Below are 72,089 nucleotides of genomic sequence, written 5' to 3'. Positions count from 1 at the left end.
GGATAAGAGACCCCCAACCCATTAGTAGAGCATGCGCCGTGCAGTATAGTTACATAGATCTTAGGAATAGAAACTAGGAGGAGCTTTCTAGAAACTTCTGTAGCCTACAGTATATAAGTGGGATTGTTAGCCTGGATGCTTTGATACGTGAGGAATGGCGAGCCACTCCCCGTATCCCCGGTCGGAGGGGGGCCCCTCCCCGGTCGGTTTTGCTTATGCTTTATACGAACCTCAATTATACTAAATTACTTACTGCCAAATTTTGTATATTCTTAAATATATGCACTTTGATTGTTTCATCTCCAATACTTTAATTGTCATCTCCAATACTTTGATTGTATTCATTTTGTTACTATTAAAAACTTACTATTAAATTTAATCTTGTTGCTTGATAAATTGAGAAAAATAGAAAATCATTCATAACAATTTGGTGCCGAAACCCGGGAACTCCAGTCCAAGTGAAGAATGGCTAGTTTTGGGAAGGAGCTCCCCACCAATTGTTAAGGTGGTCCCAAGGCTAGACCAGGCTCTCTTGGAAAAGGAGTTCCAAATTAAAATAAAGCATAAGCAAAAGAAGCTCGCTACAAGGAGGCGCGCCAGAAGAAGAAGGCTCCCGTGAGAACGCCGGCAGAAAGGGAAAGGTGCCCGTAAAACGTCTTGTGCACAAGAACCCTGTGCGAAAATGGGCTGTGTGAGTACCATGGGGTTGGGTAAAGGGGGCGGCTGTGTGCTTGTGTGTGAGTGAGGAATGTCTGAAAGGGGAGAGCGAGTGAATACCCCGGGAGGGACTGGGAGGGAAAGTCCCAGTCCGAGAACTCACGAGAAAAGTCTTTGAGAAGGGAGCTGATGCTCGAAAGAAGTGATTTAAGAAGGGAGTAAATTAACCAGGTTCAACTATCTGTTGGGAGGATAATAGATGGAAGATTCAGTACGTGATTAAGAAAGAATTGTGGAAAATAGTCAGAAAGAGAGGTTGGGGAGAGAATAAAAGGAAAAGAAGGAATTAGGTAGGAAACAAGTGTTTGGCAAAAGAAGTGAGATTGGTATATTAAGCGAAGGAGTTGAACTGCAGAACGAATGAGAGAGAGCAAGGGAAATGTTGCCGCCAGAGATGGGTCAGAGGAAAAGTAAAATCTCTGACCCAGGGGTTGTGAAGTGTGAGAAAAATTCACAAGAACCCAGTGTGCCTGGGAACCAAGAGGGGGTTCCCAGAAGGGGAGCGAGATTCCTCAGGACAGCCCCCTGAGGATAGTGTTACAATACTAAAGTACAAGGGAATCCCAAAGAGAAAAAGTAAGCAGAAAATTATACAGTACTGTATGTTTGAGTGGAGAAAAGAAAAGATTTGTGCAAATAATTTGTACTGGCCAGAGTTTAAATCATTTGAAGATTAGATTTGTCAGGTTTTAAATCTATATATGAGTTCAAAACAACGTTTTAATTAGGAAAAAAAGTGAATATGCTGCTTTGTGGCTTCCAAAAAGTGTGTGGGGGGTAAATTTATAGTTCAAAGGCAAGAAAAAGAAGGTTATTCGTTATACCCTTTGCAAACTAACGGACGGGCAGCAAGAAGGGACTGGCTAAAGCCATGGGAATCGTTAAATCACCTCCCACCCCCATACAGACAGCCTGTCCAGCCTGTTCAGCCCTTGGTCCCCGATGCACCCCTTATTCAAGTCGAGCCAGTAGCACACAGAACTAGAGGCAGAAGGGAACAAGAGGAAGAAAGTGACAAAGAGGGCGAGGAAGCAGGAAGGGAAAATAGATTATACCCTCTTAGAGAGGTTCCAATAGCAAATCTGGCCCCAGGACAGGGACCTATTGGTTACGTGAGTGTTCCCCTAAATACTAGGAACTTTAGGAAATTTAAGAAAGAAATGAGCAGGATGCCAGAAGATCATATTGAGGTAGCAAAGAAACTAGATCAGTTATTAGGACTGAATATTTACACCTGAGTGGAATTGCAGTCTATTTTAGAAATCTTGTTTACAGTGGAAGAGAGAAATGATTAGATAGTCAGGAATACAGGCTTAGAATAGAGATCATTAGAAGCCAAACCAAAGAGATCAGAAATGGCCTATGGCAGATCCAAATTGTAATAATCAGGAGGTAGAACATAGGCAAAATATGAGAGATTTCAGGTAAATGATTATCCAAGGTATTCAGGAAGCAATGCCCAGAGGACAAAATATAGGGAAATCTCTGAGTGAGCACCAAGAGAAAGATGAATGCCTGGCAGAATGGTTAAAGAGACTAAAAAAAAATTGGATTTGCAGTTATACTCAAGCATAGACCCCGATACACCAGCAGGGCAGGTCCTTTTGAAAACACAATTTGTAGCTAAGTCTTAGGGGGGGAACATCAGGAAAAAGTTAGAAAAATTGAAAAATTAGCAGGATAGGAGCTTCAGGAGTTGTTAAAAAAAGCACAATAAGCGTATGTTCGTAGAGATGAGGAAAAGAAAATTAAAGCCAGGATTCTAATGACAGCAATCCAAGAAATACAAGCAGCCACAAACACAAAGAATTTATCAGGAAAGAATAAAAATAAGAAAGAAAAATCAGGTCCTGCTTCTGAGGACACAAGACCTATGTGCTTTTCTTGTCACAAAAAAGAACATTTACAAAATTTTTTTTCCTGTTTCTAGGGGTACAGGACACATTTGTTTCTATTGTCATTAAAAAAAAAAAAATATTAATTCAAGAAAACTAAGGAGGGGTCAGGGGCTCATTTATTTAATATGAACCAAAATACCAGAAGACCCCTTGATAAAGCTGAAAGTAGATTCTCAAAATGAAGAAATCATATTTTTAGTAGACGCAAGGACTTTGTTTTAGTTTAAGGTAAATTTAGAAAGAAACTTTTGAATAGAATTTTTCTGAGAAACAAATTTAAGCAATCTTTTTTTAATTAGTTAAAGAAAAAAAAATATTTCCTCAGAGAGAAGTGGAAAAAATAACTATTTATTTAACAGGCAAAACACTTTTCAGTATAAAAATGAACAATATTAAACAACAAAACTTCTTATTGTTTCAAAAAGATGACAGATTCAAAAGAAGGTTTTTTTGTAAGTTGCAGCTTAACTTACTTAGTCTGGTATCAGTTCCTTCAGTACTGGGAAATGCCTTGGCCCAGGCCAGGCTAGGTGGGCTACGGTGTGAGCTTCCAGTGCTTTCTTGGGTTTTCAGTCCAGAGCAAAATTAAATAATTCAAGAAAAAAAAAGAAGAAAAACACACTCCAGGGAATTTTTTACTTTAATTGGTTAAGAAAAAAAAAAAAAAAAAAACCTAACCAAAAAGCAAAAGAGAGTTCTCTCCCGCTGTCCACTGCAGACAACTAGGTCTGTGAGCAGGAATGCGGGGGAGTCAGTGTAGTTTCTGATAACTAATTCTGCACTTTTTCTCTCCTCTTTCACTCCTGGAATCAGTCTTAAAGCTGCAGAATTCAATATTCAACACCAACTGAACAGACTATTTAAAGATACAAGCATCATAAAATAAAAAGAAACAATTTGGCTGATAATAAAGCAGGGGGGAGCCCTAGGAAAAAACGGCAGTGTGAGTGTGGCTTTTCAGGAAGCAAAAGCACAGGGTGGGGCAACATGCTTTTCCTTGGCAGAAGTGGAAGCTGTGAAGAAGCTGGGGGTAACCCTGAAAAAAAGGATAAATTCTTCTGCCCAATAGTAAAAGAGCGGTGCCAGGACTTTTGGCCCAGCAGATCTCAGACAGCTCACATGGGGGGATTCACTGGGGCACGAGAGCACTTTGTGACCATTTTGTAAAATTTTATTAAAAAACAAATTACTCAAAAAAAAAATGTAATAAATCAAATGAAACTAAGGAGAGTACTGGGTGCCAAAAACTACAGTCCATATAGAGTTAGCATAGAACCACTGTACTTTGGGACCAAGGGAGAATGTGATTTTTGTATGTGCAGTGAAAAAAATATTATTTTACTGCTGTTTGAAATACCAGTTTAAAGTTGTTTTAAAAGGTGCATTATCAAAGTCTGGACATCCTGAATTAACTGCCTGCTGCAACCTCATTGAACCTGAAGGCAGAACAGCGCTGATGAGAAAGAATCAGACACCTAGTTGATCAATGAAAACAGCCCAGGAGGATTGAAAAATTTCTCCAAAAGCCTCCAACAGTCAACATTAACTGATTTATTTGAAGAACTACCACTCAAGAGAAAGAGACTGGTAACACCTATTATTGAGGAGGCCCAAAAACAATTAGAACATTGGCAATGTCGTACTCATGGCTTAGAATGCCGCCCATGGATTTGTATTCTTTGCACTTGCTGTTTTTAATTCATGGTGGAGAGTAACTAGGGCAAAAGAAAAAGAGAGACAATTGCTTTGTTTCAGTTGTTCAGGGCGTATGCATGATCAGCTAACAACAGAAAGATTTTTTAGTGACTTCTATGGGAAACCATTAAGACATGAAAACGGGACCTTTTATGCCGCAATACAACTAATAGAGAATCAGGACCAACTACTCCTTGCCATATTAACTTTTGTGCAGGCTAAAGAACAAGCAATCCAAAATATTATAAATCAGAGTATCATAACTGGCAATTGCTGTGGAGAAGAAGTCTATGTGCCACGTAGTAAATACGTCTCACCAGCAAATTGGCATCGCGAGTATATCTATTGGTGGAAAATAAGGTTTAGAAAACCAAAAAGAAGAATTATTTAATTGAAATAGTGTAATTTTGTTGTGGTTGGCATATCTCCGGAGCTTTACTAAATTGGAAAAAAAAAAAAAAATTATTAGCTAATCAATCTAGGGAAAGAGATAAGGCAGTGCTGCAGAACTATAAATATTTTGTGCCATCTTTGGAACAGAAAAAGTTAAAATAGATCGTGCGAACCTTATGAGGCCAAGGGTACCAAAGAAAAAGAAATCCCAGGATAAAAACTTTGCTACCGAGAAGATGGACATCTCGGCCCTTGGCTGCAACCCAAGGGGCCTTGAGACAGGTAGAAAGTTAAAATTCCTGAGGATTCTTTTCATGGTGCTTACAATAATACCCCTAGCAGCTGGCCAGAACCGTAAGACTGCATGGAATGGAAAAGAACAGGCCATGCAGGAACAAATTACAAGACGACAAACCACTCAAGAAGCAGAAATAAAGACACGAACCCTTCCTGATCCCTGTGACAAATGCAATCAATCCATGTGGGTCAAGAATAAGATGGAATCAGTATTTGTGGCACACCCATATATTAGTGCAGCTTGTTATGATCATAACAGCTTCTTAGAAATTTGTGTAAAAAGTTCAAAATTGTATTGGGTAAGAAAAAATTTGGGATTCAAGGGACGAGCTCCTTACCCTAATGATAATCAACTCGGTCCTAGATACGAACATTTTTTGTGTTTTGAAAAGGATGAAAAAGAAAAAGGGTCAAAGAAAAAACTAATTGGAAAACAAAAAGAAACAATGAAGGATAGGGAAATAATCAAAAAGAAAGAGTTAGAAGAACTGGATGAGCTGTATAAACAATTAAAACAGCACTATAGCGACTGGGATTTGCCAACTTCAAACAAAAATTTGTTTGTAGATCTGATGCAAGAAATTGCCACCGAATTAGGGTTATCTAAATGTTTTGTTTGTGGAGGACTTAGGATGGCTGAAAGATGGCCATGGAGAGGTGAGGGTTTGGCTCCAGAACAATTTTTAAAATGGAATCATACACAAATTTCTAAGACCCTAAGACGGCCTGAAGGCTGGGTCCTGAGTCATCAAGTCATTGGAACAGTTTGTATAACTCGGGAAGGGAGAAAATACACTGAAGTGGTAGGATATACTCCTTGCCTATCTACTTTAGTAGTAAATTCAGACAATAACACAAAGACCTGGCGACCCAAGAGTCCTACTGGATATTGGGGAATAGCAAAAGAAATGAATTGCGAGTGGAATAATCAAACTAATTTGTGCTGGCATAACAGTTCTGGAGCTAACCCCTACCAATCCATAAAAGACTTGAAATCTTATTGGGAACAACCAGAAAATACAAAAGAAAGATGGAAAGCCCCTGATGGAATATATTGGATTTGTGGGCAACGAGCATAGTGAACTACCCTGAAAATGGGAGGGAACTTGTACCTTAGGGATTATACGACCCTCCTTCTTTGTCATACCAAGGTCTAAGGGCGATGTACTAGGAACACCACTTTATGAAACCTTAGAAAGAAAAAAAAAAGAATTAAATCTCGACTTTCCGATGGCGGGAGGAAACCAAAAATGGAAAGATGAAGAATGGCCTGCAGAAAGAATTATAGCATACTATGAACCTGCTACTTGGGCTCAAGATGGGTCTTGGGGATATAGAACTCCAATTTACCTATTAAACCGGTTGATAAGGCTCCAGGCCGTAGTGGAAGTCGTCTCAAACCACACAGCGGACGCCTTAAAGTTGTTGGCCAAACAGCATTCACAAATGCGAGCATTTGTATATCAAAACAGAATTGCCCTAGACTATCTGTTGGCAGAAGAAAGAGAAGTTTGTAGGAGGTATAATGAATCTGAGTGCTGTGTGGAAATGGATGACCACGGGGAAACCATCACCAAACTTGCTGGCGAAAAAGTAGCACATGTACCAGTTTAAAAATGGAATTCTATCCTGAAAGCTGACTGGTGGAATAATCTTTTTGAGGGTGTGTGGTGAAAAAAATTAGGATTCATGCTATTGTGTTCTAAGTCTATTGTTTCTGCCTTGCATGATATCCTATCTAATCAAACTAATCCACTCAGTAATTCAAGGAATGCAACTTACAGCCATGCCCATGGATCTAAAATCAACAGAAAAAAAAAAAAAAAATTAAATTCCTTGATAGTACTGAAAGCACAATCCACTTGCACTCGAAGGAGAAAAATCGAGAAAATAGTGACTGAATGCAAAGAGAATACCCTGGCATGAGAAATGTTAACCAAATTTGAGAAAAAGTGTGAAAAGCTGAATGCCACATGAAAAATGTTAGAAAAATTAGAAGCTAGTATAAAGAAACATAGACGATACCAAGTAGCAACTTTTTAGAGCACGAATCAATATAATCAAAAAGAGAAATGGGGGAATTGTGATAAATGTGATTCGTGCTAATTAAGTTGTAACTATATTAACAAAATTGTATTTAGATCAATAGAAGACAATTGTTACAGAGTGAGAAGGGGGAGATGGGTGAGACAGGATAAAAGACATCTTACAGATGTTGGGAGTCGAAGAAGGAGGTTGGAAGAAAGTCAGATAAGAATAGTCGAAGGACGAAGGTCTGATAAGCGGCATCTAGAAATACAGCTTCAACCTTGAAGCTGTCAAAAATGGAATGATCACAAGCATGGGACTTAATTAAAGTCATGTTATGGAAAACATCTGCTCAGTCACACAGGGCGCCTGCGCTACCTGCAGGTCACACCTCGGTCACTGATGATGATGATGAGCCTTCACCGGAAATAAGACCCTTAAAAGGATAAGAGACCCCCAACCCATTAGTAGAGCATGCGCCGTGCAGTATAGTTACATAGATCTTAGGAATAGAAACTAGGAGGAGCTTTCTAGAAACTTCTGTAGCCTACAGTATATAAGTGGGATTGTTAGCCTGGATGCTTTGATACGTGAGGAATGGCGAGCCACTCCCCGTATCCCCGGTCGGAGGGGGGCCCCTCCCCGGTCGGTTTTGCTTATGCTTTATACGAACCTCAATTATACTAAATTACTTACTGCCAAATTTTGTATATTCTTAAATATATGCACTTTGATTGTTTCATCTCCAATACTTTAATTGTCATCTCCAATACTTTGATTGTATTCATTTTGTTACTATTAAAAACTTACTATTAAATTTAATCTTGTTGCTTGATAAATTGAGAAAAATAGAAAATCATTCATAACACACGGAAACACAACTCCTCCTGGCACCCCGACTGCCAGTGCTGGGGTGGATGTTTAAAGGAAAGGTTCCCTCAACCCACCATGTCACTGACGCCACATGGAGTAAATGGATTGCCCTCATCACACAATGTGCCCGTATTGGAAACCCGAATCGCCCTGGGATTTTGGAGGTAATTACCAACTGGCCGGAAGGGGAAGACTTTGAAGACAGAGACAGCGAGTTACCACCGAGACACCAAGGAACACCCTCACTGCCAGGCAGGCCGTGGTGAGTGTTTGTTGTGATCCGGGAGAGGCGGGCCAGCCTGGCGGGGCGGCCTCGCAGCGACAAGCGGCGCGACGAGCGGTGAGGTGGCGCTCGGGCGGCGCTGGATCAGCGTGCAGGACCGGGTTGCATGGCTGCGGCCGGCTGCTGGCGGCTGCTGCGGGATCCAGGCGGTGATCTTAGCCGTGGACGGGCCGTGGCAGGCTGCTGCGGGAGCGAAGAAAGGGCAAAAGCACGGTCAGCAGGCAGGGCGGCAGGCAGGAATGAATGAAGCAGGGTAGACCGCAGGGAGAACAAGCAGGACAAGTCAGACGAAACAAGGACAGGAGTAGCTAACAATCAACTAACGAGTTAGGCCAGTTGTGATGCAATGAATTGCTTTTATATCCCAATGCTTCTCCCATAGTCTCTGACCCCTTGAGGGTGACTGTCGGTTACTCAGGGAAGTCTTCCCTTGGCAACAGGGGTTTCCTGTTGAGAGGAATGTTAAATTTGTCTTTACAAATGAGTTGTGGATCAGCCTATAGATAAGGCTAGCACTGAGAGATAAAAGAAACAATGGGATGGATTCCACTGATTGATGAATGGAAAGAGATATTTGCCTTTACAAACAAACTGTAGGGCTGCTGATAAATGAAATTGGATATCGAAAGATGAAAGAAGCAACGGGGGGAAAACTATGAATTCTATAAGAATTAAAAATTAAAAGGGAGGGTTATACATTAGAGGGGAATTTCAGGTATCAGGCGTTCCGGGAAGTCTGTGCCTCTCAAGTACCTAAGCCAATGGGGAAAGAGAGAGGGAAATGCGGCCGGGAAAATAGGATAAAAAGGAGGCTGCGTCCTCCGAAAATTTGAGAGATCCCAGGGGAATGTCCCATGGCCTCTCCCTTTATTCGAATAAAGCAAAAAGGACTCCTCTGTCTCCTTTTTGGACATAAACCTCTGGTGTTTGTGGATTAATTTTCCTGACACTGTCCTCTAGGGGCAGTTGCTTGCAGCCCAGTGGTGTAAGTTTTCTCTCTTTGTATTTTCAGGCAAAGTCCCACCAGAGACAGATCTTCCCACCGTTTTCTAAAGGAGGTGCTTGCTAGATACCATAATGTTGGCGGTCTCCTCCTCCTCCTCAGGAGTGCTAGCCACCCTCTGCATGTGAGCACATGTTAGGACTTCCAGCATGTGTACATCTTTAGAAAATTTTCACCCGATGCAAAAAAATGGATTTTTAATCCACCATTTGGGAAATTTAACTAAATAATATTGAGCCATAAATAAAAATTAAATTGGTTCCTTACCAATTTAGCACAGGCATCACATCAACAGGAAAAAAATATAATGCAATGAATTAACACTGCATGAAATTTATGCCAGTAATATTAATTTATTTTTGAAAACTTCCCAGAAGAGCATCAACTAAACGAAGTTTCGTTTGTCCAAAAGAGATTTCAAAAGTCACAGGAGCACATATCGTTGAATCTCGTTGGCAGTAAACTTATGTGTAAAAATCTCCTTCAAATACTAGTATATCTGTGCTGTATTACAAAATAAATTCATGTTTGTAACACCCATAATTGGGATATTCTGAAAAAACTTCTGAATGCTTGCTTGCTGGTGCATGGGTATTTTTTTTTCTGCTCTGCTATTGGTACTTGCAAATATGGTGTTCATACGCCCTGAAAGGGTAGCTAGAGGAAGTTCAGAGGACAATCACATCTGTTGAGGGGAGAGAGTAAGAAATGTAGTCTCCATCAACCTAGAAGAGAGATGACTCAGGATGGTTAAGACAGCTTGATAAAAACGCAAATGGCACAGGGAAGGTGAATGACAAATGATTGCTTACTGCTTCTATGGATTATCCATATTTTATTCTTGAAAATAATGAAAAATGGAATTTTACAGCTACAGATCACAAATGATAAACAGTAGTTCATAATATGTTTTGTGTGCTGCAGCTGCCAGAGTGCTGAACACAAGTAAAAGTCAAAAAAAAGGACAAGCCTACACTCCAGATATAGTAAAACGTATTACCAAGAGGTTAATGAGAAATTTCAGAAAGTCAAGGAGTGATAAATTTATACTAGAGTTTACACTAATTGTGCACTTGATTTATGTACTAAATTGGTACTTTACCTGTGTGATAGGTTGACTTAGGAAGAAGAAACTCAGAAGAGATTCTTCCTAAGGGAATTTCCTCTGTGGGGGTTGGGATACCCGCAACAGCCAATTAGAGAAAGTTAGTTCGCTCTGTGAACACACATTTTGAAGGAGGTAATATGGAACTGAGGCTCTTTGTCTTTCCGGCGGCTGAGCAGGTAACACCAACCCGAGCTTCCCCCTCCCCCATGCGGGGGGGGAGGCTCGGGAGGCCGCTTGGGCCTCGTTTGCCAACGAGGGGGACCCGATGGCCGGGGGGAGAAAAAGTTCTGTGATAAGACCTTCACGGCTTCCTCCTCCACGGGCCTGCAGCTCTGGCGTGGGGGGAGGCCGACTCTTGCTGCTGCCGGTCGGGCCGGGCCTGCCCGGGTGGCCATGAGCACTGTGGGGCTGCAGCCCAGCTCCAGAAAGGCTGATTAACACCTCAGCTGCCCCCCCAGCACAGCCTGAGCCTGGCCCAACTCTTGTAGTTGTGTTAAACTTTAACTCTTTAGTGTTCAGATAAGATTTGCAAAGCCTCCAGCCTTTCCTTTGAATATGAAAGGGAATAAGAAGATTTCTGAAGTCAGTGATGTAAGAGCTAAGTTTTTAAGATGGAAGGAGAATGAGAAGATGCTGAAATGGCTGAAAATCTTTTTGTGAAATTGTAGGAATGAACTGATGTACTGAATATTCCTATAAACCATGGAAAGAGACATGGGGGGATGGAAATGTTCCATTTAATAGATGATTTGACTAAAAAGCATCTGTGTTGAGAATTTCTGCCCTGAGAAAAAGAAGGGGATTTTGGTTTTCTGAGATGAAGCCTGAGCAGAGAGAAAGGAGACAGAGAGAATCTTTGTGGTTGAACATTTCATTCTTAAAAGTAATACCCCATGGAGCAGACATGGCCCACATCTACAACTTTGGGATGGCTGTAGAGTTGGGAGGAGCGTCACAGTTGCAGGTTCCAGGGGGGATGCAAATCGTGAAAGATAAAACCACACTGAACTGTTTTTTTCCTTCTTGTGGGAAAAATCCCTACAACTTCAACAAGAAGAGGCTTCTCTCTCCAGAAGTGAACTGAGAAAGACTAAATTGGGGACTGACCGAAGTATTTGTTATATGTTTGTTTTGTTGTTATGAAGATTGGGAGAGGGAGGGAAGGAGTGATCTAAAAAATCTTATTCTGAAATTTTTTTTCCTCTCTTTTTGTTTGTGTAGTTAATAAATTTTCTTTTATACTCTCTCAAGTTTTAGGCCTGCCTTGCTCTTTTGCTCCTGGTTCTGTCTCACAACAGGAAAAATAAGTTTATTCAAATTGGCAACTCAAACTCAAGACAACCTGCTTGTAAGAACATGGAATGAAAAATACAGTAGGTTTGCACCATACTTGTTGAAGTTAGGAAGTAGGTATGTATCAAGTTTTAGTTAGTGGAGAAGAGATTTTTGATCATTAACTTTTTTTGCTGTCCTTCAACAGACTAATTAGGGAACAATTATTGCAAATCAAAATTTTCAAAACAAACAGTCATCTCAAACCTCAGTTCTATTGCTGAGATGGAAAAAGATCCTTTTCTTTAACTTTTTATTAAGGTAATAGGTCTAGACAAAAGACCTGTTCACTTTCAGAAAATAAAATGGCAGCAAAATGAAGCTCTTTGTTTTATTTGTTGCAGCAAACATTTACAAGCCTTCTCCAAGTCACAAACAATCTTCTCTCACAAAGTGAGTCAGGCTACTAAAGAACATACCTGATGATAGTTTAAAAAGGACAAGTCTACTCATTAAGACATATTTGATATGAATGGGCAACTTTCACCTCCAATGTGCTCTGACAGTGCACTCAGGGAGATTAAACTTAAAGCTGTCATGGTTTTAGCCAACTAGTTCTACCATCAATATGTCTTTGGTGGGGGAAAAATATACATATATGTATGTTTTAATCCTAAAATATCAATTTTTTTAAAGCATATTTGCCTGAAAAACAGGGCATTGTTGTAAGCTGTAGCATCAGAACAAGGAACTGGGAGGACACCTGTCCATACAGTTGAAAACAGCATTTTCCAACCATAGCTCTTTTCCAAGCATGATTCTCATATTCTTTAAATGGTCTTTTGTCAGTATCAGAAAGAATTTAATCACAAGGCAGAGGTTCAGCTCTAGATCAGACAAAACTCCTTGCCCAGCAAATACCAGTTCCAGAAGGTCTGCACATAAATTAAAACAATGTGATCGTACTTCTCCAGAATCAGTTTCATCTACATCAGCAACACTCAAGTGGTGGCAGACCAGAAGTTAAGATCTCAGGATTATCTTCTGCTGGTTGTTACTGAGGCGCATGCTACGAATCCTGAGTACTTCAGAGCTCATCCCCTAACAGTCCCCGGGAAGGATGTGAAAACACTGAGTGATGAAGAGTATGTGATACAGGGTAAAACTCAAGAGCTACCAAGTGGTCAGGGATTTATCAGAGCTTTCCAGGGAGTATATATATCACTCTTTCCAGCATTTATCAGAATATTGCTTGGTACTTAAGGGCACTTTATTTTAATAAAAACCAGAAAACCAAGCCAAAAGAAAAACAAAAAATCAAAACCCCAAATCAAAAAACAGCCCCACACAAAAAAACCCCAACCAAACAAAAAAACATCCACCATACTCTGTAAAACATTCAAAAATTCACTGAATCACTACGATTGTGTAGAAAAATCTGTATCCAGGCTCTCCCAAAATTTTTCCTCAAATAAAGCAAAACTTGGTGATGGAATGTGGGGGGGACTTGCAGGAAGGAGGGTGTTGCTTTGTTTCTCTATTTCATGACTCCTGGCACTGATCTGATGATTTCCTGATATATGCTGGTGCAGTAGCAAAACACAAAGCAGAAATATAAAGTCTGCTAGTGGTCCTCCATAGCACACTAGAACTAACACAGAATTGTAGAATCAATTTTCTTATACACGAGGGAGAACATCGGTTGATCTGCTGACTTCAGATCTTGGGTCCTTAGTCATTACAAACACAGTGAAAAGACATCACTGCTTCTTCCCAGAATGCTTTAAGAAATATATGTTGAATGAGGCTGTGAATGTGGTGCATGAATTCAGCCATGCAAACTGTTACTGATTCAAAGAAGTTATTGTTAGTGGTTCTGTTACCATTTTACAAAAGAAACCTATACTCACAGCTGTGACCTGCCTGTAACATCTGTAATCTATACACTTCTAACTTGAATGATGATAAAAATGATATTCAGATGGCAGTGGGGCCTTTAAAAATCCATAAAATGCAAAAACAATTCCTGTTACAACCTAGCTATTTATGTATTATTTGACATACTTTAGAGCAAACGGCTTTTAAAATGTACTAAGTACTTACTTTGTAAAGTTGGTAGAAGAGTTAAGTTGTAATTAGGAGCACTATAATAGCTGTATCTTGGACTGTTTGAAGCTGAGCCAGCTGCTAGCTTACAGTGCTGTCTATTAGAGTTAGCTTCATCATTGTATTTCTATTTTACTGCTACAGTAGAGAATGCAAAATAACTTACAAGACCCATACTTTCATTCAATTACCAGTGTAATCCATCTTCACTAGAGACCCTCCTGTGATTTTAAATTAATGCATAAGAATTTTATGAAACCAGAGAATCATTTAAGTTGCACTAGACCTCTAAGATGATATGGTTGAATTGGTAACCCAGCACCACTCTGTTCATCACTAAATCATGTGCCCAGGTGGCACACCTACACGTTTTTTTAATACTTCCCAGGATGGTGATTCCACCACTTCCTAAGCAGCCTATTCCAATTCCTGATCACCCTTTCAGTGAAGAAACTTTTCCTAGTGTGTAATCTCTACATTCCCTGACACAAATTAAGGCCATTTCTTCTCATTCTGGAATGCCCTTGTGCATAACTGCTTAAAAATATATTTGTTGAGTTCATAAATACCAATAAATTTGCTTTGTTTTTCAAAAATGAAAGAAGTATTGACAAATTTTCCATCGTTTTCTATAAGTGTTTCTCCCAACTCTTGCTTTATCATTTAAATTACAAAGTATTTGATCATTTCAGGTCAAAAAATGAAACCATTGCCAACAAAAGAGTGTTCAGACTCTGCTTAAGCTCTGTTTCAGCATCTTTAATCTTGAGGGCAGTTCAGTGAATGAAAAACTGTATTCACCCTGTGCTAGGGTGGGCGTTTTCCATATCTGACCCTTGGAGGCCTCCAATAAAGACCAGCCTTAATATTCCCTCCTATACTAATATTATCTTGAAAGTGTGTTGTTTCATTTCTAGGTTCTTTAAGGAATCAAGTTACTCTAAGAGGCAATTCTTTCAATTGTCTGCAAAAACTATTTCATCATGCAAATTATGGCCAAACCATAAATGTGGATATTCATTCTTTACTGGTACTGCCTGAAAATTAAAACTTCATTATAAAATTTTCCTATTTTGAGAGAGCCAAGACAATTGTGGCAAAGCTTTTTTTTTTCCTGGACAGATATGCAATTACTCTGCTGCTATGGAATGGATAAAGAGTGGAAATCCAGGCTATTCTGCAATCCTTTTTCCTAAATAAAAAGGACTGAAGACTTAGATTCAGTTATTTAGGAGTGAGTAAAGGAATTTTATTTCCATTTTCTATGGAAATATAACTGGATTACTTATATCACAGATGAACCTCTAAAGTCTTATAACACTCGAAGGATGAAGAGTTTAAAAATTAAAACTAATTTTCTTATTAAACCAAAGGCAGATGAAAAAAGTTTAAAATGCTGATACTTTGCCTCTGCCTTGAAGCAAGAGAGAATTTGTAGATTTTACAGTTTTACACTCAACAGAACCAATGTTTTCTTTTCCCAGTGAGTGAACACTAGCTAGAAATTGTAGATTTAAAATTGTTGAAGAGACAAATGGCAAAACAAAACTCCAAAGGACAAAAAGTCAGTCTAGTTACATTATCATGTTCTAAAATACGATTTCAAATAGACTTTAAAGACAGATTACTTTACCAATACGGGCACCTAGGGTAACAGCCTGATGTTTTCCAGAACAGCAATAAAAGATGGGAAAATTTTCTCAAAACTTTGCATCAGAACATTTTTAAAATATAATTTATATAATGTAATTATAATAATACAATCTGCAGTTGTATATATAATAATAAAAGGCAGAGAAGCAAATGGACATGAAAACCTTTCTCCCATTGGATGTTCATAGAATCATAGGATGATTTGGGTTCAAAGAGACTTTAAATATTATCTTCCTCCAACCCATTGCCCTGGACCACTAGACCAGATTGCTCAGAGCATCGCCCACTTTGAACACTTCCAGGGATGGGACAGCCATCGTTTCTCTGGGCAGCCTGTGCCAGGGCCTTATCACCCTCACAGGGAAGCATTTCTTCCCATTATTTAATCTAAAGCTGCCTCCTTTCAGTTTGAAGCCATTTCCCCTTTCTTGTCACTACATACTCCTGTAAAAAGCCCCTCTCCATGTTTTCTGTAGGCTTCTGGTCATATATTGCAAGGCTGCAATTAGGTCACCCAGAAGCCTTCTCTTCTTCAGACTGAACAATTCCAATTCTGTCAGTCTTTCCCCATAGCAGAGTAGTTCCATCTCTCTGAGCACCTTGGTGTCCCTCCTCTGGACTTTCTCTCCAGCAGCTTCATGTCCTGCTTGTGCTGGGACCCCAGGGCTGGAGGCAGCTCTGCAGGTGGGGTCTCACCAAAGCGAGGCAGAGGGGCAGAATCCCCTCCCTCCCCTGCTGCCCACTGGGCTCTGGATGCAGCCCAGGACACACTTGGCTGTCTGGGCTGGGAGTGCCCACGGCTGGCTCATGTCCAGCTCTCACTTCCAGGATCCCCAAATCTTTCTGGGCAGGGCTGCTCTCAATCTGTTCATCCTCAGCCTGGGCTGGCACCAGGGATTGCCCAGGTGCAGCACCAGCACTTGACCTTGTTAAATCTTGTAAGATTCAAGGAAAAAATAAAGTGGTATTAGTACCTTACAGAACTGCCCAATAGCTTATCCTAACCACAGGGAATGTCCTCCTGCAGCTCAGATGGTAAACATGTCATACTGGCAAGAACTGCTTTGCAAGATAAATGTATAGATATTAACAGCTATGTAAACATATGTACAAACAGAAATAACAACTTATAAGCCTGTTGAAATTGTGCATGAAGTAGTAATACTCTGTATTATTAAACTTTTCCCAAAAATCCTACTTACTACTTTCTCATAGAACATACCAGCTGTCCTTGGTGAACTCTGTTCTCGGCAAGACAGGCTCTCTAAATAGATATGCATTCCAATGCTGCAGTTACAGTCCAAAAAGCTGAGAACAGATCTAAATTTTCTTAGGCAAAAAAAAGTATTTGCATTTCATAATTATTCCAAAATCTTGGAAATCGTTCTTTAAAACGTTATTGATAGGGAAAAGTGAATGTTGAGTGGAAGCTTAACTTTTGATGTGTAACTTTTGATCCTGTACAAGATATATCTATTAACTTAATGCACAGTATGTAAAAAGCCAAAGTTCCATACACATAATACATTTGAAATGTATTTGCAGTCACATTACAAAAAATAATATTTTTCAGTACAGTCCAGGGCACAACAATCTGAGCTTATATAGTGTATACGAATTACTTCTTTTACATAAGTATCTGCAGTAGTGCCACTTTACTGTTTACTTATTTAATACCATACTATGTTATGAAGTTAAGCACCAGTTATATTGGATAAACCCCACTGTAATACAAATGGTTTTGGAGAATTGACAGTTAATTGCTGGATTTTTTTTATTATTTTTGAGCCTTATCTCCACCAGTCTTATATATTTAATGTTAATATGAAACTAGCAAAGTTTATAAAATGTGTAAAACATAAAACATAATATGATCATTATGTTTTAATATAATTAATTCCAAAAATAGGTAAAAATAAATCTAAAGAGAAAACACTAACTCTAGAACTAAGGTCAAATAATCTGACAGGCAATAATTAACATTATCCCTTAAAAGGATATAAAGGTCTGACTGACCTCAATGCCAGGGAAGGCTATGAAGATCATCTCAGGTGCTATCATATGGTGCATAGAGAACACCCAAGGGATCAAGATTTGTGAAAGGCGCATCCTGCTTGATCAACCTGGTCCTATGATGAGAGGACCAGTTTGGTGGATAAAGGAAGGGCTGTGGGTGTTGTCTGCCTGGACTTTAGTAAAGTCTTTGACACTGTTCAGAAAGGTAAAAATCCACTTTAAAGTATATATATATATATGTACATGTCTGGGTCCTGGTTGATGGCAAGTTGAACATTAGCCAGCTGTGCACCAGCAGCCAAGAGGGTGTCCTGGGGGCATCAGGCACAGCATTGCCAGCTGGGAAAGGGAGGGGATTGTCCTGCTCTGCTTTGGGATGGGGCAGCCTTACCTCGAGTGATGGGGGCAGTCTCCATGCTACAATATAAGATGTAAATCAAACTACTAGAGCGTGCCCAGAGGAGGAAGATCAAGATAGTGAAAGGTCCTAGAGGCCGAGCTTACAAGGATGAGATCACTTGATCTGTTCATCCTGGAGAAGAGAAGGCTGAGGGTGACCCCACCATGACCTACAAGCTCCTTGAAGAGGGAAGTGGGGGCAGAGGTACTGATAGCCTCACCCTGAGAGCACACAAGGAAAGGCGATAAAGCTGCCTCAGAGGAAGATTAGATTGGACACTGGAAAATGGTTCTTTACTGAGGCAGTGATAGGTCACTGGAATAGATTTCCCACTGAAGTGGTCATGGCATCAAACCTGTAAGAGCTAGAGTGTCTGGGTGATGGCCTTAGCCGTATGGTACAGTTTTAAGTAGTCCTGTGAGGAGCAGGGAGTTGTACTGAGTGATTCTTAAGGGTCCCTTACAATTTAAGATTTTCTATGACTCTCTCTACATATAGCCTAATATTGAAAATGTTTTTATAAATCAGTAACAAACTAATATTGAGTCTAGTCATATCAGAAAACCCCATGACAATAAAACTATTAGAGACACACAGTAGAAGTAGCAACCAACAAAAAAGTAATGTATTTTGAAGCAAAATAAAATGACATAATTAGAGCAAAGAAAAAAGTATTTAGAGACACATATATGAAATAGTTTTGTTTTTTTTTAAAAAGTGGACAAGGTAAAACATTCTGCTGGATCAGTCACAACATGATAAGAAAGCAACGTTATCTGAAACTCAAAAGTGGTGACTTGAGAATTTATTGCCAAAACAGAGGAACCACCCTACTTAGATTCAAAATAAACTAGGTAGTAATACTGAATCATAGATTTCTTTAGATTGGAAAGACTTCCAAGATCATCAGCTTCAACCATTCACTCTTCAGTAACACCACTTAACACCACTAAATTATGTCCCTAGATGCCTCATCTACACGGCTTTTCAATAAACACAGGGATAAAAAGATCCCTCCATCAGAAAATTGCCAGAGTCTGGAACAGTTGATAAGAAGCATTACTGTTTAGTGTATTGTCTTTTTCCATTTCTGTTGATCCTGTCTAGATTTCCACACTTGAACCATGACAGAAGGAAGCAGAAGGAACACAGTTGGACCTAGAATGACTGTCAAAAAAATATTTTTTGTTGTTTTGTTGGATACAGACAGAATAAGGAAATCAACAATATTACTTTATCATAGCAGTAAAATAAATGTCTTTGAAAAGAGTTGCAATATTCTTATTGCAACTTATTCTTGATAAGTTCTTTCCTTCAAATAGCACAGTATGATACATTATGGCAGAATAGGATGAAATGTCATCAGATGGGGTCCAGGTGCAACATATTGGTAAGTCCCTAAATGTCCCACTCCACCCTTTCAGGTCAATTCTGTGACCTTTCTGTCTTGTTTTCCTTCGAATGTTTGCTATTTAATGAAAGCTCACAAAAGTGTCTCTGGTGACTGTCTAAATTTCTGTCTCTTTATCTATGACAGCAGAGAAGTCCATTGACTCACTTTATTGTTCTAAAGCTCTCCTTCAGCAAGAATGTGCCATTCTTCATTAATATTTTGTTAAGTAGTGCCACCAATTTTGAAATTTTAGCAGAAAATACTAATTCTCACTTCCTTCTTTCTAGATTTATCTTTGCTACTCAGAGACTAAATACTACTTGAATTAATTATAAAGAGGTAAGGTAGAGAGTGTCCACCAAACCTATCGCACAATTTTTTGTCATAATAATTCCTGCACTAATTTAATTTCTTCTTTCTGTGACTTCTCTTGAAGTTGACTTCATGGTACAATAATCTTCATTAGCACATAGGAAATAATAATAATATATTCTAGTGGAATAGGAAACAACACTAGTGCAAAGCTAATTGAATATGAAAACACCTAACTGGAATGTGTAAATAACTTTTCTCCTTTTTATTCAATTTTATTAACATGGGAATGTACTTCTTACATTAATGGACACTAAGTACTTTAAGTAACAATGTGCTAAAATTTATCTGTGTTTCCAATTCTGCATTATTTATGTAACTTTTGTATGTAGCTGACAAATATGTCTTAAGTCCAGCATTTGGACAGATGTTCTGCTATATAAAATTCTATCCAGTTCACATTCATTTCCATCAGAGTTTATTGCCAGCAAACTGTTGCTCTGTAGCTTAAGGCTTCAACATGCTTATGAATAATCCCATTATGTGATACACTTTCTGGCCCAGTAGTGAAATCTCTGTAAATATTTCAGGCAGTGATCATAGCAGCTGCTCATTATGGTTTGTGAGTTTTACAGAAATTTTAGTTAGAAGTTCCCATGGTGTTCCAAGCAGTTTTATGTTTGTTCTTTTTATTAAAAGGGGGAGGGGTAAAAAAGCCACATTTTTTTCCTCAATTAATAAATGCACTCTCTAGCCACAGAAATCTTTCCAACTACAAGCACCCTAAAAAAAAAAGAAAAGCCTCAAAAAAACCAAACTGGGATAAAAGCCATGCATAGCAAAGAATAAAAAAGAAGTTTATAAAGCTCAGTCACACTAGTAAGTGAAACTTTTATTTAACAACATGCATTCCACACATCTGTAACATTCCAAATGCATCCATTATATCAATTAATTTAGAACAGCAGGATTCAGAATTGAATTTAAAATGCTTTCAAATTACTTTGATTAAGCACAGCATGCACGATGTACAAGTTCAAGGAAAACCAAGGAAAATTAAAATACTTAGCAGTACTACCTATTGGTTGTTGCCAGTCTTACCTGCTTAGTCTTTTGGTACTTGACTGTTGTAATCTGAAGATTTTTTTACACATCATTTTTGGATAGCATGTAAGCAGCTTAATAGAGTGCTGATTGAGTGTAATGCAGGAAACCCCAGAAAGCATGTATTGTTTGTTTTTCACAAATAGTCTCAAGTGTTTTTCAGTTTTCATGCCTTGAAACAGGAAAAAACCAAGCAAACCTAGACCCCATGCAGTGCTACAGGATGAGGGAAGAGTGGCTTGAGAGAGGGACTTGAGAGTGCTGGCTGACAGCAGCTGAACATGAGCCAGCTGTGCCCAGGTGGCCAAGTAGGCCAATGGCATCTAACATGGATCAGGAATAGTGTGGGCAGCAGGTATAGTGAAATGATCATCTCCCCTGTACTCAGCATTGGTGAGGCCACACCTCAAATCCCGTGTGCAGTTCTGAGTCCCTCCCTTTAGAAAGGTCATTGAGGTGTTGGAGTGTGTCCAGAGAAGGGCAAGAAGACTTGTGAAAGGTCTAGAAAGCATATCCTATGAGAAACAGCTGAAGGAGCTGGCATTATTTAGTCTCATGAAGAGAAAGCTCAGGGGAGCCTCATTGGTCTCTATTACTCCTGACAGAAGGTTGTAGTGAGATGTGGTCTCTGCTGCTGTGCCTGCAGAGAGAGGACCAGAGGAAACGGTCTCAAGCTGACACACGGGAGATTCAGATAGGTATTAGAAAACTATTTTAGTGTGGTCAGGCATTATGCCAGGCTTCCCATAGAGGTGGTAGAGTCATCATCCCTAGAGGTACTTAAAAGATACCTGGATCTGGCACTGTGGGATGTGGTTTAGTGGTGACAGTGGCAGTGATGGTTGGACTGGATGATCTTAAAAGTCTTTTCCAATCTTGATAATTCTATGATTCTATGAGAACACAGAAAAACCTTCATTGCACTAACCAATTTCCCTCCAGATGATTTGAGGACTGCTTCTGGAAACTGTATAAAGCACTTTTAAAGTTCTCATGGGAGACCAAGTAACAACATACTGAAAATTTTTGAGTAGTTTCTTAGGCAGACTGGGCTAAAACATTTAGTTTTTTCAATGCCTTAGTGGCCAACTCTCACTTTTAAGCAGGAAAAATTTCATTAGACTTGTGTAATTATGAAATCTAACAAAGCTCACTTGATTCGGTCTGCTCACATAAGTAGCTTCAAAATTTTGGAAAAAAAATTAAAAACTAAACAAAATATCTGTTTATCTATTCCCAGAATGGTAACTTCAGTATTCAGAAAATGTCCAATAGAGCTTTTTAGCAGAACAGGCAAGGAAAAAGACTGTTTTTTCTACTATACCAATAAAAAAAAGATTCTAAGTCCAAAAGGCTCAGAGGCAGACTTTCCTTATCAGCTCAAGCACACAAGAAAATAGAAATGTCCAAAAAACTTGTAATAAATTCTGCTGAAAAAATGCAGTAAGATCCATAAATAGGGTAGACTTACTACTACTGCTAAAGAATTAGTATCTAATTGCTTTTGCAACTGTTTTCAGTAGTTTTCATAGCCTTTCCTATGGGCTTCATGATTGCAGTGGTTGTCAACATGTGAACGTGATGAGAAAACCATTTCATGGTAGAAACTACTGCCTCAGTAGCTCTGAGTTGCTTACATCACTTTCCTTACAAGAATTTATGCATCTGCTCAGCTTGAAATTTAAGAATACTTCGCACTCATGACTGAAGTTAAATATTTGCTCACTGAGTGATAGGCAAAATAATAGGAAAAGACCTTTTCCATCTCTTTTAGAGAACAGGGTATGCAAGAGACAGTTCTTCAACAGTAAGTACTAAGTAATTGTGCTGGTTTTGCACATTTGGTATTTGATGAAGAGGGAAGAAGCCACCCATGGAAATTATTTTTCTGATTTGGTCAGCACTAAACCTGCCTCATAAATGTAAAAAATGGTATTTGTATGAAGCCAGAGCCCTGTTTTAATGAAAACTATATGAATTTGAAATTTGTGTTACCTTGAAGAATTTAAATATAAAAATATTTGCCTGCAGTACTCTCAGTATTAGTTATTGCAGGTTTAAGTGATAATCCTCACTTTCTGGGTTTTTTGTCCAGCTTTTAAGGAACCACTAGCAATCATAAAGTTGCTTCTCAGCGCAATTACACTGAGCATCTACAAAGGGCATCTGCTCCTCCATATGTCCATTCCATCGCCTGGCTGACCCTTGGCTTGTAAAGGGCAGTGACTGAGCTATAACTTTCTCTGGTGAATGGCACACACCTATCTGTTCCAACAAATTCTATGAACTTTTCTGGACGTTTCAGGTATTTGTGTCTTCTCTGTGTCAAATGTGGTACAGTCAAAAAAATTCCCAAGAACTACATGAAGGAAACCTTAAGCAAGGAGGGAACTGACAATAATAGGACACATGTGCCTTATTTTCTTAGGAGATCAAGTTAAAGAGATTCCTCATTGATATGCTTATCAAATGATGGGCCAAAAGAAAACAGAGCTATGCACAATATTGTTAAAATGCTAGCTGCAAAGGAAACATTGACATCTTGTAAACAAAACCCACAAAAAGTAGACTAGTTATGCATATGACAGACACAGCCCTGAAAGAGGGTAAATAATTTTCATAGCATCAGAAACATAACTTCTTTACATTGCACATAATTTATCTTTTTTCATTGTAGCTATCCTTCTGTGCTGGTTTTCTCTGGACTACAGTTAGTTTTCTTCACTCAATCTGGAATGTTATGTTTTGAATTTGTGCTGAAAGCAGTGTTGACAACACAGGGATGTTTTAGCTATTACAGAGCAGGGCTTGCACTAAGCCAAGAGCTTTTGTGCTTCTCACCCCACCAGTGAGCAGGCTGGAGGTGTATAAGGAGTTGGGAGGGAACAGCCAGGACAGGGGACCCCAGATGGCCAAACGGATATTCCAGACCATATGGCATCATGCTTTATATATAAAGTTTATGGAGGAAGAAGGAAGGGAAGGATGTTTGGAGTGTTTGGCTTCTCTTCCCAAGTCTTCATTGCATTAAACCTGTCCTCCATTTAAACCATTCATTCATTAAACCTGTTTTCCTGGGGATGGCTGAACACCAGCCTGCCCATGGGAAGGGGTGAATGAATTCCCTAATTTGCTTTCTTTGCATATGTGGCTTTTGCTTTACTTATTAAACTGTAGTTATCTCAATCCTGAAAGTTTTTTCACTTTTACGGTTCCAATTCTCTCTACCGTCCCACTAGAAGGTAGTTAAAAAGTGGCCCTGTGTGGCTAAGCTGCCAGATGGGGTTAAACCACAACACCTACTATATACTATAATATTCCCATTACCAGATTTGTTTCCAGGAGATTTAGTACCTATGCAATCATTGACTGTATGCCCTTGTGTTCTGCTAGACACAAATAACTGATTTACAAAGCTCTTCAACTGCAGGTTATTAATTTGACAAGAATAAAATACATCAGCAATGTAATCTTTACCTCCTATATGAACTGGCCTGTGTTCACATTTTCAGCCTACATGTGTTTGGTTTCATATCTCCCGATACGGCTGTTTTAGCAAGTTATTTGCCAATATCCTGCAGGAACTGCTTCAGCTCACTTATTGCCGGCAATTACTTCAGTTTTGGAGCCTTCATTATCCATAGCCCGACAGCTTGCTATTTGAGGGAATGGCAACGGATGCTTGAGAAATGTGAAGTGTAAAGGTGGAGATGTGGATTTGCATTAATCAGCAGGCTTTTCCTAATCTTTGAAACCAAACTCTACATCAAGTCAATTAAAACATGACAAGTGAGACACTTTTTAAAAGTGACTAAGTAGGAAAAAAATTTCAGAAAAGTACTAATTTCCTATCTCTAGCTTGCATTTCTATCATAGCTCAGTCATTTCTTACCAGGTTTATAGTTTACCAAGTCCTTTCAGTTTTGTGACAGAAACTTCCTCCAACTGGATACATGGTATGCACATCACATATCAAACAACTATTTTGCAATTTGTCTAAGCACACTAATTCCCTTTAAACAAATAGCAAAATTTTCACTGACTTCAGACCACCTACTTTATGATTTTATTTCCATACAAATGAAATAGATCTAGTTTTTATTTTTAAAGGCAATCTCAGAATAAAATACTGGGGGCAAAACAGGTATCAGATGAGCCCAGCAATTTTTTGAGGTACCTGAATAATTTGGAGTGGAAGATGATTTTTCTGGTTTATAGTTCACCTTTGCTCAAGAGCTCCATGTCATACTAAAAATTAATATATTCATTATGAAAGCTCAAAGATTAATAATGATCAGAAAGAAACTTTATATGCGCCACCTGTACTTCCATTTTGGGCATTTACTAGGGTATTCTGTAGACTGGAGAGGAGTGGGTGTTTTATAAACAGTTACCAACACTCCCATTTTACAGATTTTGAAAGGCATACACATGACTAAGTTGCCCAAATTCATAAGACTCCTCTATATAGCAGACTCATCCTTCTGGCTATATTTTCCATGGAAACAGCACACAAATATTTTATTCCCAATTTTTTTCATCATGTAATACTGAGATAGAAGAGTAAGTCTTCCTCAGTAATTTTTAAAGCTTCTTTAATCTAACACTTGTGGGCACACGCATTTAGAGAGCAAGGGAATTACAGCTTGGAAATTCTTTTCAGGCCTGAATTTCTGCTGACTCTCAGGTCCATCCCCAGGCTGACAAGCTGACTACAGCTTCAGTTAGGGAGGAAGTCCCCAAAGGTAATAATATGGTGAAAACCGGAGTGGGATTCATAATAAAGATTAACACCTGGTGTTTTTCCCATGCGACACATCCTGAGGTATGGTCCCATGAATGTTTTTCCCAATTGTCCAATGAGCTACTGTCCTGTCCTAGCTCCACGTAATTGGCTTTAAATACGGGCTGTCCGTTCAATAAAGTTGGCCTTTTTTCCCTAAAGAAGTCCACGTGTGTTGCTGTCCATGCTCTCTCTTTCTCTTTTTTTTAGCGCAGTAACCACAAACAGTGATCTTTTTTGCATGTGGATTTCTGTCTTTTGTGGGAAAAACTTCACCCATATAAAAACAGAGTTACATAGTGTGCTTCACAGAAAAAAATAAGTCATGAAGAAGCATATTCATTTATTTACCACAAAAAGAAAGTCACTGCTACTGCAAATGCAGAAATCAATCTGACAAAAGGCACCAGTTACACTTCCATTAACTATTTTTGCAAAAGCTGCATATTATCTGCTCTGCACTCTAAAAATTGAAACATTGCATGCAAGACCCAACAAAATCATCTATTTTTAGCAGAAACAGAACCATCTGGTGGGGAGGGAAAAAAGTGCACACACACACAATTAAAAACACACAACAAATAAATAAAACAAAAAACCTCCACAAAATAAGTTTTGATGTCTTACTGTGTGTTCTTCTAGTGTATCAAAAGATTACGATAGTCTTTTATACTCATTAATTCATAAAAAGAAATACTACTTAAGCCATAGACCTGAATAATAAGACCTTTTGAAGGCTTTCAGACTCAAGATGTTTTTCAGTAATTTTTTCACAGTTGTTTACACCTGTACCTACCTTTAGCAAGGTAACTACTTTAATAAGCAGTTCTTCATACTGCTCTGTTATCATCTAAGTAATAGTGAGCAACAGACAAACATGTAAAAACAGCTAATAAGGTTCAGCATTGCTAAGGTTCCCATGTTTCTGTCCATAACCTGTCAGTAGATGTACTTTGGTCTACTCTGTTTATAACCAACACATTTCAGGTCATTTTGTTCAGATATTTCTAATCATGTGCAAAGAGACCTCACAAACCAGGTGTGTATACAAAATATTTTTAAGTTTTAAGTAATTATATTTATGGTAGCCACAAGCAAAACAAAATTCCTATTTTCCCCTTTCTCATGATATCAGAAAGAATGTACTCTTGCCAGTGCAAGTAAATTTTGGTGTTAAGCTATTCAATTTGGAGAAGTTCTCAAACAAAAAAAAAAAATTTAAAAATAACTTTTTTAACAGTGGCTCGCTTCCACTGTCCAGACAGAGGCTGAGGTCACTTTATCATCATCCTTCCTCTTCAAATGAGAGAAAATACAGTTTTCAGTCTTGGTTTTGAGATTAAAAAAACATACAACTAAGAAAGTTTAGATCAGTTTAGTCTCACCTGTAACAGTTAATTACAGTCATTCCCTTTTAAGACTCATAGAATCCTATATATTTACTGGACAGAGGCTCCAGTAAAGTTTTGGATAATTCATTTGCACTAGTATATAGGGTAATATACTTAGCTTTAGAAGGTTACTTCTGGTTCACAGATGAATTACAACATCTGTTCTACTACAATGTTTAGTTGGACAGTCTTGTTTACAGCAGGATATGTTTCTAAAAGTAATCATGCTAGTTAGAAGACGTAACTTTCAAAATGTCTTAAATTATCCTTACTTTGGACAATACTTGAATTTCTTAAATCCCTAATTTGTAGTAAGCCTCAAATATGAATTTAGCAGTCCAACCACTCTACATAGTGGTTCACAGAGCATGTAAAAATCACTTTTGTTTGAAATGTTTACCACTTATCATGAAAGGAACTGTAATCACCCAGTGAGACATACACAAAGTATTAGTTGCTAAGTGTTGCTTAATATATCATAAGCTGATCTTAAACAAACAAAACAGCAACAAAACCCAAGAAAAGAAACCAAAAAACAGTGTGCAAAACCAGGTAAGTCTCTGTCCTTGTAAAAACACGTGTAAAAGCTACACATCATATGGTGAATGGGGCAAAAGTGCCACTGAGGACCATCTCACAAACACAGAACCATTTAGGGTGGAACACTTGAGATCATCTAGTCCAAACCCTCTGCTCAAGGAAAGTTAGCCAGAACAGACGATTCAGGATCTTGTTCAGCCAGATTTTAAAAATCACCAAGAATATCTTCACAAATTCCTGAGAAAGTTACTCCAATATTCAACTAGCTTCAGAGTTTAAAAAAAAGTATTCTTGAGTTCAGAGTAAATTTCAGTTCTTCAGTCTGTCTCCCAGCTGTCCAGAAAGTTGGGAATTAATAACAGTGAGCTTTCTACTTCTTCAAGGCGTAGAACTCCCTTGAGCCTTATCTATGGGGCAGAGGGAACTTCCCTAGCTCTCAGTATGAATGATACTCCTGTCCCTTGATTCCTCGTCTGTAGTCCTGCACCACACCCATTCCAGCGAGTCTGTGACATCCTTTTTCTGGAGAGCCCAGAACTGGCCTCAGCAGTCCAGATGTGATCGCACTAGCACTGAGTAAGGACAGCATCACTTCCCTAGACCTGCTGTCAGTGCTTTGCCTAATGCAGATTAAAGACACTCCTAGCCTTTTTTGCAGAAAGCGTGTATTGCTGCCCTGTGGTCAGCTTGTCCACCATGAATTCTTGCACCTTCTCTGAGGCTGCTTTCCCCTTCATATTACTGATGCATGCGATTTTTCCTCTGGGTGCAGGCTTTTGTTCTTTGTTGAAATTCATGAGATTCCTGTTTGCCCTTTCTCAATCTTGTAAAAGTCCCTTTCAGTGGCAGCAACCAGCCAGTCTATCAGCCACTTGTCCAGAGCACAATATATACCATCATTCAGGTCATTATAAAGGATTTTAAGTTTACTAGCCCCAGTACTGATCTGTGGAGTTCAGCACTAGTGACTTGACTCAACATGGACTTTGTGCTTTGACACTCTGGGCACAGTTATTGGGCCAGTTTTTAGCTCACCCTTCCAGATACATACAGCACACTTGTCTGTGATGTTTACCTTTACTTTGCAAAGCCTTTGACACAACATCTACTTGCCTTTGCTATGTATTGCTATGAAACAAGGTAAATGGATCAACTTCTATTTGGTCTGTCTTCTAGTCACTGTGAAATTCCTAAACCTGCAAGGGAAATCTTTAATGAGTCATAAAGCTATATTATAAATTACAACAGCAATTCTTCTTTCCTTCTCCCCCTAAATAACCACTCCAGTGCAGGAAAGACTGCTGGTAACATCTTCAGAAGAGAAAGCTCTCATTACTCTGCCCAAGTTTTGTAATCTATGCAATCACATTAAATTATTATCTCAGTCTACAAGAACAAAAGAAGCAGTTGAGCTACAATACTATATGTCTTTTAATGATCTGCTACACCCACACAAACCATGTCAGAGCTGGAAAGTTAATTCAGAGTTTTAGGCCATTGTCACAATCCACTATTAATGCAGAGTGGGGGTCGTGATGGTTCTTTTGATCTTAAAGGTGCAAACAGGCAAAATGCAGGGGACAAAATCAGTTTATTCAACAGCAGAAAATCAGTTTATTCAACAACAGCAATGCATTTCATCAAATGCCAACAACTCAGTTACGGTAAAGGGGAGAGGTATAGGAAACAAAGTATAGGGAAAGGGGAAGGAAAGGAAGGGATGGGAAAATAGCTACCAACAGACGAGACGGGCGTCCTCACGGGTCATCCAATAGACGAGTCTTCGTCCGTGGGGAGATTTCAGGGGTCTTCTCCAGGGGGTCTTCATCAGTGGAGAGATCTCAAAGGGTCTTTCCCAGAGGGTCGCTCTTTATAGTCCTTCTCCAAAGCGAGTGGCCTCTGGCCAAGAGGTGGGAAGATTTATGGACCATTGTGTGGTGCTGCAGGAGACAGGTACGGACAAGCAGTCCTCAGCTGATACAACACAACCTCTGGTTGGTGTCACAACAGCACAATCCAGTGAACACAATACACCAGCACACAGTCACGAGCATCCACCTGGCCCGGCCAGGAAACCATTGTTCGGAGTCAGCCTGGGTGGGGGTCCTTGAGGTCTCCTTGCGACGGTTGGGAGGCAAAATCAAGGGCAACTTTGGACCGACCCTTACAGCCATATTGCCAAACATTAAGGAGCATCAGTATTTCATTCTTTCAGAGGTAGTGAATCTCTTGTTATGAGCTCATTCATCAGGAAACAAGCACAAAACTTATCAGGAGACTTTTATCTATATGAAGCAAGCAAATTTTGCCCCTTTCCTTCTCTCCCTCAAAAGCCATCAAGTTTTGTGCTTTCACAGGGTGTAGTCGATTTTGCTTTATTTCCTGAATAGTTATTTACCAATAGAGGATCTTCTTGAGCTGCATACTTAACCTCTATCTAATCTAACAGCTACATGTGAGGTTACAGGGAACCTCTGGATGCCTCTTGGGCACCCACATTGTCAGGCTTCTCCTTTGTGTAAAAAGCGAAACAGCTAATAGTTGCTATAAAGTTATTTATTGTAGAAACACATCAGTCTCAAAAGCAAAAACAAAGCAAAGCAATGGCATAAAGCAATGGCAAAGCTGCAGTGGCAAAATGCAATGGCAAAATGCACATGGCATAAAGCCATGGCATAGAGCACCAGCTCTCCCTAATGCATGTTATTTTATAGAAACTTTCCAACTACCTAAGAAACAAACTTGGACCACTACTTCTTAACCTATTAGAATTCTAGTTTCTTAGCATATCAGGCTGCATATAGACTATGTTCATGGCCTATCTTGTTCTAACTGAAAAATGTAAGCAATATTCTTAACTCTATTATGTCTGAAGCTAGGTTCTTGGAGCCTCTAAGGAAACGCTAGGATGTTTTTCAACCTGCACTAGAACATGTACTACTTCTCAGGCATCTAAGACCTTTTACTCACTAAAAGCACTTAAAACTTATTCCATTTACTTACTTATTTATTCACTCCATCTATTCACTTACTCATTCCATTCAAAGACTTTAATTCAAACCCTGCACTCTGATTTCTCTCTGAAGAAATCAGAGAGACTACTGACTCCAACAGCTACATTTAAAGAATTAGATGAAACTTGAACCATATGCCATAATCCTTTGTTCTAGCACTTGTTTAAAAATCTTGGCAGAGTCACTGACGACAGTCCTTGTAAGCCAAGGAAGAGGGCACATAGCTTCATAAGAGTGACATGAACAGCCAATGCAACAGAAAAAAAAATTACCAAAGTAAAGCAAGCGTTAGAGAGTATCTTACTCATTAAAATTTTCCTGTCAATATTGAATGATATTTCAGTAGTAGGCAATATAGATTAATATCTGGGAACAGTGGTTAACCTGTGACTTGTATTGTGCTATGAAATGACTATGATATGACTTTAATAACATGACTCCAAGAAACACAATGCTGAAAGCCAGCAAGAATGTGTATGGAAGCTTCAAAGCTAAAATGTGGCTTTATTTTCTTTTTGACTTAGGAGTCAAGAATAACTGTCACATTTGGAAATGACAAAGCATACACAGATGTAGTAAGAAAATAGGTTTTATTTTAAAATTTTATAGCAACATTTTAAGAGTGCTTAAATAAAGCAGCTGGACAGCAAGTTTCTGTATATATTCCAGATAGAAACTCAAGTACTTAAACTAACCAATATTTTGATTTTGCAACTCAGCTATCATAACTATTTACATTTTCCTACAAATACTCAAAGGTGAACTTATGCCATTGAGATAATATGTAAAAATATTTCTAAAACATAGCCAAACTCACACATTCCCAAGTGCTTCTACAGACAAATCCCCAACGGCACTAGCCCAGATTATGTGCACATTAAGTGGTTTTTAAACATATATAATTCTCTTCAATATACCAAGCTACTTGTTTTCTCCTAGTACAGTAACATTTAGGGATAAATGGGGCTCAGTCAGCTCAGTTCAGTTTATTTTTTCCTGTTTTATGATCAGTGTACCATTTTGTTTCAATTAAGTTACATACTAGACTTTAAAATTAGACTGCAAATTTCAGTGTAACTTCTTTGGATAGCCACAATGTAATACTATACAATGTTAGCAAATTAGAGAATAGTACAGATTCAAAATATTCCAAGTTGTTCAAATGTTGAATATGATCTTTTATATTTAGGCAACAGTGTACAAGAACTTTGGTACAAGTGTTGTAATAATGCTTATTTTTACAGTTTTCTTTCCAAACTCCCTGATTTGCTCATCATTTTTTGTGTATAGCAGATATCTTTTCTGAAGTCTTTCGTGGTAGGGCTTTAGTTAATTGCGGAGGCTTGTAGAAATACACTGCCATGAACGCAAAGATGATTGTGACGATTTTGCAAGCAGCACCTGAATGCAAAGGACAGAAGAGTCTTTATCACACTCACTTTCAGTAGCAGACAGTGTTTCACACATTTATAAAACTTCATATGGTGAGTTACATACACCCTGTAAGACTGAAATTCATAGCCTCCATTTAAATACATTTTACATGAATGTCCAAGGGTAGATAAAGACAACCATCCAGCTGAAGTCAGACCCCTCAACTGCCTGCCAATTTTTGCTTGCAGCAGCTATTACCTTTGCTCCAGTTCTGTATTTCTTCACCCATTCTAGCTTCAAGTGCAAGTCTTTCTTATTTCTTTTTTCAGTACTGTCATTTATTATATCAATAGTCTCTCTTCAAGAAACTAAAACTTCCCATGTGAATACCTGTTAAGTATTCTCTTGTCAGCTCTCTTAAAAGGTTACAGAAAGGTGTTTGTGCAACTTGAAAGGCCAAGAAGGGCAAAGCAGGAGGGATTGCATTTGATCACAAATATGCTGTGATAAATGTGATTCGTGCTAATTAAATTGTAACTATATTAGCAAAATTGTATTTAGATCAATAGAAGACAATTGTTACCGAGTGAAAGGGGGGGAGATGGGTGATACAGGACAAAAGACATCTTCCAGATGTTGGGAGTCGAAGAAGAAGGTTGGAAGAAAGTCAGATAAGAATAGTAGAAGGACGTAGGTCTGATAAGCAGCATCTAGAAATACAGCTTCAACCTTGAAATGGGCAAAAATGGAATGATTCCAAGCATGGGACTTAATTAGAGTCATGTTATGGAAAACATCTGCTCAGTCACACAGGGTGCCTGTGCTACCTGCAGGTCACACCTCGGTCACTGATGAAGATGATGAGCCTTCACCAGAAATAAGACCCTCAAAAGGATAAGAGACCCCAACCCATTAGTAGAGCATGCGCCGTGCAGTATAGTTACGTAGATTTTAGGAATAGAAACTAGGAGGAGCTTCCTAGAAACTTTTGTAGCCTATAGTATATAAGTGGGATTGTTAGCCTGGATACTTTGGTATGAGAGGAAGGGCAGGCCCCTTCCCGTACCCCCGGTCGGTTTTGCTTATGCTTTATACGAACCTCAATTATACTAAAACACTTACTCTCAAATTTTATCCATCCCAAATTATACAACTGTAATACTTTACTTGGATAGTATTCAGTTTCAATAATTTTTGTAATCATCTTTAATACTTTTGATTGTATTCATTTATAATTGTTACTATTAAAAATTTGTTGTTACATTTAATCTTTGTTGTTTGTTTAATTGGAAAAATAGAAAACCATTCATAACAATGCCATGAGATTCTTAACCTTAAGTTGTCATTAGTGCTTTTTCAGTTTCAGGATTAGACATCAGTACTTCAGTTTACACACTGTAAATATTGTTGCTAGAAGACACAACAACAGCACTTATCTCAGATGCAAGCTTAGCCTACCCTCCCCTGTCTCCCACTGGCATATATACCTCACATTTGAAGGGAACAAATTGTTAAAACAAGTCAGGAATTTTTCTGACTAGTGTTCAGAGATATTTTCAAGAACTTTGTATAAGTTATGGAAAATAACTGAAATACAAAAAGAGAAAGAAAGCTCCCCAGACCTTAACTGCCAACACACGCAATCATGTAATCACAAAATGGTTTGAGTGGGAAGGGAACCTAAAGACTGTCTACTTCCAACTCTCTGCAGGGAGCAGGGACACCTTCCACTAGATCAGATTTCTCAGGATCCTTACCTTGAACACTTCCAGGCATGGGGCATCTATAACTTGTCTGTGCAACCTGCTTCAGGGCCTAGCCACCCTCTCAGTAAACAATTTCTTCCTAATATCAAATCAAAACCTAACTTCTGAGTTTCAATCCATTACCCCTTGTTCCATTACGATGCTCCCTTATAGAGTTCTTTTCTTATATTTCTTGTAGGCTCCCCTTGAGATACTGAAAGGCCTCATTAAGGTCAGCTTGGAGACTTCACTTTCCCAGGCTCAACAAACACAATTCTCTCAGCCTTTTCTTTAATAGGAGAGGTGCTCCATCCCTGTAATCATCTTCACATTCCTAATTATGCGCATTGCCCTGAAGACAGACTGAAGTGTGAGCCAGTCCCTTAAAATTTAGTAAATAAAAGCGCAACAATGAAGCAAGATCAAAGACCAAAACTATTTTGTGCTATTACTAAAAGAGTTTTTAAAGTAACTGTTAAGGTTTACTTACTGTGGTATTTCTCCTTCCATGATATTTTGCTGATCATGTATGAAAAAAAGTTTAAAAACACTGCTGCTAAAAATGAAAAGTGTAAGGTTTTATTTCAAAATAATTCCCAACTAGCAGTCAGGGTCAGTATATATGTTACCTAGTATATGCATTTAATATAAAAGACTTACTTATGCCCATCAGCAAATAAGCCATTCTTTCATTGTCATATACCCAGCAAGCTCCTTTAGTTTCACATTCATTAATATCCCACAGAATACAACTGCTGTCTATGGCAACACCGAACAAAATTGGTCCAGGAATAGTACCTAAAAAACACAGTAACATGTTAGAATGTTTGAATTATTTGGCATACTTGGTTTTCATGCATACAGTGAAATGCCAAGCTGGTGGAGAAGATAAAATGGGAGAACCAAACACAAAACAAAATATTTTAATCAAAGTCATAGGCCTCATATTACATAGTAAGTCTGCACCTAACATTGCTCTCAGTTAATATCTGGGAGTAATAGCGTTAATTTGTTATACAGTTCTCACTTTGTTAAGAAATAAGTTTATTCAAAGACTTGAGCTTCTTAACTTCCTTGGTCTTTTATGGGAAAAAAGTAATTAAAATCAGTGGTGAAAACAACTAATCAAGGAATCAGGAATTTAACTGAAAGGAAAGAAGTCCCTTCCTTCTGATGATACACACCAATCTGTTCCAAATTAAGAGAACTAAAATATTATGTTAAATGTTCAGTTACACATCTCTCCCCATTCCTCAGATGTAGCAAAGCTTCCAGTAAAAATTTCACCAAAAAAACCTCAGTGTTTAAAATTATTCTTGCATAGATTTTATTAACTCTGTGTGATTTTTGTGTGTTATAATGCACAAGTGTCTTGCATGTAGGTATAGAAAATTTTAGAATAAATACACCAGGTACATCACTACATAGCCAATCTACCCAACGTTTAAACTCCTAGAGCTAACGAAGTAGCTATGTGCCTCACTACGCCTTCACCCTAAAACCCCTGTATGATTCCTAAAGCCTACAGCAAAAATATGCTTCTTGTAAGAAATGCTATGTAAAGTAATGCCACAGTGAAGTCAGGAGCTAGAGGTCCAGCATAAATATCTGAACTCTGAGAAAAGTGAAACAGGAAGACCCTTATACAACACTGAGCACAGTCTTCCAGCTAATTTCTACCTGTGAGAATGATTGCTTCTATTACACTTTATCAGTAGAATGACTTATATTAATCAGTTTGAATACAGCAAAGCAGAACTCACACTTTTAGATATATTATCTATCTCAAAGGAGAGGAAATGGCTGAAGCATTAAATATTGGCATAAAAGTCCAAACAGCAACTGTGTCTTGTCCAAGTCTTAAATTAAACATGCCATTTAGATACTATCTACTACTAAAATAAGAATTTTAATTATGCCTGAGAAAATTCAAATGCACATGGATCAGAAAATACCTACACTTAGCTTTGTTTTACTTAAGGAGATTCATCTGTCCTACTGAAATATTGGAGATGCTTAGATTTAGAATTTAAGTATTATATTTCCCACATTATACTCTGTAATTATTTATGTACAATTATCTACAATTTCAATAAATGCTGAAATTAGTCAAAGACATTTTAAAGGAAGGAAGGAGAGAAAAGGCTCCACATATTCACTTTTTTTTAACTTCTGGATTTCAGGTGTTACATGAAACTGTTTTCTATTACATCAGTTCTTCTTATCTCAGTTTTCAGAATAGGCCTTCTTCTGGGGAAAGTAGCAGCAGACGCCTTTTACTGAGAGAATGACAGTTACCTGTATTTGGTTTGTGTTCATAAGAATGAAAAAGGCTACAGAGACCATGAATGCCTTATTAGCAAGGAATTTGAATCCAGATGGTATGTTACAAGAAATTTATCCTATAAGACAATGAGACTGCTCCAAGCTGCTCTGAAAGCTTCTTAATTAATCATTTAAAAGTCTAGAAAAAAGTGTCAAATAAGTAGATTATTCAGAGGCAAATGTTTCAACAAGGAAGTCATACCCAGTAGTCGCAGAAACACTAACTGTACTCCAAGAGCAAATGAGCGCTGTTTATCTGGTACACACCTGTAAATAAGATTTGCAGTTTAAGACAGAGTAAACAAGTCCCACTTCTGTGCTGTGCCCCTCAGTGAATATGCTTTTTCTCTATATACTCTTTCCACCTGTTAATTCCTGAGAGGTTTAGAAATCCAGTGTGCAGAACAACTAACCAAACTATTTCAAGTAATGTTTAGATAAAAGACACAAGTAGCCCATCAAGAAATTTCAGACTTAACTAGTTTAACAAAATATTATAAATAAAACGGAAGCTTGCTATCAGCACCCTGATATACTGTTGAACATTTTTTCCATAGAACAACCAAGGAAATTAAAACAGTGCTAGGATTCAATCTTGAGCTACTATACCTAAAGAAGCAATACATTAATTGAGACTAGATTGCAGCACAGCACAACATGATGTATTTCTGCAACCTTTGCATATATTTGCTTGAAATAATATAAGACAGACAAGCTGAAAGAGAGACAGACAAGCTGAAAGAAAGTATATAAATAAACTATGCTGGCCTATGCTATGCAAGCCAATATAATGATTTAACAAGTAGCAGAATTTATCTATTTACATCTTATCTATTTTTTAAAGATATTTTTCAAGGAACAAACATATTTTCATGATAGTGTCTTAAACGTGCTACCACAGAAGTTAAATACAACCTAACTTGCTTAATTTATATAGTTTCAGAAGTATTTTCTTTAATGAACTGCATTGAAATACAGTGTTGAAAAAGACCGTATTTACACATTCAGAAGTTCTTCCCACATTCTAGTGTGTGTGAGAATTACCCACATCAAAACATCCAAGACGAGCACCTATCAGCAGTGTTAGAATTCTATTACCCATAAAGGCAATTAAGAGAAGGATAATGAGTTTCACATCATGCAGGTGATTATTTCTAGAACTAGATCACTGTCATGAATATATGGGTTTATGTTTGACATTGCACAAAATAGGCTCACTAAAAAGATATCAGAATATACTGTAAAATTTACTGGGATTTAGCTATTTAAATTAGTTTTTGAAAAATTAAACTACTTAAAGTCCTTTTTTCCATAAAAACTGTTCCACTATTTCAGCTGAATTATATAAGGATTTAAATATGCAAATATTACTGCTTAGAATTATTGAAATAAAGCTCAATTTTGAAGATAATGCAGAACTTCACATCATTCTGCCCCTACACTGATATGACAAGCTGTTAATTCCAGATTTACACCAAACCTGGAAAGGAGGCTACTACAAAGAAGTGTTGTAGGATGTTACTAATTTCCTCAGCCCCCTGCCAAAGGGCATCTAGCCACATCCTCATAAAGCTACACACTTATCCATCATAGTTATCTTTTCACTAAAAGTATTAGAAGTACACGTCAAACTTCAACATAAAGCAAAACAGCTGTTAATTCAGAATGAGAAGCACATTTTAAAAATGAAAACAACAACAATAAAAAAAATCAACCTTTCACACATGTAAGTTTCAGGAATTTGAAAGACAGCAAAACCACTACTTAACTTGCTATCACATTTTGCATTAAAAGACTACCATACAAACAACATGAATATCATGGGAAGCAGTCTACAGTTCTTGTAGTCTTGTAGTCTACAGACTACAATTTTTCAAGCTAGAACTCTGAACTGAGACAGGAATCTAAGGTTGAGAATACAAGACTACTTGTTATTTTGTCCTTTTCCTGATACAATTTGAAATGCTGACACTATCAATAGACAGGCTAGTCAACTATTTTCGTCATTAAAGTACATGGAACATTTATTCCGTTTTGCTTTAACCAGAAGTCAAGAGTGCTCCCAAGAAATTGATTTTGCTTCACGTTAGAAAGATTTTTTAAAAAGTAAATTCAAAACTTACCTATTAACAAGAGTGAACAGTGGTATGACTGTGCTCTGTTTAAAATACTGCTTGTGTACTACACAACCTTGTTCAAATAGCAAGTTGCAAAGCAAAACAAATAGAAGTATTCCACTGATACTTTTCAAAATAATTTTACCTTTCTTTCAGACCAGAATACATACCTGAGAATGGCCACAGTTGTTGGAGTAGTAGCCATAAACGTAAAAACAATAGCAAAAAAGAAGAAGGTTAGGAATAAAGGTAAAAATTTGCATTGTGTTGGACATTTCCCAGGGACAGCTTCATAGAGAAAGTCTTCTAAACGATTTTCTCTTTTTAGTTTCCCAATACAGGAACAGTTGTGGTATGTCTACAAATAATTTATAAGACAAAATTTAGCTCCAAGAATGACACAAAATTACACTATTCTCGTAAATTTTCATTGTATTTGCATCACACAAGACAAGAATAAACACTGACTTAACCATATGGGAAACAGTCAATTTCCTGATGAGCACATGACACTAACACTAATTTTTAAAACTAGTTCATCAGAACTTGGCAGATCTACCTCACCTGAGCAAAAGGTATTCTTGGCTTTTTGACTTCTTGTAAGGAGCAAGCTTTTAGCTACAAACATAAAAGCCTTGCAGATGTCAGAAGCAAACCATATACAGAGAGGCAAGTTCTACTCTTAAGACTTAAACAGGAAAGAACAGAGGCAATATAGGACCACTTCTATAAGCTTGTGAACAAATGGAATAGCTCTTCATCTAAATCCACAGAAGTTTGTTTTCAAAGAAAAATATAATGTGTCAGTGAAAGGTGAGGTTTTGACAGCAAGTAGTTAGCCTCCTATATTTTCTTATGGATAAAACCTACTCTCATTTTCCAATATAAAAAGTACAAAGGCCTTTCCTGGGTCAGCTTGCCGTTTGGATCTCCCTACACTGCTCCCACATCCCCACTCAAGAATTTATTGTACTAGTAGAGACAAGCACAGAAGGCCCCTCAGTTCCAGGAAGGCTTGATAATAACCTAGGCACTTTCATGACTTATCGTTTCTGCATCAGGGGCTACTGACATTCAAGTTTTCAAAACTCATGGAAGCAGGTTGTCATGTATACAATAAATATTGTATTTTGCTTAAAGATCTAGATAAGAACTTCAGGTAATGTCAAGACAATTGCTGACTTTTCTGATTGTGAATTCTATTTAAAGTACATTTAGATTTAACTTATTTTCAGCATTAGAAAGTCTGGTAGAAGTACATTTGCAGAATGGCATCACACAATTGAGAAACCATGGGGCTAACCAGTAAATCTTTACAATGAAAGAAGGCCCAGAGGTGGGAAAGTGATGTGCCCAGAAAGCTCATAGAACAATGCAGGCTGTGAATGATCAGAACTGTTGCAAAGAAAGCTATACCGAAAAGACACAGCTCTCCCACTTCACTGAATCAACACTAGTGTAAATTGCTTCTCTCTGAGTTCATTAAGAGAGTGGAAACATTTTCCTAAGTTAGCCAGACCAGCATGAACATGGGGGGTGAAGGGCAGGGAGTGTGGCTCACCTGAACATAGAGTATAAAAAGCCAGACAACTACCAGAAATATTTCAGAGAGCAATGGGCTTGACAAGGCTTCAACCTATGTAGGCCTTCCAACAACTAGGAAGGCCCAGCACTGTGACAGTGAATATGTTAAGAGAGCAGCAGTGGGAATCACAGTGGTACCATAAGTGAACTGTGTATTGTAATTGCTGGATTTTGCTAAATACAACTTATGTTTGTATTGTAGGGAAGAACAGTTTGAAATATAGTGCATTTTATAGGAAACCAGAACAAACTATGTCAGCTACCTTCATTGCATCAAGTACCTTTTTCATGTTGTTAAAACGGTATGAGGCACATCCTGCAAAACAGGGAGAAAAGTACTGGACTTCATCTCTGCCACAAATTGGGTAGTACATGGAGCGTAAACACCTGCAGTTAGCATTGCATGGTGCTGTTAAGTTATGCAGAGTGCCTGTTCTGAAAAGCAGAAGTAAATAGGCATTTAATAAAGCAACTGAAAACCGGAAGAAATGTAAATAAGTAATGCAATATTTATAGCATAATAAATTTTAAAATACTCTATGCATGTTATTTATGCACTTAGTTGCTTAAAAATAAGCATAGTAGTTAGAGCTCTAGATTTTCCATTTATTTTACATCTAGTTATTTTTATGCAATTAGTCTATCCAAATATTATTCCTCCAATTTCCACTCACAAAAGAGATGACAAAATTCTGCATCTCAGCCCAACTCTGATAGTATCCTCTCCCTTCCACTTAGGCATTTGAATTTCTTCAATTTATAATTTCAAAAAAAAAAAATAGAAAATTAAAAACAGTATTTGGAGTTGTTTATTCTACTGATCATTCTCCAAGATTTTCTCCCTTTTTTTGATCTAAGTCCAGTTGCAAAGCCACCTCATTTTTACTATTTTTAACACTGCCATGCAGACATCTAAATTGTATAAGCACTAGACAACTGCACATGTTAAATGCAGAGTGCAATGACACATGAAGGATCTTAAAATATTTTCTCTGGCTATTTAGGGAATAACTAATAACTGATAAAGTTTACTTTAACTCTTAAATACTATATTTACTTTCAATTCAGGCATTTACTTCCAATACAGGGCATCATATGGTTTTATTTGAAATAGTCCCACTCTATTAGCATGAAAAATAATTTTGGCTTGTGTGAGGACTGTCCTAAGGCATAACATAGTGCCTTAGGAGAGAATAAAAGAGAATAAAAACATCCTTTGGTTTTCTAATAGTAGTTCATTAATAAGTATAGAATTTTTACAGGTTAAAAGCTCAGTCAGCTAAAACTAGGTTACTGACAATTAAATATTAAATATTGTACTGTAAAATGGAAGTTCTACGTTAATTATCTCAAAGCCATGTTTTTTCATGAGAATTTGAGATGGCAAAAATACTAATAGGAGAAATAGTTTATGTAGGAATTAACTTACATACATTCAAACTTCAAATAGAGTATTAGGGACATCATAATTACATATAAAATCCATTTTTGTTGTAGTACAGCAGAATCCCACTAAATTAATGTGTGATTTAAGCCTAAGCAAACTAACTTCAATTCCTCTAAGTAAGAAGAATGAACTACAGTACACCATAAGCAAATTCATTAATCACAGATTTGTACATTCAGTACCTTGCTAGCTTTTGAGGCATGCAAAGCCTAGAAATATTTAATCAGTTTGGTGGCATTTGTCCTGTTTACATGTGCAGTGTCTTTACCCTGACCTCCAAATACAGACTGAACACTTCATTATGCAGAGTCAGAGAAAAATATACTCCTGGCTTTTCTAAAAAATCTAGCAGATGAGGTCATCAATTGCTCCTTATAAAACTCTATAGGAGTTTTTAAACAAGAGTCCCAGAGACATGTGAAAATGAAAAAGTACAGAAATAGTCACTGCATTTTCAAGTTTTCAAGGAAACACTGGGCAATAGGATTTGGCAAAACCAATTCTTTGAAGTGCCTATTAGACAAAATAAACCACGTCAGTTTTGCTGATAGCCTAATTTAGTAATAGACAGTGTTACTAAAAGAAAGATGCTGTTTTCATTAGCAAAAACAAGTGATCCTGTACTCATATAATTCTGAGACTAAACCTGCAAAAGCATCCATCACCTTTCCAGGCTATTTTTCAATAGGAAGATAATGCTTGCCATGAAGGATTTCTTGAAATAGTCCACAAAAATCTACATCAAATTCCAAGTCTACTCTCAGAGCAGTCTCATAATTTATTCTTACAGAAGCATTTGTTCAGTAGCATAAGCAGGAGACAACACTTGGCTCCTTGTTCTTCCACAAGTTAACAAATTTATTATTTTTTTAAAGCTACTGCTACATATTTTATTTCTTCATGGCAAACAGTTTAAGGGCTGGCACTGTATTAGTGTCACTTGCTATTCTGATGCACATGTCCAGTAAAGTATAATCCAACATGTAATACTGAATAAGGTAAAACTGAGCCATTTTTTATAATGGATACCAAGGGAAGAAATGTATTTCAGGACTGGTTAACTTCAAATTGCTGTAGATAAGTAATCTTCAGCAATAGTTAAGCTACATAACTGATAAAGTTACACAAAACTGTAAAAGACAAGTTAGCTGTATTTAACTTATGATGAAAATCAGTTCACCTGTAACTTTTGTCAGCTGCTTATCACAAGACCTGATATAAAAATATGGATAACTTCATATACCATTTTCTATACTGTATCTTCAGCATTTTATTGATGAATACATATTCTTTTGCTCAGTATGTAACTATAAGGTTTCTACAACCAAAATATGAATTCTGATTCACAATTATGAGTTGTCCAAGTCATCTGTCTACTAGAATTTTTTCAGACACTAAAGCAAAATCTTACTTTAGTCAGATTTCAACATTGGCTTTAATTATACTGTCTATTTATATAGACAAGTTGTAAAGATTAAATGAGAATGAGTGGTAATTTGGGCTTTAAGGATTTTTATTTTCTTTCAGTCACCAGTGTGGGGAACTTAGATGGGGAATGCAAAGTGAATTAACAAATTTAGCTTCAAATACCTTTTTATGCATTGGAGAAGAATGATCAGCTTATGCTTTTATATAAGATAGTGGTACCTAGCCTTTACATAAAATGGGGGATATGGGAAAACAATAAAAAAGTATTGGTAAGTTATTTACCAACTTACACAGCACACAATTCATGCCTATGATTTTTTTCAGATGGCATCTAGCAGTCCTAGATTAGTCCTACTAGAATTATTTTCCACAGCACCATCTGTCTCTTTGGCAGAGCCTCAAACAGCTGGGCAGAACTTCAAACATCTGGTGTTGCCTCTGGCTCTGTTAATTCATGACAGGGTAATTCACCACTTGAGAGCAGACTTTTGGAATAGCTACTTGCCTTCTTTCCACTTTAAACAGTGCTGATGTGTAATATTTGAAACTATGGGAATCAAATAACATTAAACCCAAGAGTTCATTAAAATATATTTACCCATTATATGTTTCAGAGACACCTGCAAAAGGTTCATTCCCACATTTAGCAAATAAAAACACTGTGTTTAATATTAGGGCCACTGAATAGGTCCTTATTGTGAACTTGATTATGCCTTTGCAATCCATTTTGCACTTGGAAACCAAGATACCACTTATGATTTGGCCTAGTGCTGCTGCTGGAATTAGTACAAGTCCTAGAGGAAAACAAGACAAGGAGCAGTTACATAAAAATGCAAGACATAATTGTGAAGCAATTAAGAGTGAAATTTATGCTAAGAAAAAAATCAAAACAGTTACCTACAAAATGCACTCCATGTGATATTGTTTTCAAACCATACTACCAGAATCTAACTGCACGAGTAATTTATTCTACTGTTACATCACCTTTAACCTTTCCAGAGGTTTAACTAGAGTGTAATTTATAGTTATCCAAAACCCAACTTCAACTCAGCCAAACTAGATGACCTAGAAGCACTATAGGGTAGGACTCTGAACACTAGTAGGCTTCTCCATGAAAATAGAAAATCCTCTTTCATTCTTTTGGTGTTTTTTTTGACATGTCCATGTTCTTTCTTATACATCTGTTATGAACTTTTTAATAAGAGAACATAACCACTACTATACAAGAGACAGCACAACATGCAAGAAGACACTACTGAAAGACTTAAAGAAGTCTACATCAGTGGGTCAGTTTTGCTGTCATAGTCCATATAGTCCACAATGATTAATCCTCTTTTCACTCCAGATAAATAACTGAGCATTTTGATATGGCTAATCTATAATACAACACAGAACTCAGTACAACTTACACCTACTTAAGACAGCTAACTCTAGAGACAGCTCAGTTACAGTGACAAAACTGCCCAGGCCACAGACCTGGCCATTCCACAAACCATAGTCAATGATAGTTTAAATAATTTCCATGGTCATGGGTAATGCTTAGATTAATTAGATCAGTTCAGGTACAGCCAGCTTTCAACATTACTGTAGGCATTTATTTAAAGCTGTACGTTTAATAAGCACTGTCAATATTTTCAACTCAAAGCCATTCAAACAAGGTCTATGGACAAAAATAATGCAACACTCAGTTTTCTACTTCACTCCTAGTTTTTGGTTAATAACTGAGCATGTATTTCAACATGTTTTTATGTAAAACTTGCAGATGCTTTGTTTTGATGCAACAATACTATCTAGTATTGCCTAGAGAAGTAATTCAGAAGTCTTTCTCAAACACATTTCTGTTGGAGAAAGAGCAGCTCAACTACCATAGTTATATTGCAGCACTCTACAGTTTAGCAAGACACATTCTAGAAATATTAAATCTGCATATTGCAAGCATCTGTTGGCATTACGGACATTTCTGCCTTGATCTGGTTGCTATTCATCAGAATTCATTGTGTCAAAGTTAATCATCTGAGCCTACTGAGCATAGTTCTTCCATCAGATGTTTTCTGTTTCTCCAACACTCAGTTTTTCACAGCTCTCTCCTGTTCCACCTATTAATTCTGCATATTAGATAATAAATAGGTGACAGTAAGCCAACTATTGAACCAGTTACATAATAGACTTATTACATATTCTGATTATTTTATTGCAAACTCATTGTAATGTCAGTGTGGAATTAAAGAAGAGAAAGGTAAAGTCAACATCTTATTTGTGAAAAGAACTACTTCTTTTCTAGCTACCCTTCATCTTGTTTGTTTTAGTAGGGACTAAGATACTAATGTTCCTTAAGCCAATTTTAAATTAGGAAAATGGAACGTTTTTCACCAAGAATAAGAAAGGAATAAACTACAGTTTCATCAGCACACAAAATCCTCAGTCAACTTTGAATATGAGTATCAAGTCTTCAGAACCTCCAAACAACAAATAGAGCTATTCCCTTGACAAATTAAGTGCTAGAGTACTTAACAGCAGGCAAGAATAACAAAAATACTGTTCTGATTACTGCATTCCATCTAAATTCAGTCACAAATATCTTTTATAAAAAAGATATTATCTTCCACCAATAATGTTATTGAAATGTTCAACACAACATACTTAAGATTTAAAAATAAAAAGCCATATTACCTCCAAGAGTTGCTGAAAAACTTGACGACTTTCCAAACTGATTTTCTATAAACTTTGGTAGAAATGTGGCAAATCCAGTGGCAACTAAAGCTTCTGAGGAACTGGCTATTATTAGACTCATAAGCACTGGATTCCTCAACAGTATCTATGGGGAGAAATTATGATAATGCTCCGGAAATTATTTGATTTTCGTACCACCTAAAGTAGAAGTCATTATATTTTAAAAGTAGATACTCTGAAATGGAACTTCAGTAATATGGTTTTCTATCAATATCAAGCATCAACAAAATGAATGTGCTTTAAATTATCAGTAATATTGAAGTCTTCCCTATCACAACATAGTAAGCAATTTCTAAAGACCTCTAACATCTGAAAAATAATTTTATTTCTCAGAATATATTGAGTTTCAGCAAATTTGAGATTTTTTTCTTACCAGGAGAGCCATAGGAAAGTCTCTAAAACTTTGTCCAATATTGTTGATCTGAACCAGTACCTGACTTCCATCATCATGTGTTTCAGAGGTTTTTTCAGCCTGAATTTTTGCAGTTCCTAAAAATGGTCATATTTATCAACAATGAAAATATTGAATACTTGCACTTTTAGACAATGTCAAAAAACTACAAAAATTTATGTTTCCATTAGTTGGGAAAACTATTTCAGATATTATAGGTCTTCTTGCCTGTTTTATTGGCATAGATTTTGAAAGGGATCAGTAACATACTGTTGAAAGAAGATTTTTGTTGAAAGCATCACACTTCTGTTGGAAGGTCTGGGCTACAATAAGATCAGGGACATTCTAAAAACTTCAGAGTATGCTGAAGTTGGGTTTTTTTTTAATCATCCTCACAGTCTCCCATTTCCTACTTTATTTTTTTCTTTTCCTCCATCCTTTCTCCTTCAATATTAGCATAGTAAGTCCCTTTGGATGTTCATGGAATTTCTACATTATTCTTGGTGGGTAACACAGAAGCTTCAAATATTGTCCTGGGTGCTTAGCTACAAGCATCTTTCAAACTTTGACCATCAGTCTCCACACTTAGGTATATGTTACCATTCCTACTGTACATCATAGAGAATCAAAGAATCATGGAATGGTTTGAGCTGAAAGGGGATCTTGAAGAATATCTGTTCCCAATCCCCTAGCCATGGGCAAGATTACCATACACCATACCCTCTAGCTGATTCACCTTGTTTTAAAGGATGCATACTGGGGGGAGAAGCAAAAAAAAAAACAAACTTGTCCTCAGATTTTAGAAAGACAGTTAACAGAGAACCAAAACCAAAGAGGAAATATTTAGTCTAGTAGTCTATAACCCACAAATTGAACAAATGTCTCTTCCAAAGTAGCCAAGTATTGCTAAGCCTTTACCTGGCAGGTGCCTTGGGAAGCATGAAAAAGGTATTATTAGAAGCCAAATTGCAAAAAAGCATGCAAGAAATCCTATCCACCATGCTCCAAGCCAACGTGGGTCATCTTGATCCAACTTTGTACTGGAAAAGTAATTCAGAAAAAGCAAGTTTACCTTACTGAATTTCAGTTTTCAGTGCGCTGGAGTATTTCCTTTTAATACTTAACAGAAAGCCTTTTAATATTGCTGCTTTCTTAGTTTTACATGTTAAAATAAGTTTATTGTTTGCTTGTTTAATCTAACTTCACTGAGCAATTATAAAAATATTGAATTCTACCAAATGTAGCCTTCAACTCATTAGTTACTGTCATTCCAATTCAGAGACTATTCTTTGGCCCTGATTTCAAGATTCTGAGGCATTATGAAGATACTGGAAATGCTGGATTTAGAAAGATTCCCCATAATCAATGAGTTACATCAAAATCAATTCAGAAGTTCAGAATGCCATTACATGGATCTGAAAGCTCTAAAGCAGAAGAAAAAGAAGTGTAAATAAAGTTGCTGGTTTAGACATTAGTACAATTCATAACACTTCTTTTAAAAATGGACAATTATTCAATTGATAGATATTCTAGCAAGCTCTTCCCTAGAAGTAAAGGAGCAATATCCTAATCTTCATATACCAACTCAAGGAAACAGTTCCACAAGAAATCAGTATGTGCAGCTTAACCCCGAATAAATGACTAAGCAAAAGAAAAAGCAGTTTTTGCTACTGAGGTTTAAAACAGTTAATACTTAAATGCTAGAACCAACTATTTGCATTAGAGAAACTTTCACATACAGTTGAGGTACTATCTCTGACAAGCAACTCACTTGAAGCCTAAGTGCAACTTGTTTCCATGTTAATGAAGCTCTTGAAAACACAGTATTTTCTGAAAAATTTTCTCCTCACAGGGAGGAAAGCTATTTTGATAAAAATTAATAGGAAAAGAAAATAGGAAGCAAAAAACTAAGTTGTATCTTGCCTTTTTGGGATCTGAATGTCAATATAAACCTTAAGCAGCTGCCCGCCTAAGACATAGCCAATAGCAGGACCCAGCAGAGACATGGCATAGCCAATTCCTAGAAGAGAAAATACATCAAGTTCACCATGACTTCCTTAAATTTTTTTAAAGCTTTCTTTTAATAAAATTCTTAAGTCAACTTCAGACCAAAAGATTTCTATAAGTCAACCTGTTCTTTCACTGCTGCTACTTCAGTTATAGCATATAGAAGACAAAATCTGTAATTATGCCTCAACAAGGAAATTTGCAGCTCTCAGAAGCTTCAAATCAGAGGTTCAGCAAAAGGCATTTCACTGACTGCACCTTTACGCATTATTAGATTGCTTTTTTCCCCATTTTGTGCCTACCTTTAAAAGATAACTGGTGAAAAAAAAATCGTGAGATTATGAACCTTGGTTATTAACTGTATTAACCACAATCTTTAAGAACTTGCTTATTTATAATTTTGAATCTTAAGTTGTTTTCTAGATCATCTAAAACCAAAAGACAGAGTTATATGAAAGTGTCCAACAGGAGTAATATCTGCCTTAAAATAAAAAGCCAAGGCTCTTTACAGCTCATGACAGTTTTAAAGAAAAAAACCCAAACAAACAATGAAACAAACAAGCCCCCTAGCCCCCTCCCCCCAAAAGAGAAAGTACCAATCTAAAAAGTTGCTGGTGTAACCATACCCTGCAAAAGAGTACTAGACTTTTTTGAGGTCACAATGTGGCACCAGCCATCCTGGCCTACCAGACAGATTTCTGTTGCAATTTAGCACTCGCTGATAGCAGGACCACTGTCTCTGCAGATGAAGTCTTGCAATTAATAGCAATAAATCCATCCTTAATTAGTAAATATGTATTCCTTCTGTTTCCCCAGGTGGAATAATCTGGATTTCTCATTTGTTTCTGAAGTGCATGGATCAAAAGTGCTTAATTTCCCTTTAGTTAGTAAGAGAAAATGATGGGAGAGTCAGGAGAGTGACAGGAGTGCAGGAGGGTAAAGCAATGCAAAATTGTGACAGTCAAGTAAGTCAAAATAAATATTGAATAGATATATCCCAGGTTTTCCCATATTTCAGAAATAGTGACATGGTCATAAGAACTTTCTGAGTTCATATTCATCCTACAGAACTTCAAACTGAGCTTAGAAAGTGCCTGTTTTCTCCCACACGCTAAATTTATATACCATTTGGAATTGTTTAACTTCAGTGGCTTTAGTTGTAGATGTCCCAATCCTCATGAAAATACACCCAGTGTGGATGAGAAAGAAAACACCAACTTATGAGTTGCAGGCTTAAAGTAAAAAGGTGCTAGCAGCTATTTATGGACAATTTTAGGAGGGCGTCCTGGGTTTATTTTGGTTTTGTTTTGTGGGATTTTTTGGGGGGGTTTTGTTTTTTCTTCCTGCATTGCGTAAGCCTTCTTGTATAAGGTAAAGCAACAAACATACTTTAACGCTTAATACATTGCATGAAGCAAGAAAAAGAACCAAGGCTTAATTACCTACCCACTCACTTGCATTCCAGTTTTGTTATATTAGGCAGAATACACTGCTCTCCTGAACTCAACTTGATTGCCTGAAGATAATGCATGCATTAGTTTATTGTATTGGTCTTTTTTTAAAAGTATGAACACTGACACTATTCTCCTGAGTTTTCAGGTCACTTCTTGTACCCAGTTGTGCAGACAACCCTAATTCTGCTCTATTTATTTCACTGGTTTCAAGGGAGGAGGCAGAGGAGGAAGAAAATATGGAATATTTACTCTCCCAAAACAAAGAAACAGCAAAACCAAACTTGTCTTCATCATCTAAGATTTATCATATGAACTTTTCCTATTTGTTGGCATCAAATGAAGTAGCTTGCCTGGAAAAACTGCAAAAATTGCATGCAAACAGATAATTATTTCAATTTCGCCCCTTAAAATATTGATTTAGTCTGAAAACAGTCCTGGACTCTGAGATGTTTTGAATTCCTCCTGCAAGTTATAAGTATAGGTAATATGTTTTTAATCTGCTTACATATGAAATAGGGGAAATAAATATCTTCATATTCCTAGAAAACAGACTTAGACTGCAATGAACTTTGCAATAAAATGGCACATAACCTAGAGAATGGTGATTGAAAAAGATATAAACCTTAGCTTTTAAACAACCCCAGTGAAGCAAACTCTGTACTCCAGTACAGCTAAGTGGCAAATTTGTATGTGGATAGAGAACTGGATTGATCACAGGAGGCACGCCAGTGTTTATGCACTGAGTGGACAGCCTACTATTAAAAGGTAAGTAAATAAAATTATTAAAGGATACAATATTATCTACCTACTGATCTGACCGACACACAGTATTTTTAAACTGTGTAAGCAAGTTTTTTGCTACAACTTGTTCTGTTGTTAACAGACCAGCCACATTAATCATTTAACAATTTTCAGTTACTGACATGAAAAGGTGATAGGAGAGGTGCTCAAAGTAGCTTTACCATGCTCTAAAGAACGAAAATGGAAACGACTAAAGCACTCTAAGATCTAAATTGCACAGTAACTGATGTAGAAATACTTTATGCACATACGTAATAATTACAAGATTGTTTAATTAGAGGAAGTCGTAGAAACACTTGGAATGCATTGCAGTCTATGATCTATCCAGACAAAGTATTATAAACAGTTTTAAAGTTACCTATATAAAGGGAAGCCTTGTGTTTTGGGACACTATCATCAATAAAAGCTGTCCCCAAAGTATATAGAGGAGTCCCTCCAACTCCCAGAAGCAGCTGTCCGAGGATAAAGACATACAGATACTTGTGAAGTGAAGAGTTTGTGCTGGCACTGCAAGTGGCATTAGCAAAGGTGGTTTCTGCAGTTTGGCATGTGTCTGAAAAACAGAAAGAGCAAGACTTTACAATTCTGTTACTTACCTTATCACAGCCCACCTTTAAGAATAATCTGTACTGAAAGCTAAACTACAAAAGAATGCTGCTCTGTCAGGCTCCCATTTTAATTTTCACACTTATTAATATATCCAATATACCAAGTCTTCTGTGATACCATATCCTCCAAAAGAAATACTAGCTTTTTTTTTTTTTCCCCTCTCCAGGAAAGCAACAGGAATGAAATAGCCTTATAATTATGCTTTGACTTGTTGGAAGTATTATTGACCAGATGAATGAAAAAAACAATCAACCAACCAACCACCTGTCAAGTGGTCATTCCACAGGTTGTATTACGTAACAGACACTTCACAGTATTCTTGTACCTTATAAAAATTCTGAGGAGCACTAACTTCCACTCTTAAGTTACAGAGCAGCCTGAACAACCTGAGGAAATCTGGACCTGACGGAAAGTGCAGTCTGTCATTAGCAAAGAAAATACTCACTTTAAATTAATTCTTTTAAGAAGTGTTTGCCTATGAAAAAGGGAAAAACCTTAAAAACCTACACCACTATTTCTCATACAACACACACTGCCATGTCTCTAGAAGGAGAAGTTAGTGTAAATCCTCTTGTACTTGTGCACATACACAAAGAGGAAAGTAGTGGTACAGCAGCATAAGGTTGTGTCTGCTGCTGTAATATTTGGTACTACAAACAAGGAAGAGAAAAGAGGAACTGAAAACAGGGAGTATTCTCCTTTCTCTTGCTATCATTGAACTTTTGGTAGCAGAATACTAAGAGACAAGATGCAGGAGAAACATTTCCATGTTTCTCCATATATGAGTATAAAACTCTAAGAAGAAGGAGGATAAACCCATCATTTGGTAGGAATGAGCCCCATGGAATAAATACATGAAAATGTCCTCCAGGTCAGATAAGCAGACCGATTAATTCACACTATTTCACCACAAAATCATTATAGCCTTTAGTTTCCTTAGGTCCTTTTACATCTGAGAATACTTTTTCCTTATGCAAAGAAGGGGCAAGATCAATCCACACTATGGGCTTACAAAACAAAGTGTAAGGAAGTGGTGGCCACACACCAGGTATTTAAAGAAAACTTATCTTAATCATTACTTCCTGCAGCACATAATAGGTGATAAGGTCCCATTGCACAGAAACAGGCCAACATGTGGGATGAGAAAACCTTACTTCAAAAGGAAGAGTCTTTAAAGTTCTCCTTCCTTCTGGGTAATCCCAGTGTTGGTCTCAATGTCTTCACAATGAAGTTACTTTCCTTGTGCCAAGTGAGAACCTACAATTCACATCTGCTGTTACAGACCTACTGAGACATGTTTAATTTTTTTAATAAAATCCGAGGGTGAAGTTTAAAGGTACACTGCTTATAATATTTGCAGTTTTCACAGTCCTCTGTACCATCTGATTAATCAAATTAAGCTGATTCTGTTAGGGATGCACCAGCAGGGAGACCCCCTGACTGCATATATGGGAGCCAACTGGAAAAGTTACCAGATCAAACAGCTGTTTGCATCTGTGTTACAAATTTGAGTCTAAAACCTTTCTGGAGACTAGAAAACACATTTTACGGTGGTTTTAATAAAATAATAAGCAGACCATTGTTTAGAAAATATGAATTTCAATATAAAATGGATTAAACTATTTCTAGGAAGTGGTATTATGATAAGTAAATTATCAAATAGATTTGTAGAGTAGGATATGTGTATACTCAGAATAAAAGTAAATTATTATCTCAAGATAAAGCAGTAAGTTCCAGGAAGTCTGTAAGACATGCTGGAGGCTAGATATATTTTGTATTTCTGACTAGACTTATTAATTAATATGGCAGCCACATTAAATATTGCATTAAATTATACTTTAAAGTTACCCTGCACGAAAAACTCACTGTACTGTCACATATAACTGACAAACATTAATAACCAAGTAATAAGACCTGTTCGGAAATAAATTAAGTGGTAGATTTTAATATGAAGCATCAAATGCAAGCTTAATCAGAAAAAATTAAGATCTCTATAAGCGACTCACACAAGTAATTAAAAATGAAGGTTTCTGGGGTGTGGTGCTATTACATTCTGCAAATAACTGTACACTTCACATCAATCTCAGAACTAGCTAAACCAGACACCCCATAATCCTGTGCTGTGCTTTACTTGACAGCTAAGAAATGCTGTTGCACTGCACCTGAAGATTTATGTTGACTGCCACAGTGCAGTCCCTGCACCCTTAGTAATTTATTTTTGATAGTGCTTTGTTTAAGTCAGCTTAAGTTCTTAAATGTGCTCACCACAGGCATAGCATAGGCACCAGCATTACAACACTCAAAACAGCAGGCAAGCTGTAACAGAGCTATGTAACAGAGCTATGGTGAAGAAACACATTCCAATTCACAAATTCCCCACTGCTTTTAGATCTCAAAAGTCCATGTAGAACATTGTCCCTAATAAAAGTATCAGTATCTACAGCCATCTTCAATGATGGATGTTGGAAAAACAGTAACATGTTCTTCGGGATTTCAACTAAAATTGTTTGAAAGGAGATCATTTGCAGTAGTTGGTAATCTGCTCTCCCACACTTACCTTGTTCCAAATGAAAAGAAAAATCAAAATCAGATTTAAACTCTTTTGCATTAAATTCAGCTTCCTTTTCATCATAGGGGAGTAGAGGGGTCAATACTGAAACCAAAATTGTGGGGAAATGGGACAGTAACAGAGTCAGGAGCAAGTAACCAGTTGTCTCTCTCCCAAGAGCTAACATCTGCTCATAGCCCCCAAAACACTAAAGACAGTTTCTTTTGACTTTGCTCAGTTAAATTCCATTTCAGATCTTCCTTTATTAGATAGGAAAAAATAGCTTGCCCAGCTTTTTAAGCTAACATCTAGACAGCTCATATAAGTGGACAAAATGATTATTACTAAAGAAATTAATCTGAGAATCAACAACCTTTCATCATCTTGCTTAATAGCTACTATTTTTTTTTACTGAGCACTCTCATATGCTTAGTCATTGAAGGCATGATTTTGATTAAAGACTGCAATAACAAGACTATCCTAAAAGATTAAGTCATCCTGTTTTAAACATTTGTGAACATTTCTTATTTATAGGTGTGCCATCAAATTGAAATACAAACAGTCGGCATTAATCACACTGTACTAAGTCTTGTTTTGTGAGAAAAGTTTAAGAACTGAGAGATAGGTACACCCATGATTTAAGCACTGCTTTGTTCAGTACTGCTAGTTTCCTCTTTATTTCAAATAAATCCACAAGTTAAACTCAACATCTTTTTTAAAAGAACTTAGAGAAATTTGTTAATGAATTAATCAACATGCCTTTAACAATTCAAAACAAAGAAATGCAAGAAGTAGTCACCTTTAAGGTAAGCTGGTAAGTCTAAGTAAGCTTTACTAAGTAAAGTAAGCTTTAATATTTCTCCTATATTGCTGACCTAACATGATTCCTAGTCACAAAGAGATGTCAGATAATTCTTTCTTTAAAGTGAATTTTAATTGCATTCATCAAGGCAAGAAAAAAAAAAAGCATTTTAGTCAAATGTTGCGTAAGAGTAAGAACTGATACTGACACTCAGATTGCTTCTGGAAAAATAAAGTTCACTGTCCAGAGAGGCAGCTCTTGAACTTAGGGATTTCAAAGAATCAGTTTCCAGTTACAGATAGCACCCTATTTTAGGACACTGACAGAGATTAACTGTACTGCACCAAATAAGGAGTTGCACCAAGTTGATACAGAGATTTTAATTTTTGTAGTAATTTTCAAAACAACAACAAGCTTACCTTCCATTTTACCTCCATATTGGTATTTTCCACTACTGAAGTGTGGCAAGGAATATACAAGTGAGCCCAGTCCCAGCATAAGTGCCGAGAAAGCAAGCCATCGTGGTTTGTGCCCTCTTTCTCCAAAGTAAGATACAAACAGTGACAATACACAAAAAGCAATGTCATAGCTTGCAGAGATTAAGCCAGTGAGGGAACTGTTCAACTCATAACGCTTCTCGATTGTTGAAATACTAATGTTAACCAGGCCATTTACCACAATACCTACAAAAATTTAAAAAGGAGATAATTAGTCAAGGACACTTTAATTCGATAGAGTTGCAGAGGTAAACTTACCCTTGTGTGATGGAAAGGTTAAAATTAATATATAATTTTACAAGGCTCCTTTATAAGGTATTAGCTGAGAAAATACAGGTACATAGTAGATCACTACAGTGCCAGCCTAGCCAGCCAAATTGCACAGGACCTATGTATGTGTCTGACACACAGATTTCAAACAGAATGCATTATGGTGTCATAAGATACATTAAAGTAATTTAGTCTAGGTTATAAGTTGCATTAGAATACATGCTATGACTGAAGCAAGTTCAGGACATAGTTTCCAAATTATTGTGAACAACCAGCTCCCTACCAATACAAAAGGAAGATAAAAGAAGGCTTTTGAATGAACATGCATCCTGTGTAATATTAAAAATGTAAAGCTATTTAAAAATTCTTTATAACTGTTGCAGAGCAACTGAGCAAAAAATATTTCCCCCTTGAATCTGTAATTTCCCTGAAGCAAAAGTATCAAATAACCTGGAAAAAAGTCATTGCATAAACTGCCCTACTGAAGCACAGATGAACTGCAAAAGAATAAACTAAAAGTAGAACTAAGCTACAATTGCCTGCGCATGCTTAAACACTCTGTCAATTTTTACAAAAGCATTGTTTGTAGACTAAATTGAATCTTCTACCCTGTTTCACATTCTATTTCTGTGAAAAAGAATAGGTAGTTAAACTTCAGGAGTTTGGTTTTAGCAGTCCCAGAATAGGATTCAGTTACAAGATAAATAGTTGTAATTATAACACTGTCACATAACTTTATCATAGTCTAATTACATTGTGTCTGTAATAAAGTATATACCCGAAAAAAAAATTGTGAAGCCTTAGGGTCAGAGGTACAAATCTGTTTGAGTTCTGTAACTTTATAGATGACTGATGAGGATCTCCCCTGACACAGGCCCTACAGTTACTCTTACTCTAAAATTAAAGCATTCTTTTCTGTTGTCATTCTGAGAAGAGAACACAAGATTAGTGACAGAAATGTGTTTAAATGTGTTTAGTTTTCAATAAGCACTACACCATCCATAAATACAACTACTTAAGCCAAACTTCAACATTTCCTTAGAGCACTCTAATGTATTAAAAAAATTACTCCAAATAAACCAGCTGTTTTCTAGTGGACAAATTTCAGTTTTCTATACGGAAGCAACTCCTGGCACAATCATTCAATACCCTACTATGGCCTCTTTATTAGGGCTGAGAATTTCACCTGTCAGTTTAATCATTGTGGGAGTCAGCCTGACTGGGATTCCAGGTCAGGCAGCCATCACTGAAGAAGAGTTGTATCCCAACCCTAGACTGTGGGAAGCATTTGTTTAAGTTGTGGTGACCCCAGAGAAAACTTTCCAAATAGTTATGGGATTGCCCATGTTAATATCTAATTTACTAGTCAATTATCACCACTCCCACATCCAGACTATTATCCCTTCCTTGCGTTCCCATTGGCCCTCAGTTGGCGTGATGTTCACCCGACCTACCCCACTGGACCCTGCTTCCCCTCGTCCCACATCTACACCACTTTCCCCTATGCCCATTGGACCCTACTTCAACTCCACCTCCTCTCCTAACCCATATTTAAAACTCTGGGCCTCCCTTAATCCTTGTCTCCAACCACCAGCTCCTAAAGAGACCTCGTCCCCTCGGTTGTTGTGTTCAGATTTTTGGGCCTTGTCCCACTTTTACTTTCACTGTTATTAAAGTGTTTTGTGTTTTATGTTTAAGCCATGGTCATCGCACTGCTCTTCTTTTATTTTGCCACTTATACCCTTGTGGTTACTGCGCTGCAAAGAGAGAGAAAGGACAGCAACACACACGGACCTCTTTTGGGGGAAAAAAGGCCAACTTTATTGTATGGACAACCCGTATTTAAAGTGTGTTACGTGCAGCTAGGACAGGACACTAGTTCATTGGACAATTGGGAAAAACATCCTCGGGACAGTACCTCAGGATGTATCCCACGGGAAAGACACCAGGTGTTAATCTTTATTATGAATTCCACTCTGTTTTTCACCTTATTATTACCTGGGAGACTTCCTCCCTAACTGAAGCTGTAGTCAGCTTGTCAGCCTGGGAATGGACCTGAGAGTCAGGAGAAATCCAGTCCTGAAAAGAATTTCCAAGCTGTAATTCCCTAGCTCTCTAAATACGTGTGTCCAGATACCCTGAATATCTGAGAACCCAGAAAGGATTGTCAGGGACCACTCTCGACCCCGATAAATCATCACACTTAAATTCATATGGGATTGACAAAAGTATCCAGGTGTCCTTCCAGTGCCATTAGTTACACACTCAGCAACATTATTTTCCTCTTAAGAAGCATTAACCAAGAACAACATCAGCATAAAGTAATGAACAAATATTTCGCATCTGCCTGAACTTAAAATATTTACTAAGGCTTTAAAACACTTGTATGAAAATGTGTTACACAGCAAGTGGAATACAGAGCTAGAAGGCCTTGTCTTTTGCCTGTAGTTTAGTCACTACCTTTAATTTACATCCTAAAAGCTGTTATGAATGATGTTCTATTTTTCCCAATTTATCAAGCAACAAGATTAAATTTAATAGTAAGTTTTTAATAGTAACAAAATGAATACAATCAAAGTATTGGAGATGACAATTAAAGTATTGGAGATGAAACAATCAAAGTGCATATATTTAAGAATATACAAAATTTGACAGTAAGTAATTTAGTATAATTGAGGTTCGTATAAAGCATAAGCAAAACCGACCGGGGAGGGGCCCCCCCTCCGACCGGGGATACGGGGAGTGGCTCGCCATTCCTCACGTATCAAAGCATCCAGGCTAACAATCCCACTTATATACTGTAGGCTACAGAAGTTTCTAGAAAGCTCCTCCTAGTTTCTATTCCTAAGATCTACGTAACTATACTGCACGGCGCATGCTCTACTAATGGGTTAGGGGGTCTCTTATCCTTTTAAGGGTCTTATTTCCGGTGAAGGCCCATCATCATCATCAGTGACCGAGGTGTGACCTGCAGGTAGCGCAGGCGCCCTGTGTGACTGAGCAGATGTTTTCCATAACATGACTTTAATTAAGTCCCATGCTTGTGATCATTCCATTTTTGACAGCTTCAAGGTTGAAGCTGTATTTCTAGATGCCACTTATCAGACCTTCGTCCTTCGACTCTTCTTATCTGATTTTCTTCTAACCTCTTTCTTCGACTCCCAACATCTGTAAGATGTCTTTTATCCTGTCTCACCCATCTCCCCCTTCTCACTCTGTAACAATTGTCTTCTATTGATCTAAATACAATTTTGTTAATATAGTTACAACTTAATTAGCACGAATCACATTTATCACAATTCCCCCATTTCTCTTTTTGATTATATTGATTCGTGCTCTAAAAAGTTGCTACTTGGTATCGTCTATGTTTCTTTATACTAGCTTCTAATTTTTCTAACATTTTTCATGTGGCATTCAGCTTTTCACACTTTTTCTCAAATTTGGTTAACATTTCTCATGCCAGGGTATTCTCTTTGCATTCAGTCACTATTTTCTCGATTTTTCTTCTTCGAGTGCAAGTGGATTGTGCTTTCAGTACCATCAAGGAATTTAATTTTTTTTTTTTTTTTCTGTTGATTTTAGATCCATGGGCATGGCTGTAAGTTGCATTCCTTGAATTACTGAGTGGATTAGTTTGATTAGATAGGATATCATGCAAGGCAGAAACAATAGACTTAAAACAGAACACAATAGCATGAATCCTAATTTTTTCCACCACACACCCTCAAAAAGATTATTCCACCAGTCAGCTTTCAGGATAGAATTCCATTTTTAAACTGGTACATGTGCCACTTTTTCGCCAGCAAGTTTGGTGATGGTTTCCCCGTGGTCATCCATTTCCACACAGCACTCAGATTCATTATACCTCCTACAAACTTCTCTTTCTTCTGCCAACAGATAGTCTAGGGCAATTCTGTTTTGATATACAAATGCTCGCATTTGTGAATGCTGTTTGGCCAACAACTTTAAGGCGTCCGCTGTGTGGTTTGAGACGACTTCTACTACGGCCTGGAGCCTTATCAACCGGTTTAATAGGTAAATTGGAGTTCTATATCCCCAAGACCCATCCTGAGCCCAAGTAGCAGGTTCATAGTATGCTATAATTCTTTCTGCAGGCCATTCTTCATCTTTCCATTTTTGGTTTCCTCCCGCCATCGGAAAGTCGAGATTTAATTCTCTTTTTTTTTTGTTCTTTCTAAGGTTTCATAAAGTGGTGTTCCTAGTACATCGCCCTTAGACCTTGGTATGACAAAGAAGGAGGGTCGTATAATCCCTAAGGTACAAGTTCCCTCCCATTTTCGGGGTAGTTCACTATGCTCGTTGCCCACAAATCCAATATATTCCATCAGGGGCTTTCCATCTTTCTTTTGTATTTTCTGGTTGTTCCCAATAAGATTTCAAGTCTTTTATGGATTGGTAGGGGTTAGCTCCAGAACTGTTATGCCAGCACAAATTAGTTTGATTATTCCACTCGCAATTCATTTCTTTTGCTATTCCCCAGTATCCAGTAGGACTCTTGGGTCGCCAGGTCTTTGTGTTATTGTCTGAATTTACTACTAAAGTAGATAGGCAAGGAGTATATCCTACCACTTCAGTGTATTTTCTCCCTTCCCGAGTTATACAAACTGTTCCAATGACTTGATGACTCAGGACCCAGCCTTCAGGCCGTCTTAGGGTCTTAGAAATTTGTGTATGATTCCATTTTAAAAATTGTTCTGGAGCCAAACCCTCACCTCTCCATGGCCATCTTTCAGCCATCCTAAGTCCTCCACAAACAAAACATTTAGATAACCCTAATTCGGTGGCAATTTCTTGCATCAGATCTACAAACAAATTTTTGTTTGAAGTTGGCAAATCCCAGTCGCTATAGTGCTGTTTTAATTGTTTATACAGCTCATCCAGTTCTTCTAACTCTTTCTTTTTGATTATTTCCCTATCCTTCATTGTTTCTTTTTGTTTTCCAATTAGTTTTTTCTTTGACCCTTTTCCTTTTTCATCCTTTTCAAAACACAAAAAAATGTTCGTATCTAGGACCGAGTTGATTATCATTAGGGTAAGGAGCTCGTCCCCTGAATCCCAAATTTTTTCTTACCCAATACAATTTTGAACTTTTTACACAAATTTCTAAGAAGCTGCTACGATCATAACAAGCTGCACTAATATATGGGTGTGCCACAAATACTGATTCCATCTTATTCTTGACCCACATGGATTGATTGCATTTGTCACAGGGATCAGGAAGGGTTCGTGTCTTTATTTCTGCTTCTTGAGTGGTTTGTCGTCTTGTAATTTGTTCCTGCATGGCCTGTTCTTTTCCATTCCATGCAGTCTTACGGTTCTGGCCAGCTGCTAGGGGTATTATTGTAAGCACCATGAAAAGAATCCTCAGGAATTTTAACTTTCTACCTGTCTCAAGGCCCCTTGGGTTGCAGCCAAGGGCCGAGATGTCCATCTTCTCGGTAGCAAAGTTTTCATCCTGGGATTTCTTTTTTCTTTGGTACCCTTGGCCTCATAAGGTTCGCACGATCTATTTTAACTTTTTCTGTTCCAAAGATGGCACAAAATATTTATAGTTCTGCAGCACTGCCTTATCTCTTTCCCTAGATTGATTAGCTAATAATTTTATTTTTTTTCCCCCAATTTAGTAAAGCTCCGGAGATATGCCAACCACAACAAAATTACACTATTTCAATTAAATAATTCTTCTTTTTGGTTTTCTAAAGCTTCTTTTCCACCAATAGATATACTCACGATGCCAATTTGCTGGTGAGACGTTTTACTACGTGGCACATAGACTTCTTCTCCACAGCAATTGCCAGTTATGATACTCTGATTTATAATATTTTGGATTGCTTGTTCTTTAGCCTGCACAAAAGTTAATATGGCAAGGAGTAGCTGGTCCTGATTCTCTATTAGTTGAATTGCGGCATAAAAGGTCCCGTTTTCATGTCTTAATGGTTTCCCATAGAAGTCACTAAAAAATCCTTCTGTTGTTAGCTGATCATGCATACGCCCTGAACAACTGAAACAAAGCAATTGTCTCTCTTTTTCTTTTGCCCTAGTTACTCTCCACCATGAATTAAAAACAGCAAGTGCAAAGAATACAAATCCATGGGCGGCATTCTAAGCCATGAGTACGACATTGCCAATGTTCTAATTGTTTTTGGGCCTCCTCAATAATAGGTGTTACCAGTCTCTTTCTCTTGAGTGGTAGTTCTTCAAATAAATCAGTTAATGTTGACTGTTGGAGGCTTTTGGAGAAATTTTTCAATCCTCCTGGGCTGTTTTCATTGATCAACTAGGTGTCTGATTCTTTCTCATCAGCGCTGTTCTGCCTTCAGGTTCAATGAGGTTGCAGCAGGCAGTTAATTCAGGATGTCCAGACTTTGATAATGCACCTTTTAAAACAACTTTAAACTGGTATTTCAAACAGCAGTAAAATAATATTTTTTTTTTTCACTGCACATACAAAAATCACATTCTCCCTTGGTCCCAAAGTACAGTGGTTCTATGCTAACCCTATATGGACTGTAGCTTTTGGCACCCAGTACTCTCCTTAGTTTCATTTGATTTATTACAATTTTTTTTGAGTAATTTGTTTTTGTTTTTTTTTTTTTATAAAATTTTACAAAAATGGTCACAAAGTGCTCTCGTGCCCCAGTGAATCCCCCCCATGTGAGCTGTCTGGGATCTGTTGGGCCAAAAGTCCTGGCACCGCTCTTTTACTATTGGGCAGAAAAATTCATCCTTTTTTCAGGGTTACCCCCAGCTTTTTCACAGCTTTCACTTCTGCCAAGGAAAAGCATGTTGCCCCACCCTGTGCTTTTGCTTCCTGAAAAGCCACACTCACACTGCCGTTTTTTCCTAGGGCTCCCCCCTGCTTTATTATCAGCCAAATTGTTTCTTTTTATTTTATGATGCTTGTATCTTTAAATAGTCTGTTCAGTTGGTGTTGAATATTGAATTCTGCAGCTTTAAGACTGATTCCAGGAGTGAAAGAGGAGAGAAAAAGTGCAGAATTAGTTATCAGAAACTACACTGACTCCCCCGCATTCCTGCTCACAGACCTAGTTGTCTGCAGTGGACAGCGGGAGAGAACTCTCTTTTGCTTTTTGGTTAGGTGTTTTTTTTGTTTTTTTTTTTTTTTTTTTTTTTTTTTCTTAACCAATTAAAGTAAAAAATTCCCTGGAGTGTGTTTTTCTTCTTTTTTTTTTTCTTGAATTATTTAATTTTGCTCTGGACTGAAAACCCAAGAAAGCACTGGAAGCTCACACCGTAGCCCACCAAGCCTGGCCTGGGCCAAGGCATTTCCCAGCACTGAAGGAACTGATACCAGACTAAGTAAGTTAAGCTGCAACTTACAAAAAAACCTTCTTTTGAATCTGTCATCTTTTTGAAACAATAAGAAGTTTTGTTGTTTAATATTGTTCATTTTTATACTGAAAAGTGTTTTGCCTGTTAAATAAATAGTTATTTTTTCCACTTCTCTCTGAGGAAATATTTTTTTTTTCTTTAATTAATTAAAAAAAGATTGCTTAAATTTGTTTCTCAGAAAAATTCTATTCAAAAGTTTCTTTCTAAATTTACCTTAAACTAAAACAAAGTCCTTGTGTCTACTAAAAATATGATTTCTTCATTTTGAGAATCTACTTTCAGCTTTATCAAGGGGTCTTCTGGTATTTTGGTTCATATTAAATAAATGAGCTCCTGACCCCCCCTTAGTTTTCTTGAATTAATATTTTTTTCCTGATAAATTCTTAGTGTTTGTGGCTGTTTGTATTTCTTGGATTGCTGTTATTAGAATCCTGGCTTTAATTTTCTTTTCCTCATCTCTCCGAACATACACTTCTTGTGCTTCCTTTAACAACTCCTGAAGCTCTTATCCTGCTAATCTTCCAACTTTTCTAATTTTTTTCCTGATGTCCCCCCCCTAAGACTTAGCTACAAATTGTGTTTTCAAAAGGACCTGCCCTGCTGGTGTATCGGGGTCTATGCTTGAGTATAACTGCAAATCCTTTTCTTTTTAGTCTCTTTAACCATTCTGCCAGGCATTCATCTTTCTCTTGGTGCTCACTCAGACATTTCCCTATATTTTGTCCTCTGGGCATTGCTTCCTGAATACCTTGGATAATCATTTACCTGAAATCTCTCATATTTTGCCTATGTTCTACCTCCTGATTATTACAATTTGGATCTGCCATAGGCCATTTCTGATCTCTTTGGTTTGGCTTCTAATGATCTCTATTCTAAGCCTGTATTCCTGACTATCTAATCATTTCTCTCTTCCACTGTAAACAAGATTTCTAAAATAGACTGCAATTCCACTCAGGTGTAAATATTCAGTCCTAATAACTGATCTAGTTTCTTTGCTACCTCAATATGATCTTCTGGCATCCTGCCCATCTCTTTCTTAAATTTCCTAACGTCCCTAGTATTCAGGGGAACACTCATGTAACCAATAGGTCCCTGTCCTGGGGCCAGATTTGCCATTGGAACCTCTCTAAGAGGGTATAATCTATCTTCCCTTCCTGCTTCCTCGCCCTCTTTGTCACTTTCTTCCTCTTGTTCCCTTCTGCCTCTAGTTCTGTGTGCTACTGGCTCGTCTTGAATAGGGGGTGCATCGGGGACCAAGGGCTGGACAGGCTGGACAGGCTGTCTGTATGGGGGTGGGAGGTGATTTAACGAGTCCCATGGCTTTAGCCAGTCCCTTCTTGCTGCCCGTCCTTTAGTTTGCAAAGGGTATAAGGAATAACCTTCTTTTTCTTGCCTTTGAACTATAAATTTACCCCCCACACACTTTTTGGAAGCCACAAAGCAGCATATTAACTTTTTTTTTCCTAATTAAAACGTTGTTTTGAACTCATATATAGATTTAAAACCTGACAAATCTAATCTTCAAATGATTTAAACTCTGGCCAGTACAAATTATTTGCACAAATCTTTTCTTTTCTCCACTCAAACATACAGTACTGTATAATTTTCTGCTTACTTTTTCTCTTTGGGATTCCCTTGTACTTTAGTATTGTAACACTATCCCCAGGGGGCTGTCCTGAGGAATCTCGCTCCCCTTCTGGTAAACCCCCTCTCGGTTCCCAGGCACACCGGGTTCTCGTGAACTATTCTCATAATTCACAACCCCTGGGTCAGAGATTTTACTTTTCCTCTGACCCATCTCTGGCAGCAACATTTCCCTTGCTCTCTCTCATTCGTTCTGCGGTTCAACTCCTTCGCTTAATATACCAATCTCACTTCTTTTGCCAAACACTTGTTTCACACCTAATTCCTTCTTTTCTTTTTATTCTCTCCCCAACCTCTCTTTCTGACTATTTTCCACAATCCTTTCTTAATCACGTACTGAAACTTCCATCTATTATCCTCCCAACAGATAGTTGAACCTGACTCATTCACTCCCTTCTTAAATCACTTCTTCCGAGCATCAGCTCCCTTCTCAAAGACTTTTCTCGTGAGTTCTCGGGCTGGGACTTTCCCTCCCAGTCCCTCCCGGGGTATTCACTCGCTCTCCCCTTTCAGACATTTCTCACTCACACACAAGCACACAGCCGCCCCCTTTACCCAACCCCATGGTACTCACACAGCCCATTTTCGCACAGGGTTCTTGTGCACAAGACGTTTTACGGGCACCTTTCCCTTTCTGCCGGCGTTCTCACGGGAGCCTTCTTCTTCTGGCATGCCTCCTTGTAGCGAGCTTCTTTTGCTTATGCTTTATTTTAATTTGGAACTCCTTTTCCAAGAGAGCCTGGTCTAGCCTTGGGACCACCTTAACAATTGGTGGGGAGCTCCTTCCCAAAACTACCCATTCTTCACTTGGACTGGAGTTCCCGGGTTTCGGCACCAAATTGTTATGAATGATGTTCTATTTTTCCCAATTTATCAAGCAACAAGATTAAATTTAATAGTAAGTTTTTAATAGTAACAAAATGAATACAATCAAAGTATTGGAGATGACAATTAAAGTATTGGAGATGAAACAATCAAAGTGCATATATTTAAGAATATACAAAATTTGACAGTAAGTAATTTAGTATAATTGAGGTTCGTATAAAGCATAAGCAAAACCGACCGGGGAGGGGCCCCCCCTCCGACCGGGGATACGGGGAGTGGCTCGCCATTCCTCACGTATCAAAGCATCCAGGCTAACAATCCCACTTATATACTGTAGGCTACAGAAGTTTCTAGAAAGCTCCTCCTAGTTTCTATTCCTAAGATCTACGTAACTATACTGCACGGCGCATGCTCTACTAATGGGTTAGGGGGTCTCTTATCCTTTTAAGGGTCTTATTTCCGGTGAAGGCCCATCATCATCATCAGTGACCGAGGTGTGACCTGCAGGTAGCGCAGGCGCCCTGTGTGACTGAGCAGATGTTTTCCATAACATGACTTTAATTAAGTCCCATGCTTGTGATCATTCCATTTTTGACAGCTTCAAGGTTGAAGCTGTATTTCTAGATGCCACTTATCAGACCTTCGTCCTTCGACTCTTCTTATCTGATTTTCTTCTAACCTCTTTCTTCGACTCCCAACATCTGTAAGATGTCTTTTATCCTGTCTCACCCATCTCCCCCTTCTCACTCTGTAACAATTGTCTTCTATTGATCTAAATACAATTTTGTTAATATAGTTACAACTTAATTAGCACGAATCACATTTATCACAAAGCCATGAAACTTTCCATTTAATTATACTGGATAATTAGATCTCATCTGTAAAAATGCAGATGTGATGAATGGCAGCATAACTTCTCCAATTATATCATCTAGTGATTAATCACTAAAGTCTCTTCAAGAAAGACAGAACCTGGCTGATACTAACTTGATCTGAAAAAAAAAATTCTTAAGGCCATCCCAACACTTTAAATTGTAGTATAGAAATTAGTTTTTAACTGTTCTCAACCAAAACCTTGTTGTCCTGCTACATCTGTTAGAGATTTAGGTACAGTGTGCATTGACACATAAAATCCAGATTAATTATAAACCCCAACTTCATTTGCTATCGCAAAACACAAGAGTACTTTTTTTCTTCATCCATTCAAAAAATGTTATAAGAATGGTTGCTTTAACAACAGGCACACAAAAATAACAATTAAAAAAGTCTTGGTAAAAGTACCTGGTCTGATGAGCCTATAAAATATTAGTGATACTCAAAGATTTCAGGTAGATTAGATTGGACCAGTCTCAAACTGTGGTTCTGTTGTTTTATTTACTTAAAATTACTAATGACACGAGAAATAAAGAGTCCTTCTTGTACTCAAAATAGTGAGATAACCTCTACCTTGTTTTCTACTACAGTTCTATGAACTGCAGCATATCCATTTACTCGTATTACTAGATATAATCATACATTCAGGCAACTCTAAGTGCCATACAGAAAGCAGGTATTAGTGATGTAAAAAACATTCTAGGCAAATAAGTGTTTTGTATTCTGGAAATACAGGTTTCACATGTACTTGAAACAAAAAGGGCCAGAAATTGGAGCAAGTTCCACCTGAAATCTTCTAAGAGGCTGCAATACAGTATATCAGGTGCTAATGATAACAATCTATTTTAGAGAGCAGCTAGAAAATATTCTGACAAACGCATGCTTTCAGTTAGATGCACAACACACCAGGTCACTGCAGATAATCATCCACTATGTTCATTCATTTAAAATAAGTCTAGTATAACAACTTACATTCATTAAAAGTGTGTTATGGACTACTTCATTAATCTTCAATGCATTAAGAAATAATCTTTTCTAGAAGTGCATTAGGCAAGTTTAATAGATATATCTTATCTTCCTCAGTGATGGTTTCTGTAATTTGCAGAGTAAACCAAATTATTAGACCCAAACTAGAGTACTGTATTAAATCACATAACTTCAAAATCCTAGTTGCGTTTTGTGTGTTTTTATCTAAACTCTGAAACTACAAGATATGAATATTTTCACGAAGTATCAAACATAAGCCTGAATTTCTTGCTGATGACCCTTGTTTTTCCTACATCTCAAAAAGAATTGCAGCTTGCCTTCAGCACCCAGTTTCCTTTATGTTCTAACCAAAGAAAATCTCCTTGGTCTTCTCAGAAAATCCAGGTACAGATTCCATCACGAATGCATCAAGAAAGTCTACACCATCCCTGCCTACACCAGGTTCCAAAACAAACATCTTAAGTTTCCTTCCTTTAAGGCCCTAAACCTGAACTAGATTCGTTAGGTGCCTGTCATATATATACATATGTATACAGTTAGATACATACATATACAGTTAGATAAAAGAAGCAATGGCTGGATGAGTGGCACAGGTAACACCCATAGCCTCCTAAGGTGACAGAGATTCTTATGATACAAGTTGCTTTTATGATTGGGAACCTATCCAGACTACAACCAGGATTTTAAAGTATGCTGAGTTTGTTATTCAGCTCAACAATCAGATCAGAACAGAAGGACTGATTTTAAGAAATTTAGACATGCTAGAAATATTCAAGACACTTTGTTTAGTTTAACAATCTTTTCAGTATCATATTCAGGCCCTTTTTAATTGCATATCCATATTCTTGTGCAATCAAAAAAATGTATATGTGTATTCTAAAAGTCTTCTACTACTCAGCTACTATTGAAATTTAATGATGTAAGAAGTTCTTCCACAGACACACCCATCTTTTTTTATTTACAGAGAAACATTTGGCAGGACAACTGCAACAGTAATCGTCTTTTGATCCTACCAGCTGTAGCACGACCTTTCAAAATCAAGCAAGAAACAACAGGCTTATCCCAAAACTTTCTAAATACTTCTTTTCTAACACTAAACCTGTATGCTAAGACAAGATCAGAATCTGAAGGGGCTAAAATCAGAAAAAGTTCACAGAAACACATACTAAATTCATGCTCTGACTCTCCAAGCATCACAAGTAGCATTAAAATCCATCTAGGTTTTAAGCAAAGTCCCCAGTTCTCTTCTCCTCATACCATCCCAGTTGCCTCAGTGTCATTCTAGACGGAATGGAGCCATCCATCCAAACCCTGCATTTCTTTGGTGTAGGCTATTCTGTCCTCTGACATCAAATACCCAACATTCCCCTCCACCCCTCAAGAGAAATCCCTTTATGAGTAACATCAAGGAGCTTAAAAGCAAATTGTTCAGGAAACATCCTTTTCTTTTCTAGCTAGTTAAATAAAGTTGAAAGCTTTTGAATATGGGCGAAATCACTCCTTTTGGCAGACAAGTACTGAAGTTTCACAAATCACAATTTTTTATATTTTTTGCAGTAATAATTCTCCTCCCTTCGGCCAACATTTCTACTTTCTAAGTCTAAGGCTTGCTAAGGCCCTAATCAATCATTACAGAAAACCAAAAATATGGGTAAGAATCTCTGAAGCTGAACAGGAATTTAGGGCAAGCTAAACTTCAGGTTACTCCCAATGTCAGCTTAAATCATTAGTTAAGTTTTAGGAAGATGGCTGCATTGGGATTCACAGAACAAAATCACAGGGTTTTGCTGCTTTCAAATTTACCCGAAGCTCCACCCAACCAGGCCAGGATAGTGTTTCAATTAGCAAGCAGGTAAGAAAGTAGTGGGATACTACAATTTTATATTTATATTGGAGTTTTAATCCCTGGCTTGCAAGCCTGTGTGTGTATATGAAGCCCTACTTCCCTGTGGTAAGTGGAGATGCAGTATTGACAAGTTCATGAAGCAAAGAGCTGGTACGACCGTGGACTCAGCAGTGGTCAATAAAGTACGTGGGAAGAGAAAAAAAGAGAAACAGACTAAAGTACAAAGAATAATACTGTGCAACGTCCCGGGAACAAGTGTACTTTCTTTCCCTAGTGAAACCATTACCGTCACTGTTCAGCAATAACACTAGAAAAGCTCTTTCTCTCCTTACCCACCACCCAAAACATCACCATTCCTTCCCCGCCTTGCCCAGCCCAGGCTTCTGCTCGGTTCCCTGCAGCACCGGGACGGGAAACAGCGTGTGCCCTTGGCAGCAGGGACAGCTTACCCTGGAAGATGGCCAATAGGCTGTAGGCAGCCAAGTACCCCTCGGAATTGTTGCAGAGCTGCAGAGCTCTGGGGGTGCAAGGGCCCCACCCGCAGCGCCCCTCCTCGGGGTAAGGGTTGGGCCGGGCGGGAGCCGCGACGCCGGCGCCGGCATCTGCCCTGGCGGAGCCCGCGGAGCACCGCTGGCCGAGGCCGGAGCAAGGCGTCTCAAATGCCGGGTTCTCGATGCCGCCGCTCTTCATGGCGCCCAAGGCTGTTGCCAGCCGCGGCTGCGAGCCGCACTCGCGCCCAACGCTCCGCTAAATGCCCCGAGGGCGGCCTGGCCCCGCCGGGCAGGTGGCGGCGCTTCCGCCGCCCCTCCCCGATCCTCCCCGCTCTTGTCCCGCGGCCGCCCTTACACTGACATTCCGCCGTATCAACAGCGGGCAGGCATGTCGATGTTCTCCAGCAGTATTCTTTCTGAGGGTAAAAAGACAAAATAGTAATAAAAAAAATCACGTGCCTGAGAAAAGTCATCAGGAATGTTTCTTTCGAGAAACGGAAAAAAACCCCCAAAAATCAACCAAAAAAACCCTATTAAAATGTTCTGTGTAAGTGTTGCAAATATAGAAAAGTTGCAAAATGTATCAGATATAGTACTTTCCCACTTTAGGGAACATGATCTGCCCAAAACAAAAACTTTGGACATTTGCAGATACTATCTTTTTGAAATATTATTCTCTTCCTGTACCTCAAAAAGTTTCCACATGCCAGAGTTCCCAGTCATTAAACACATCAAACACATTGACTCAGTTGTAGACATCAATCATGAGAATTTGTCAAAGGCATAAGATAACCTGAGTTTGTTTGCATTTAATATAAATTAATTGACTCATCTGCACAAGAATAACTGGGAGAGAGTCTGGGGATCCAGACAGAGCTCTCACCACCGGTGTTCATCTCTGGGCAGTAGAAGTTAGTCCTGAAAACCTTCCCCTTTAAAGAGTCCAAGACATTTTAGAGTCAAGAGAAAGAGGATTGAAACCATCAGCAGTGATTTTGATTTCACAGTGAAACCAGGGCATCATCTTGAATTCCCAACCATCTGTTCTTAGAGACAAGCATACATTTTCCAGTATTCATATAACAACATAGAAACTAAATGGAATGATTCTTCTGTAAAAATAAAACAAGTATGTTAAATGAGAGAATATGTTTCTATTTATTCAAATAGATAAGTTGAAAATGGAAAATCAGCTGCTATTGCTGCTTCTGCAGCATCTTGTAGGGGCAGTGAGTGGTGGCTAGAGCTGGTGGGCCATGGACTTCCCTGGCTCTTCTCCACCCTCCTCCTCGGCCATCTCAGGGTCCCTCCAAGGTACTGTCCCACCCCCACAGCCAGAAATTACCTTCCCAAGCCCACAGGAGTGCAGAAAGCTGCTTCCCAGTGAAGCTGGTCACTGATGATCCAAGCCCTGTAATTAATTATGATTTCAGGCTATAATCCAGAATGTTGTTTCCTCAAGTGTCTATCTAGATATATCCCAGTTACCAGCTTCTTGAGAGTTCTAAGAATATGCATAAACCACCTCGCACACCAGTCTGTTTAAAGGAAGAATAATAGTCTTCTTTTCTTGTTTCCAAATTTTTTTTGTTTATCCTCCTAATTATAGTAAAGTAGGACATGCCATTTGAAATAACATCCTGATCTTTGCTAAAGTACCTATATGCTCGTATAATAAGAGTAACCCATGAAATTGCTAAATTATTATACTGCTGAGAAGACGTGTAAACTTCCCTTGATCTTCCAGATCAGCTAGGTTGGTTGTTACATTGATCTAGTTGTCACTCGACTAAGTAGTGGTTTTGTTCTATTACCACAGGAAGGTGACAGAACGGAAGGCAAAAAGAGAAGCTAGTGGAGCTTAGTATGAAAAAAAGTATGTTCAGATGAAGCCAACAACATTTTTAAGAAAACTGGGGAGGAGGGTAGCATTATGGTGTCCAGTGTAGGTCTAATCTGGAAATTAAATAGGGAATTGAAAAATCAAGTAAATTAAATTAGATTGAATTTTTGAGAATTTATACCATGCTAGTAGAGTACAGATTTTAGGAGAAAGCTACAGGGACAGGGAGAGACAGAGAATAAAACATGGTTTTGTGCTGGTTATGTCCGCAAAAACTATTTACAGAGAAATGCAGCAGATTTAACCAGTTTTTATAAGCTGCTTTACTCTGAGACAGTATCTAAAGCCATTATAGAAGTTTAAGTTCCTGGCATTTAAGACTGGACACAAAACCTACCTCAAAATGGCAAAATATAAGTGGTTTCTAGGGGAAGTATCTAGAGTGCTCAGATAAAAAATAGTAAAAGACTGTGAGGTGAATTTAGAGAGGTATTTGCCTTGACCAAAGATGCTTATCAAAAGGGCAAATATGACCAACAGTGTATGGGTGTACTGCAGTCAGATATACCTGATAAAGTTTCATTTCTATGTTATTCTATGTAGTGTACCACTTCTATCTTTATACCTTATACCACTTATAAGTGGCACCTTGCATGGTACCACTTATGCAACCATAATTAAAAAGATAAAATGCAACAGAAGGTTTCAGAACAAATGAGCAAACTGACTAAATTAATTTTCTCTTTGACATTAGAAGGCTTTTAATCTTCAGTAGAGGTGAGTTTTTGGAACAAACTAGTAATGGATTTACAGAATTCTGAAATTCCAAATAGAGCTTGATCAAGTTATGACCAGGATAAAGACATGAGAACTGATTGACTAGGAAGTCCCTTTCTGATCCTACGGGTAAAGGAGGGATGGGACGTTATATTCCAGCAGAAAAATAAGGATGTTTATTACAGAAGAATATAATAAAATTAATATTGGAATACCTTGCAGAGACATTATTTTAAAGAAAAAAATTGCTAAATTTGTGGAAGACTTATGAAATTGTGGCTCTTCTAACTTCACAGTAGTGAAGTGTTTGATCAGCTATTGAGTCTGCAGCCTCACAAGTCATAGTTGTCCAGTTGCATGCCATGTCACATTTCTTGCAATCATGGGAATGCTAGATAATACCTGTGGTTTTGTTTAAGAAATAGAGTTGCATCATGAAGTTTCAGAACTGCCATTCTCTGAATTTTGAGTGATTGAGCTTTTGCAATCAGATAAGGCAGATGGGGGAAAATGCATATTCAAAGAATTTTTTGAAGGATCTCAAAGCAATCCCCTCTCATATAAAGGCCAAGCAGAACACAGACCCACTTCCATATTGCAAGAAGATTATCTCCCAGAAACTTAGTAAAACATTTTGTCAGTACAGTATTCCCTTTGAGTCTTCCAGCTATAAAACAAGATGCAAAGCAGATAACCTGGAGTCCTTAGAATACCATTTCCAGGCAGCTTTTCAGTTTTTGCTGCATGTTTCAGACTTCAAGTCTTCAAGTGCTTGCACAATTTTATTTCTTATACTTGCCACAAACAAAAATCTTCTTCTTTTAGTTATTTTGTCTTTACTAAGTCTCCCTGCATAATTTTCTATTATTTTGGCTGGGTCAGAATTAATGAAAAAAATACTACTAAAACCAAGGTTACTTTTTTTTTTTTTTAATATGGAGATTCTCCTTTTATATCTTCTTTTAATTTTTTTAATGAAAATTGGTCTTGAATTTTTACATACTTTTTGCTGTTAAAAGAT

At 37.7% G+C, this 72,089-nt stretch overlaps 1 protein-coding gene across 1 annotated transcript; it reads right to left on the bottom strand.

Moving 5' to 3' along the window:
* Window positions 1-30,852: 30,852 nt before the first annotated feature.
* SLCO4C1 (solute carrier organic anion transporter family member 4C1) lies at window positions 30,853-68,743 on the bottom strand. Its single transcript, XM_014892409.2, has 13 exons — window positions 68,407-68,743; window positions 54,061-54,324; window positions 50,041-50,235; window positions 47,344-47,440; window positions 46,339-46,460; window positions 45,403-45,518; window positions 44,970-45,114; window positions 42,898-43,093; window positions 39,706-39,859; window positions 38,011-38,198; window positions 35,926-35,990; window positions 34,059-34,196; window positions 30,853-31,680 (listed from the first exon to the last, which is right to left on the bottom strand). The coding sequence occupies exons 1-13, from the start codon at window positions 68,645-68,647 to the stop codon at window positions 31,553-31,555; spliced, it is 2,049 nt and encodes a 682-aa protein (XP_014747895.1). The 5' UTR covers window positions 68,648-68,743; the 3' UTR covers window positions 30,853-31,552.
* Window positions 68,744-72,089: the final 3,346 nt, after the last annotated feature.

This window comes from Sturnus vulgaris, chromosome Z (genome assembly GCF_052056855.1).
Source record: "Sturnus vulgaris isolate bStuVul1 chromosome Z, bStuVul1.hap1, whole genome shotgun sequence".
NCBI lineage: Eukaryota > Metazoa > Chordata > Aves > Passeriformes > Sturnidae > Sturnus > Sturnus vulgaris.
This window is presented reverse-complemented; position numbering and strand designations above follow the sequence as displayed.

Bases quoted from the DNA above. Each gene is read 5' to 3' on its own strand.
- SLCO4C1 (XM_014892409.2), bottom strand. From the start codon at position 68,647: ATGAAGAGCGGCGGCATCGAGAACCCGGCATTTGAGACGCCTTGCTCC. The intron at 45,115-45,402 runs GTAAGAAAAAAA...TTCTCCCCATAG, and splicing joins ACTTTCCTATGGCTCTCCTG to ATACTGTTGAGGAATCCAGT. The intron at 34,197-35,925 runs GTATGACTTCCT...TGTGTTTTTTAG, and splicing joins AGTGTTTCTGCGACTACTGG to GTACTATTCCTGGACCAATT.